This window comes from Gymnogyps californianus, unplaced genomic scaffold (genome assembly GCF_018139145.2).
Source record: "Gymnogyps californianus isolate 813 unplaced genomic scaffold, ASM1813914v2 HiC_scaffold_76, whole genome shotgun sequence".
Lineage (NCBI taxonomy): Eukaryota > Metazoa > Chordata > Aves > Accipitriformes > Cathartidae > Gymnogyps > Gymnogyps californianus.
The window spans coordinates 66206-138294 of NW_026114469.1; the positions used below are offsets into that span (position 1 = coordinate 66206).

General features: G+C 42.4%; 1 protein-coding gene and 1 long non-coding RNA gene across 4 annotated transcripts; both read left to right on the forward strand.

Annotated features, from left to right (window-relative positions):
- Positions 1–20110: 20110 nt before the first annotated feature.
- On the forward strand, positions 20111–36995 carry LOC127029112 (protein fem-1 homolog C-like). Its single transcript, XM_050914757.1, has 2 exons — positions 20111–20654; positions 35631–36995. Exons 1-2 carry the CDS (start codon positions 20111–20113, stop codon positions 36938–36940), a joined length of 1854 nt encoding a protein of 617 aa, XP_050770714.1. The 3' UTR covers positions 36941–36995.
- A 14634-nt stretch (positions 36996–51629) lies between these two features.
- On the forward strand, positions 51630–68309 carry LOC127029114 (uncharacterized). Of its 3 annotated transcripts, XR_007768130.1 has the most exons (6): positions 51630–51693; positions 55023–55143; positions 56552–56660; positions 57662–57832; positions 62128–62253; positions 66199–68309. It is a non-coding gene; the product is annotated as an uncharacterized LOC127029114 (long non-coding RNA). The 3 variants fall into 3 exon arrangements; XR_007768129.1 differs by lacking the exon at positions 57662–57832 and having other exon boundaries at positions 66161–68309; XR_007768128.1 differs by lacking the exon at positions 57662–57832.
- Positions 68310–72089: the final 3780 nt, after the last annotated feature.

Consider the following 72089-nt stretch of genomic DNA (forward strand, 5'->3'; position numbering starts at 1 on the left):
AAACAGTAAAAATCCAATTTGGTCCAGCCACAACAATTCTAGTAAGTGGAAAATTCCACATTTACAGGCATCAATCCCTCCTTTTCTTTTGAGGATTCGTAGCTAGGAAGCTATGAATCCTCCCTACAGTATCTTCTTGTTATGTCTTAAGCAAAGTATTAATGATGATCATTACACTTACATGCAAAACCACGGTAAAATGCCTGTAAAGTGGTATATATTGTATCATGCAACAGGTTACAATAATTAGTTAGTTATAGTATTGAATTGTCATGTATTACTCTCAAATTTCTTCAGACCTAGCGAAGGTATCCTTAATTATTTCATGTTTACTAAATTTATAATAGCTCATCCTTTTCAAGGGTCCGAGTGAAATATTTTCCTGTTTCCACTTGATGTCTAACCTTGTTTCTTTTCCAATCACTGTACGTCTCAGCTGAATTCCAGCAACACCAAAGAAAACATTTGAGAAATATACAAACAAATATTCCTAAGACCATCAGAGTAATCAATCCAACGAATAATTGTTTCAACCATCCTAAATTGGGAAGCCAAGAGGTTAATTTATCCCATAAATCTCGAAACCCCAAAGAAGTATCATCCAAAGATATCTCATGGAATACTGGTGTTTTCTCCCAGAGTGTATTCAAATCTGCTTCTATCTGATTATTTTTATTGATATATGCACAGCAACTGGTATTAATGATCATACATACCCCTCCTTCCTTGGCGGTCAATAGATCTAATACCATTCGATTTTGTAACATGACTTTATTAAGGGATGACACTTCTGTCTGTAAATTTTTCATAATATCTATTGTTAGATTTTCCATCCTCTCTAAAGCTGCAGAAATATTTACTATGGCCTTTTCTAGCTCACTTACTCCCAGCCACGGTAAGAACCATCTGACAAAGCTATGAAATTTTGTTCCTCTAATTACAAGTGGGTTATCTTCTCGTTTAGCCCGTTTCCATGATGTTCTCAGCATGCCTCTAGGTATTTGGGACTGGTTATATATTCGGTCCTGACTAACTAGATGACCTATGGTACACATTCCCTTCCATCCTGCAGGGAGTCGTTTTCTGCTAACACCGTTGCCACATAGCCACCAATACTCATCGGGTAGTTTGCAGGGCCCATCAGTGGCCGTGAGGTTAGCTCCATAAAATGATCTGTGGTTTACCCAGCCAGTTGATACATTCCTAAAATAATCCCAGTTCGAGGAGCTATAGGTTTCTAATTGGGTTCTATTACAAAAATCAATATATGTCACATTTATCCCTATCAAATCCCAGGTCCCTACTTCCACCGTGGTTTTATTGATTCAATAATCATTCCACCCATCCCTGCAGGTACAATTCTTGTGTGTATAGTGGGGGGGCGGCACGAACAAGTGTTGGATCTTGCCTTCCATAGGCAACTATTATTGCTAACCAGAATCTGGGTGTTATTATCGAGTATTTGTAAATACTAAATGGGCCCATGAAAAATCTGGGCATGTGGATGTTGATGGCACATATAGATGGACTCAAAGCATCCTGTGTACCTGGAGAGCCATTCAGGAACTAGTGCAGGAGTGTGCAGTCTGTAAGGCACTGAAAGCTAAAAAGATGCCTCAGCAGCCTTAAGGGCAGATTCAACGAGGCCCTGTTCCTGGTTATACCTGGCAAAGAGATGACATCGGGCCCTTAACAAAAGCACAGGGGTTACAATACATTAAAAAAAAAACCCACCACAACAAAAAACACCCACCCACTATATTGGGTTTGCGTGGCCAGGTTTTGGTAGCGGAGGGGCTACAGGGGTGGCTTCTGTGAGAAGATGCTAGAAGCTTCCCTTATGTCCGATAGAGCCAGTGCCAGCCAGCTCCAAGATGGACCCACCGCTGGCCAAGGCTGAGCCAGTCAGCGACAGTGGTAGCACCTCTGTGATAACATATTTAAGAAAGGGTAAAAAAACCCCTGCGCAATAGAAACTGCAGCTGGAGAGAGGAGTGAGAATATGTGAGAGAAACAACTCTGCAGACACCAAGGTCAGTGAAGAAGGAGGGGGAGGAGGTGCTCCAGGCGCTGGAGCAGAGATTCCCCTACAGAAGCCTGTGGTGAAGACCATGGTGAGGCAGGCTGTCCCCCTGCAGCCCATGGAGGTCCACGGTGGAGCAGATATCCACCTGCAGCCCGTGGAGGACCCCACACCGGAGCAGGTGGATGCCCGAAGGAGGCTGTGACCCCGTGGGAAGCCCGTGCTGGAGCAGGCTCCTGGCAGGACCTGTGGACCCATGTAGAGAGAGGAGCCCACACTGGAGCAGGTCTTCTGGCAGGACTTGTGACCCCATGGGGGACCCATGCTGGAGCAGTTTGTTCCTGAAGGACTGCACCCCCTGGATGGGACCCATGCTGGAGCAGTTCGTGAAGAACTGTAGCCCATGGGAAGGACTCATGTTGGAGAAGTTCGTGGAGGACTGTCTCCCGTGGGAGGGACCCCACGCTGGTGCAGGGGAAGAGAGTGAGGAGGAAGGAGCAGCAGAAACAACATGTGATGAACTGACTGCAACCCCCATTCCCCGTCCCCCTGCGCTGCTTGAGGGGAGGAGGTAGAGAAATTCAGGAGTGAAGTTGAGCCCAGGAAGAAGGGAAGGGTGGGGGGAAGGTGTTTTAAGTTTTGTTTTTTATTTCTCATTATCCTACTCTGATTTGATTGGCAATAAATTAAACTAATTTCCCCAAGTCGAGTCTGTTTTGCCCATGATGGTAATTGGTGAGTGATCTCTCCCTGTCCTTATCTTGACCCACGAGCCTTTCGTTTTATTTTCTTTCCCCTGTCCATTTGAGGAGGGTGAGTGATAAGCAGCTTTGGTGGGCACCTGGCATCCAGCCAGGGTCAACTCACCACATCCACATAATTTTATGCTGTACATAAAATTATGCCATTGTTTTATCTCACGCAGAACCTCTATGTGGAACCTCACACTACTGCTTTCACTTGGTGGATACTATGTATCAACAGACATGAAGTACTGGATGTCCCTGTCTGCCAGATGCACTGAAACACCTTCCTGTCTACTACATCACACAAGCAACTGGACTATTTGGTGAAATTTGCACCACCATTGTCTTATGGGACATGGGACGAGGGGTGGAGTCCAATGGCAGGACATCTTTGGTGGTCCTAGCCGTAATATCATTGCTGTTCTATACTTATTTTCACAACCAGTATTTGTTTTACTTGTCATTGTTCTTGTACTACTATTATTCGCAGTGACTGCTTTCTATATAAGAAACTTTCTATTAGCTGAACAGTTTACTATCATAATCTGTAATTTATAATAACTTTAAGAAAGGTAAGCTGCATGTGGATCAAGGGGTGGAATACAGTGATCCTGACCAGAAGACCATTGTACATCGAGGAGTTAGGGATTCACATAACAGTTAACCTGATGTCGTGGTTTAACCCCAGCCGGCAACTAAGCATCACGCAGCCGCTCGCTCACTCCCCCCCACCCCTGGGATGGGGGAGAGAATCAGGAAAAAAAACCTTGTGAGTTGAGATAAAGATAGTTTAATAGGACAGAAAGGAAGGAAAAATAATGATAATGATAATAATAATAATATGACAATAGTAATACTAAAAGAATTAAACTATACAAAGCAAGTGGTGCACAATGCAATTGCTCACCACTCGCCGACTGATGCCCAGTTAGTTCCCGAGCCACGATCCACCCCTCCCAGCCAACTCCCCCCAGTTTATATACTGGGCATGATGTCATATGGTATGGAATATCCCTTTGGCCAGTTTGGGTCAGCTGTCCTGGCGGTGTCCCCTCCCAACTTCTTGTGCCCCTCCAGCCTTCTTGCTGGCTGGCCATGAGAAGCTGAAAAATCCTTGACTTTTAGTATAAACACTTACTTAGCAACAACTGAAAACATCAGTGTGTTATCAGCATTATTTTCCTACTAAATCCAAAACACAGCACTATACCAGCTACTAGGAAGAAAACTAACTCTATCCTAGCCGAAACCAGGACAGTATCCACCCCTTATTCTATACCATCTACGTCATGTCCAGGTCCCACACTTCCCAATGCATTTTCAATTAATCACCACCACTTTTCCTGTCTTTTGATACATATACACACAGATATCATTCCCTTAATCTATAAGCCTTTAAAATGTCCCTTTAAAATGTCTGTTGAGTTCATTCAGTCCATGACTTTGGAATCCATCTGTCATAACAGTCTGTCTGGGCAGGAGGGATGATGCGAAGTCCGCTCAGTCGGCAGAACAGGATTGGGCTTCGGTGTGGTGTGGAAGGCGGATGACATTGGGCGCAGCAGGAGGATGGTGTGTAGTGTTGGATTGTTGCATGCTGAAGTCAGTCCTGGTTCCATCACTACTGCACTTCACTCAGTTTTGTCAAAGTTCATTCTTCATTAATTTGGGTGATTCTTATTGTAATACCATCGATACAGCATATAACAGCTATAGTAGTGATGACATACAACGGCAGGGTTATATAGCAATTAACATCATAAAATTTAATTCACGGGCTATTCTCACCTAAAATCAAATCCCCTTGAGGCACACATCGGACTTCCCCGTCCTTCCGCATCACCCACCAAGTGCACCCAGGTCCTTGAGGAAAAGCAATCCCACGAATGGGTTTGCCTTTGCCTGAGGCAGGAGTAACCCAAACTGTTTTTCCTAGCATATTTTTTATGTGCACCACAGGGACTTTATCCCCTTCTACAGTACGTAAAAGTTCTGATTGGGCAGGGCCAGCTCGATTGGCAGATCCTCTAGTGTTGACTAACCAGGTGGCCTTTGCTAGATGTGTATCCCAATGTTTGAAGGTCCCACCACCCATTGCTCTCAATGTAGTCTTTAACAACCCATTGTATCGCTCAATTTTCCCGGAGGCTGGTGCATGATAGGGGATGTGATACACCCACTCAATGCCATGCTCTTTGGCCCAGGTGTCTATGAGGTTGTTCCGGAATTGAGTCCCGTTGTCTGACTCAATTCTTTCTGGGGTGCCATGTTGCCATAAGATTTGCTTCTCAAGGCCCAGGAGAGTGTTCCGGGCGGTGGCACGGGGCACGGGATATGTTTCCAGCCATCCGGTGGTTGCTTCCACCATTGTAAGCACATGGCGCTTGCCTTGGCGGGTTTGTGGGAGTGTGATATAGTCAATCTGCCAGGCCTCCCCATATTTATATTTCAGCCATCGTCCCCCATACCAAAGAGGCTTTAACCGCTTGGCTTGCTTGACTGCAGCGCATGTTTCACATTCATGGATAACCTGTGTGATAGTGTCCATGGTCAGGTCCACCCCTCGATCACGAGCCCATCTATATGTTGCATCTCTTCCCTGATGGCCTGAGGTGTCATGGGCCCACCGAGCCAGAAATAATTCACCCTTATGTTGCCAGTCCAGATCCACCTGTGCCACTTCAATCCTAGCAGCCTTGTCTACCTGTTGATTGTTTTGATGTTCTTCAGTGGCCCGACTCTTGGGTACGTGGGCATCTACATGACGTACTTTCACAACCAGGTTCTCTAGCCGGGCAGCAATATCTTGCCACAATGGGGCAGCCCAGATGGGTTTACCTCTGAACTGCCAGTTACTCTGCTTCCATTGCTGCAACCACCCCCACAGAGCATTTGCCACCATCCATGAGTCAGTATAGAGACAGAGCACTGGCCACTTTTCTCATTCAGCAATGTCTAAAGCCAGCTGGATGGCTTTCACCTCTGCAAACTGACTCGATTCACCTTCTCCTTCTGCAGTTTCTGCAACTTGTTGTATAGAACTCCATACAGCCGCCTTCCACCTCCGATGCTTTCCTACAATGCGACAGGACGCATCAGTGAACAGTGTAGGGATGGTTCATGGACTCTGGTGCGGGTAAAACCAAAGACCACGGCTAAGCTTCTGATTGGTGCTGTCGAGCAAGACACACGTCTTCTGGCTTCGGTCTCATATCTGTGTTCCAAGTTATTTCAGTCTTCAGCTTCTTTTCTGTGCACCTGCTTTGTCACTTATTTACTCCCTTATTCTATGTCTTTCAAGGCTATGCCTAATTGTTCAAGGCCGCTCGCAACACTCCCTGCGAATCCCAGAATTCCCCCTTTTTGTTTTTCTACCCAAAATGCAGTGTTTACCATCCTCTGCAGGGCCCTTTGCAGACAGGATAGCAAACACGGAATAATGAGCAGGAGGCCACAAATAGCACATAATAAAATTAGCCCAATCTTTATCAAACCTTTAAGCCAATCATTAATTCCCCAGTTACTAAAAAGATTTTCTATCCAACCCCATCCATCATCAACTTGTAGCTTTTTAACTCCCTCTTTCAATTGTTGAATGCTACGGTGAATAGATTCCGAGTGATCGGAGAGATTCATACAACACATACCGTCAAGGTCTTCACACTCGTGCCCCTGTGCTAAAAGCAAAAAATCAATTGCTGCGCGATTTTGCAAAGTTGCATGTCTTACTGAATCAACATCTAAAAGCAAACTACTCAAGGCTTGAGAAGTAGCATTAGTCTGCTTGGCTAGCCAACATCCCAACTTATTTAGTGTGGCTAAGGCCTGCGAGGCTGCCACCCCTGGCGCAGCTATAGAAGCTATAATTATCTTTTCACTGTTCCAAGGTTCCACATCATCCCTGCACTCTGCCTTAAAGGTGTGGGTCGCTTGCTTGGAGCGCCGGTGATTAAAATTATTGATGTATTTGGTGTTAGCAAAGTGAGCCTCCCCAAACCGCAAGGCCCTCCTTTTATATGAGATGGTATTCCTCCCCATGCGCGATCGCCACAAATAAAAAAGATCCCTGAGGGAAGCGCCAGAGGCACGTTGCTAGATTTGGAAATATTCGGGCTAGTATAGTTGCACCAGGCTGTATTATTTCTATATATGGACAGAGACGAGTTGATATTTTGCGCCATCGTTCGATTGCGCCCTGAATAATTAAAATACAAACAGCTGTCCATTTTAACTGAACCCAGGAGTTCAAGTTCCTGCGGCTCCTGTGGTAATTGGGGTAAATGAGCACTCCACCCGTCCCAGTTGTCGACACAGGCGTTGAAACTGGAGCACAAATGCTGGGACTGGATAGTGTTGGGCCAGGTATCCGCCGGGACTCCGACAAGACATGTTGAAAAAGGGTTCCCTGGAGATGCAATAGACAGGCAAATAAAATCTTGTCCTGTCAGATTCGCTAACGTGACCCACACATTCGTCTTTGGTTGTGGTGGCACCCATATTGCTTGTATACACCCAATCAAACTTAAAAAGGTCGTTATCCTCTCCATTTTATATACCGGTCTGTATAACAACAAAAATAACGGATTGAATAGATCTCACGTATACTATTGATTCTCTTACAACGAATACACAATGGTGCTAAAGTATGATTCAGATAAATGTGCTGATTACCATTAAAATAAATCAAATACTTTCTACAAAAATATACAATGTACAGTAATATATCCACAGCAGCGCTTACAGACTAGACATATAGACACCTGCGGCCTAGCGAGGCCTGATACACAACTCCTTACTGTCCCAAGCAAGTCATTTCTCATCAAAACAGTTTGCGCTGTCACTCAAAATGTCTTCTGATGTCTCGGCAGGCCCTTCAGGGTCTTTTGCGGTTGTCTGTTGTTTGCCTGGCACCGGCAGCTTTGTGAGCGCTGGCCGTACACACCGAGCTGGAACCCAGCGGGGCCCGTGATCTGTCAAAACACAAGCATACCCTCTTCCCCATGTTATTAATGTAAATGGACCTTCCCATTTACCATTTAGTAGGGATTTCACCATGACAGGTACATTTTTATCTCGTAATGTTTGCTGTGATACCTCCCCTAAAGAGTGAAAATGGTAGAGCATCACTGGTGTCTCAGTATGAGGGGTAAAGGACAGATGATTCAACACATATATTGCTTTTGCTAAGCGTGTCTGTGGGGAGTCTCCAACGGTTCCCCCTTTTTGTTTTAACAACATGGTTTTGAGCACACTAACTGTGGGTACTGCTGTCGAATTGGCGTCAGTGCAGTGGCAACATATTGCTGGCAAATGGTGGGTGAATTTTTCATTCCCTGTGGCAGTACTGTCCAATGATATCTTTGCATAGGTTCCTTACAGTTCTCTGTGGGTACTGAAAAGGCAAATCTAGATGTATCTTCCGCTGCTAAGGGTATGGTAAAAAAAACCAATCCTTTAAATCGATGATAATAATATTCCAATTCGCGGGGATCATTGCGGGAGATAGCATACCCGGTTGCAGTGAACCCATGTCTTCGATTACTGCATTGATTTGTCACAGATCATGTAGCAGACGCCACTTCCCATTTTTCTTTTTAATGACAAACACTGGGGTATTCCATGGGCTAGTTGTTGGACATTCACTGCTGCCGCAAAGGCCCCAGCAAGGGCTTCAGTTTGGTGCGAGATAGAACCAACTCTATTGCAGACCTCGATCATCTGTATGATACCGGCCCCTTGTGGTAGGGTTTGTAATACTCGTTTACAGTCTACATTAGCGTTTTCAACCGCTAGCTTAAGTAATAGGGCTTCCTTTGCCTTGGCATTATCAATGTGCTTATCGAGAGCGTCTCTCAAGCGATCAATAAATTGCATGTAAGGCTCGTTCGTTTGTTGCATAATACAGGTAATTTTTTTTTTTTTTTTTTTTTACAGGTAAATGATTTTTCTGCTTTCCCTGTCTCTGGTACTTTAACCATGGCTTGATAAGCTAATCGGGCAGTCAAACGCAAAATCGCAGGGTCAAGTCGTGCCTGTAATCGCAGATCGTCTAACAGCGGCCGCCCTAGCAGCTGGGGTAAGCCTGCTCCATGTAATGGATCATTCGGCTGCTTTTCTAAATTCGCAAGTGCTTCCTGGGCACACAGATCCTGCCACCGTTGTGTAAATAACAGTTTCTGTGTAGGCGTTAAAATCATGGCGGCTAATTGGCATATATCATAAGGAGTAAGCAATTGTCCTGTAAAAACATTTTCTAACAGACTCTGAGAAAAGGGGGCAGAAAGTCCATAGCTCACAACAGTTTTTCGCAACTCCTTGATTAAGTCCCAATGGAACGGTTGCCACTCATTTGGTCCTTGATCCCGCACCAGGACAGGAAAGGACCAACTCACTGCCTCAAGGTCGCCTGTCTTAATCGCCTCCTCCCTTAGCTTTGCCCACCGATCTTTAGGATCAAAGTCCATGCTGTCCGATGTCGTTTCTTTTGTCAGGGCAGGAGGGATGGCTACAGATGCTGGTGTAAAACCGGGCAATTGTCCAGATACATCCACAAGCTTACACTGCTCACCCTCCGGAGGTACTGAGGCAGCCTGTAAATCTTGGGATTTAGGTCTGACAGTGGAAGCAGTTTTTTCTCCCCCTACGCTCGCTGTCGTTTCTTTGGGGGGGTCTGGGGAGCTATAGCACTCGCGGCAGCAGCGGCAGCTTTTTTATCTGCCTTAATCTGCCGTAAATTATCTGTCACTACACGCCAAGTGGTCATAATTTGAGCTGCCGTAAGGTCACCTCGTGAGGCTGCTTCCCAGATTAGCGTGCCGGCTTTTTCCCAATTATCTACATCAAATACTTCATGCAACTGAGTGGGAGCTCCGTGCGTTTTAAGCCACATTAACAGCATTTTCATAGTCCGTTCCTCATATTTGATTCCCTGCTTAGCTAACAATTGCAATAACAGCCACAAAATGGATGCTTCTTCTACAGACATATGTACCCCATTTTAAAAAAAAATAAAATGCTCCAGTTGCTCACCTTTATTTGGTGATTGAGACCCGGGTCGTTCAGCTCCTCCGCTGATGTATTTGTCCAACTGGAGTCCCTACCGATGTACGTTGCACGCTGTAGTTTCGTGCCCCACGTTGGGTGCCATTTGTAGGGATGGTTCACGGACTCTGGCGCGGGTAAAACCAAAGACCTTTATTGTTTACAAGTTTGTGCTTATATAGATTCATTAGCTGTCCACGCGCTCAGGCTTGTTCCATGATTAGTTAATACTTTCTGTTCACGTGCTGCGGCTAAGCTTCTGATTGGTGCTGTCGAGCAAGACACACGTCTTCTGGCTTCGGTCTCATATCTGTGTTCCAAGTTATTTCAGTCTTCAGCTTCTTTTCTGTGCACCTGCTTTATCACTTATTTACTCCCTTATTCTATGTCTCTCAAGGCTATGTCTAATTGTTCAAGGCCGCTCGCAACACTCCCTGCAAATCCCACAGAACAGGGCATATTGCCTCTCATTTTCTGACAGTTTATTATACAGTGGGGCCTATTCAGCATGCATTACCTCCTCCTCTGGCAATATTCCAACATCTTTGCCTTCTGGCCAGTCCGTGATCACCTCCAAAATTCCTGGGCGACTGGGGTTTCCTGTTCGAGTTTGTTGTGTGATCAGTTGCAACCCACTTACTTACTCCATGTGGCATCAGTTGCATGATGTGTAGAAGGGACCTTCCCTTTGAACATCCAGCCTAGCACTGGCAGTCGGGGTGATAATAGGAGCTGTGTTTCAGTACCAACCACTTCTGAAGCAGCTCGAACTCCTTCATATGCTGATGATATCTCCTTTTCAGGTGGAGTATAGCAGGCCTCAGATCCTTGATATCCCCGACTCCAAAACCCTAGAGGTCGACCTCGGGTCTCCCCTGGTGCTTTCTGCCAGAAGCTCCAGGTAGGGCCATTCTCCCCGGCTGCGGTGTAGAGCACATTTTTAACATCTGGTCCTGCCCGGACTGGCCCAAGGGCTACTGCATGAACTATCTCCCATTTAATCTGTTCAAAGGCTTGTTGTTGCTCAGGGCCCCATTTAAAATCATTCTTCTTCCGGGTCACTTGATAGAGAGGGCTTACAATCAGACTATAATTTGGAATATGCATTCTCCAAAAACCTACAACACCTAAGAAAGCTTGCGTTTCCTGTTTACTAGTTGGTGGAGACATAGCTGCTATTTTGTTGATCACATCCATTGGGATATGACGACGTCCGTCTTGCCATTTTATTCCTAAAAACTGAATCTCCTGTGCGGGTCCCTTCACCTTACTCTGTTTTATGGCAAAACCGGCCTTCAGAAGGATTTGGATTATTTTCTCCCCTTGCTCAAAAACTTCTTCTGCTGTGTTGCCCCATATGATGATGTCATCAATGTACTGCAGGTGTTCTGGAGCTCCACCTTTTTCTAGTGCATTCTGGATTAGTCCATGGCAAATGGTGGGGCTGTATTTCCACCCCTGGGGCAGTCGATTCCAGGGGTACTGGACGCCCCTCCAAGTGAAAGCAAACTGTGGCCGGCACTCTGCTGCCAAAGGGATTGAGAAAAATGCATTAGCGATATCACTTGTGGCGTACCACTTGGCTGCTTTTGACTCCAGTTCATATTGAAGTTCTAGCATGTCTGGCACAGAAGCACTCAGTGGCAGCGTGACTTCATTCAGGCCATGATAGTCTACTGTTAGTCTCCATTCTCCATTAGACTTTCACACTGGCCATATGGGGCTGTTAAAAGGTGAGCGAGTCCTGCTGATCACTCCTTGGCTCTCCAGTCGATGAATCAGCTTATGGATGGGAATCAGGGAGTCTCAGTTGGTGCGATATTGCCGCCGGTGCACCCTTGTGGTAGCGATTGGCACCTGTTGTTCTTCGACCCTCAGCAACCCCACAACAGAAGGGTCCTCAGAGAGACCGGGCAAGGTGGACAACTGTTCAATTCCCTCTGTCTCCAAGGCAGCTATACCAAAGGCCCACCAATACCCCTTTGGGTCCTTGAAATACCCTCTCCTGAGATAATCTATGCCAAGAATGCATGGGGCCTCTGGGCCAGTCACAATGGGGTGTTTTTGCCACTCATTCCCAGTTAGGCTTATTTCAGCCTCCAATACAGTTAGCTGTTGGGACCCCCCGTCACACCAGAAATACAAATGGGTTCTGCCCCTTTATAGCTTGATGGCATTAGGGTACACTGTGCACCGGTGTCCACTAGAGCCTTATACTCCTGTGGGTCTGATGTGCCAGGCCATCGGATCCACACAGTCCAGTAAACCCGGTTGTCCCTTTCCTCCACCTGGCTGGAGGCAGGGCCCCTCTAATCCTGGTCAGAGTATTTGTTACTCGCTTCTTGTAAAAATGACTTAGAGGTCCCTTCAAGAGGGTCAGAAGCCCTTCTACTCTGTCTGGGGAATCTCTGGCTGGAAACCAGAGCGGCATCTTTCCTGGAAGAATCCCCTTTTCGGGTTGTTTTTCCTTTCAATTCACGTACCCGTGCATCTAGGACCAAGGTAGGTTTTCCATCCCACTTCCTCATGTCCTCTCCGTGGTCACGCAGGTAAAACCACAGGGTACCCCATGGTGTATACCTTCTATATTCTCTCTCTTGATCAGAGGAATGCTCACTCCTAATAGCTGAGATATTGGTTTGTACAGGTGGGGAGTAGGACTTTTTGATCAGTTCGATCAGTTCTTCGGACTTTTCGGACAGTTTTTCCACAGCCGAGACACAGGCTCGTAGGGCTGAAGAGAGATTTTCTTCATATTGCCGGAGCTGGCGAGCCATTTCATCCACTGTCGGTGCCTCTTCGTCTTTCCAAGTTAGTACTGCCAATGGGTTGGCATACGATGATAGTGCGCTCCGTACAAACTTCCGCCACATGGGTCATGTGCATTGAACTTCATCTGGATCTCTGGGTAATTGTGCACCGTCCGGGTCATAATAAATCATCTCTAGCACGGCTAATTCCCTCAGGTACTGAATACCTCTTTCCATGGTAGTCCACTTGCTTGGTTGACATATAACATCTTCCTTGAAGGGATACCTTTCCTTCACACTTGACAGGAGTCGCCTCCAGAGGCTGAGGGCTTGTGTCCCTTTTCCAATCGCCTTATCAATGCCACCTTCCCTAGCAAGTGATCCCAGCTGCTTGGCTTCCTTACCCTCTAATTCCAGGCTACTAGCCCCATTGTCCCAGCATCAGAGCAGCCAGGTGATAATGTGCTCACCTGGACGAAGGCTGAAATCTTTTTGCATATCCCGTAGCTCACTCAGGGATAGAGATCGGGTGATTACCTCTGGTTCTGCCTCTTCCTCCTGTTCTCGTGATGACCCTGGTTCACCTTCATCCTTCACTAAGTGAACTGATTTTTTTGTATATTTCTTCTTCTGTATAGGGGCGACTGATACTGGCACAGGTTGGTTCTCTGGTTCAGCCGCAGCGCCTGTCGCAGGGGTCGGAGTAGCCGCAGCACCTGTCGCAGGGGTCGGAGTAGCCGCAGTGCCTGTCGCAGGGGTCGGAGTAGCCGCAGTATCTGTTGTGGGGGCTGGAGTAGCCGCCTTGCCTGTCGCTGGGGTTGCAGTAGCCGCTGCGTCTGTTGCAGGGGTTGGAGTAGCCGCAGTATCTGTCGGTCTGTTTTCCCTCCCTTCCCCCTGAGGGTGCTGCACAGTATCGAGCAGTGTTTGGTAGATACTGGCCAGGGCCCAGCACAGTGCGGTAAGTTGAGCCTCTTTGGAATCGCCACAGCATTTTCCTTTCAGATAGTCTATCACTTTATCAGGGTCCTGTAGTTGTTCAGGAGTGAAGTTCCAAACCATTGGAGGTGAGAAGTTCTCTAGATACCTGCCCATTTTCTCCCACATGCCATGCCACCCATGGCTATTAAGCCTCGGGGCAGATTTCCAAAAGGTATTCTTAAACAGTTGTTTAACCTTAAACAAGGCCTGGAACACATTCAGGAGACATAGCAATAGGAACATGCTGGTTTGAACATCCCAAGGATATTCAAAATTCTCAAGAGCTACTGTAATTTGCCTGGAGGAGAAGGGGAAGGTGAAGAAATGTGTCTCCCCCGTGGCTTGGCTCTCTGAGGAGAAAAGGTACAAGGTGTAATTATTAATAGTTTCTGATAGACGGCTCCCGAAGTACGGAGGTGACGGCAATGCTGAGTACAAATACCAGATTAGTTCCACGACCAGCAATTCTATCGTATCATAAGCCAGTGTTACAAAGTAGAACAACATGATAACTCTGGCCCAGTTCCCACGGGTGATAAACAGCACAACAAGGAGCATATACTGCAAGTAAGGTATTACATAACGCACCTTTAAGAACAAGTGCACCAACTTTGAGAGCAAATGCATCAACATTGTGACCAGCGACTATTGAACTAATATAATGTATGTTTATAACAAATTTGTTCTAACACATTCCAGTCAGATTTGTCGTTATCTCAACCTGTCGTGCCCCACGTTGGGCGCCAAAAAGGACTGTCGTGGTTTAACCCCAGCCGGCAGCCAAGCACCACGCAGCCGCTCACTCACTCCCCCCCCACCCCTGGGATGGGGGAGAGAATCAGGAAAAAAAACCTCGTGAGTTGAGATAAAGACAGTTTAATAGGACAGAAAGGAATGAAAAACAATGATAATGATAATAATAATATGACAGTAGTAATACTAAAAGAATTAAACTATACAAAGCAAGTGGTGCACAATGCAATTGCTCACCACTCGTTGACCGATGCCCAGTTAGTTCCTGAGCCACGATCCCCCTCCCAGCCAGCTCCCCCAGTTTATATACTGGGCATGATGTCATATGGTATGGAATATCCCTTTGGCCAGTTTGGGTCAGCTGTCCTGGCTGTGTCCCCTCCCAACTTCTTGTGCCCCTCCAGCCTTCTTGCTGGCTGGCCATGAGAAGCTGAAAAATCCTTGACTTAGTATAAACACTACTTAGCAACAACTAAAAACATCAGTGTGTTATCAACATTATTTTCCTACTAAATCCAAAACACAGCACTATACCAGCTACTAGGAAGAAAATTAACTCTGTCCTAGCCGAAACCAGGACAACTGTAAATATTTATACTGATTCTCGATATGCATTTGGAGTATGCCACGCTACTGGGCATTTATGGAAGCTGCATGGGTTTATAACTTCTAGTGGAAGTAAAATATCAAATGCTCCGCAAATTACTGAACTGTTAAAAGCTATAAAATTGCTAGAGAAACTTGATGCTATTCATCAGCCAGCCCATACTGGCGGAAGGACAAAAGAAGAGATAAGAAATAGTCTAACAGATATTGCCACTAAAGCTGCAGCACGACAGCCGTACGAACCACTGGGCTTACAAGCAGTCTGAAGGTCTGACCTGGTGTTGCCCACTCCTGAAAAGATATGCTTGACTGTTCCTGCTGAAGAAATTGACTCTTGGAAGAGGTATGAAGCGACCAAAGACTCCCAGGGAATATGGAGAGCAGGTATGGAAAACCTTCCTATTTTACCTAAGCAACACCTTATTCCCATAGCAAATATGCATCACTATCTAGGGCATTTTGGGACTGCTGCACTAGCCCAGACAGTGCTGAAGAATTGGTTTGTGCCAGGAATTTATGCTACAGCCAAATAAGTAACCACGTCGTGCACGCACTACCTTTAGCCTTAATGAATATTTAGATTCCAAAGACTGATACAATTCCCCGGAACTTATGTATTTGCTCATGTAAGTTTATTAGTGGGAAATTAAAATGTGACTCAGTATATTTTACAGGTTGTTATGGAAATTATGCACGCCAGCCACCATAACAGGGTTCAACTCCAGGTTTCCGCTGAATAAGATAGATTCTTCTATAAAGTTCTTTTTATTAATAGCGCTACAGCTCGAGCTGGGTGCCTCCGAAGAGGGACCCCGAACAAAGAAATCCCTGGGCAATTATACCCTTACAATTTAAGTTCCCCACCCCTCATGTGACAGTTCGGATCAATAGTAATATTAAGGTCTGGGGTCTTCCCGTTCTTCATTGGGTCCCTTCATTGTCTCTAGGCAGGACGTTTCTTTTCTTATCTCTAAGGTTGCAGCTTCTGCTGACAATTGTAGCTTCCTTATCTTCCAGCTTGAACCAGCTCTGGGGCCTTCTTTTACTTAACTAGGTAAAAGTTCAACATATCTAGGTGAAAGTTCACAGCTTGTGGCCTAAGGCTTCAGCAAATTTAGCTACTAATGCTAAGCAAGTTATGCTAAGCAAGTTCTATATAAGTAGTATACCAAATCGCACAACAAGGTTCAGAAATTATTAAAATACAATCAGGCCCAGGCACAGCTAGTACAACCAGTACCTCTAGAAGGGGCTCTGCACCCCTTCAATCTAGGAAACTACGTTTGGGTAAAAGTACACAAAAGAAAGGATAACTTATCTCCTTGGTGGCAGAGACCATTTTTGGTATTGCTAACCTTTCTCAGCAGTAAAGGTGGAAGAAAAATCGACTTGGATCCATCACTCCCACCTGAAAGCTGCAACCAGTCTAGAATTGGAACCAGAAAACCCTCCTGCCACCAAGAGAACATCTACCACTGCAGAGACAAAATTACCCATGGCTGGGAATTTACACAGAGCTAGTGGATTGGCTGTGGACTTGCTAACCTTGCTTAAAATTTGACAAGAAAGTGGAAAGTAATTTGATACTTATGAATTGCACATGGAGTGAACTATATCCTTACTTAAAATTAGAGTGTAATCAAGAGATAATTGTCTTTGTTACAATATGCTGTTTGCTTTTTTCTTACTAATAATAGTTTAAAAAACCCTTACATGAAACCTATTATAATGAGACATCACACTGTAGATTTGTTCTGGGATGGAGTTTATCGGGCTCTACAAACTTCGAAACAATGTGTATATTCACAGATAGATTAACTTGGTATTCTGTAGGAAGCCATAATCAAACTAAAGATAATTGTAAAATTTTGGTTTCCACTATGGGCCTATGAGATCCTGATTGCTCTGGATCCGAGCCTTACTGGTTTACCTAAACAACCAGATCTGGCACATGCTAACCCTTTTGCATGAAATAGTTTACATGATTAAGATTTATTTGATGATTATACTACCCTATTTACACAACTACCAGGGCAATATCGGATATGTGGAGAAAGGGCATTTAAGTATTTACCCTCAACCTGGGATGAGAAGTGTATTCTAGGTGCATTAATAAAACTGCAGATAATATTGTAGCCCTACAGAAAAAATCAAATTATTATCAGAAATGGTAATACAGAATCAATTAACCTTAGACTACCTATTAGCAGCACAGGATGGGATATGTGCATTATTGAATAATAGCTGCTGGTTTTATGTAAATCAAGACAAGAAAATTTATACTAATATAAACAAGATAAAACTCATTTAAAAGTCTTACATGAAGTAAGACAGGAATCTCCCCTAAATCTATTCGGGTGGTTAACCTCTTGGCTCCCAGACTTAAGTATAGGACTGTGAACTAAAAGGATTTTGGCTGTTGTATTTGGTATCTTATTTTGCTTTGTAATTATATATGTGTATTTGCAGTGTTGTATTACCTTATGCACTTGACTTACTACTAAAATAATAGATAATATAATGTGACCCTGATTGTCAAAAGAAAAGGAGGGACTGTTATGAAAATTCCCTTCCCTAACTATTCTATCAACCAGTCTTTATAGTATGAAAGTGTATTAACTTTGTTAATATATATATATTGGTTCGCATTATACACTGTAATGTAATGAGGTAGTGGAATTTTACTGGAGACTTTGGTATTGTTCATGCTTAAGTAAAACAAACTAAAGGACAGCCTGGCCCTGGAAATAAGGACTTTGCTTCTTGGAAGCTTAGAGCTGTCCATGAAGGATAAAGGATACCCCTGGACAACCAAGATAACGCCAGCATCCTAGCCCCTCTAACACATCTTTGAAACCCTCCCAGTGTCGTCTGGCATCATAGCTAAGTAACTATAGCAAGACTGACTCCAGGGACATCTGGATCAATAGACAAGCAGCAAGAATGCTGCAAAAATATAGTTGCTTTGCAAAATTTTACTGTGATTAGTAATGGGTAGTGTGTTAGTGATTAGTCAAATCGTGTTGTACCTGAATGTTTGAAGGGTATAAGAACCCTGTGTAAAACCACATTTGGGGTGCCCCAATTTGGCTGGAACATCTCATGTGCATGAATAAATATTTACCCTTGTAATTCTATACTTTGCATCCTGGCCTCTCTCCTCAGTCAGCACCGGCCAGTTGCGAATTTTCATGACAAGGGCATTGGGGCTCCCATCCCTTCCCACAGGCACAGCAAGGCACTGGAGCCCCCACACCAGCCCCTTACCCTGGCCTACATCACGGGTGGGCAGGGAAGGTCTGCCTACGAGCTGCAGGCCTTCATGGCCACCTCCCCCACTAAATGAAGGAGCATCTAATTACCCCCTTCAATTCAGCAGTAAACCGATCTATTTCTGAGGAGGAAACACCCACTTTTCTTTCTCCGGACTAGGCAGTTTTTGCATCCCTCTGCAAGGGATGGGTTTATTGCCCAGAGCTGCTGAGCAGATCCACACGTGGCCAGCCATGAGGGTTTTCCTCCTGCAGCCCTGCGGGGTTTTGCTGCTCTCCATGGAAGCGCCCCTCCCCCAGTACCGTGCGCCCCCGCTGTCCCCTCACACCTGCGACATCCCTCCCCGCCGGTGCACGCTCCGCTGTAGCGCTGCTCCGCCCTTTGTTTTATTCTAGAGAAAGGAAAATAAGGCACGGGCTGGGGAAAAGGAAACCCCCTACCTGGTCCCCACACACCACAGCTAACCAAAACCTACCTCCTCCCCGCTGCGTTCTGCCAGCCCACCCGCGCTATAGCGGAGGGCGGTACGGGGGGGGGCTCGCCCGCTCCCCTAGCGGACAGCTACCGCATCGCCACCGCCCGCCAGCACCGCCCCGCTCTCAGCGTAGCTTGAGCGGCGGCGTAGTCCCACCTCCCGCCCTGCTCCGAGTGGCTGGCGGCGCTCAGGCGTGTTTCTCATTGGGCCTGGCGGCGGCCGGAATATGCTTGGTAGGTTCCGCTGTGCCTGGGTGCAGGGCTGGTGGTGGAGGCTAGTCGTTGTGGGGACTCGTCTGTCATGGAGGAGCTGGACGGAGTGCGTGAGGCGGCGGGCGCTTCCTTGTGAGGGCGGCTTCGGCGGGAGAGCGCCGGTGGCGTCCTGGGAAGGTAGCTCGCACCCTTGGGTCCTTCCTCACCGATATGTTCTCTGTGGGTGGTGGCGGCGGCAGTGGTGGTGCTGCTGCTGCCGCCGCCGCCTCTCCGGCTCCGGGCAGGCGGTGGAGGCCGCCCTGTCGCAGCGGTCGTGTGGGGAGCGGCTCTGAGGGAGCTAGGAAGGGGTTTTTGGGGACCCTGGGGTGGTATGGGGGGGTTGCCCAGAGGTGGAGGGCGGGCTTGGGGGGCGGGTGGTTGTTGGACTAGGGATGGAAAACAGGGGGGCGATCTGAAGGGAGACATCGGGGGTAATCCTGGGGGGGTAGGTGGCTTTGGGGTGGGAGGCAAATATAGTGTGGCCTTGAAGGAGGAGATTTGTAGGTCGGAGGGGCCTTTGGGCAGGCTGAGGGTGGTTGTGGTGCAAGGGCAAGTTCAGGGTTTCGGCAGTGTCTGATACTAAATCAAACGACTGTGGCAAGGACGTGTTTTGTCTTTTCGGTCAGGCTCTGAATTTGCTCCTTTGCCAGTAGGCTGGAGGTAGCACGGGGGCGCGTGTGTCTGTGAGCATGGGGCTCCGCAGAGGACCTGAGGGGATGGGGGGGCTAATGGTTCTTTGCTTAGGCTGTGCTTAAAAGCAGAAGTTGATACAAGTGTATGGTTTGTTATGTTGTGAGGGGAAAGTGTTTTCCTGCAAATGATATGGATAGCGCACTGCTAGGATCCGACTTCCTGCTCAACATCTTTCCTTAAGGGGCACTGTGCAGTCCAGGGAAGTCCCATGGAAGGCAGCTGGATGTTGGTGCACCACAACCAGTGGTTTGTTTGAGTATAGCTGTAGAAAAATGTAACTTTATATACTTATTTGAGAAGTAGAAGGTAAAAACATTCAGAATTCTTTTCTTTTGCAGAGTTATCAAGTGAAGCCTGTGCTTTGTCAGGACCTCGTTCAGAGTCTCCATGTTGTCCTATCTGCCTGATCTGAGAAAAAGTTGAGGATGCTCTGTTTGGGCTGTGTGTTTCTAATAAGCTTTTGTTTGTGACTCTGAAAAAAGGCAGGTGTGTATCCTTCAAGAAATAGAGGTACAGACTAAATGGATCTAAAGACAGCAGTGTTCAATGCAGCTCGTGATGGCAAGCTGCGGCTCCTTTCTAAGTTACTGGCAAGCAAAACCAGAGAAGAGGTGGCCTTACTAATGTCAGAAAAAACCAATGGTGCCACACCACTTTTGATGGCAGCCCGTTATGGGCATGTTGACATGGTGGAATACTTGTTGGACTATTGCTCTGCTTCTATAGAAATTGGTGGTTCGGTTAATTTTGATGGTGAGACCATTGAGGGAGCTCCGCCATTATGGGCAGCATCAGCTGCTGGCCACTTGAAGGTGGTTCAGTGTCTGTTAGGTCATGGTGCATCTGTCAACAACACAACTCTAACAAATTCAACTCCACTTAGAGCTGCCTGTTTTGATGGTCACCTGGAAATAGTAAAATATCTTGTGGAGCACAAAGCAGACTTGGAAGTATCAAACCGTCATGGGCATACATGCTTGATGATCTCATGTTACAAAGGCCACAAAGAAATTGCTCAGTATTTACTTGAAAAAGGGGCTGATGTTAACAGAAAAAGTGTTAAAGGTAAGTTCATCGTTTCATTTTTCCTTGTAGTAAATAGGGGTGAAGTTACTTGTGTTCTTTAGGAGACTGACATCCAAAAATATTCCTCTAGTCTCATAATGTGAATGTTTTTTCCAGTAAGAGATGAAGTGTATTTAGCTATGTTTTTACAAGTTTTTTCAGCATACTCATTTAATACTGGCTATAAAATGTAAATCTAAATTGATGCATTTTAATCTAAAGACTTTGCATTTATGCATGTGCAAAAAGCTAATTGACTTTTGCTGAGAACTCCTATTTGTAGCAGGTTTGTGTAGTAATAAATATATGAGCATATATTGTGTAAAATTTAGGATGTTTTTCATACTGTTTCTTAACAAACCAAATATGCTGTACGTAAAATTTGCCTGTGCCACTAAGACTAGAATAGGGAAAGATGCATAAAGGAGAAGAATTCTTTTCTACATTGGAAATGAATAATCACTTTGTTCTTTACTCCTCCTCTCCCTCAAATTCTTGAATCCTTTTGGACCTTTTTTCAATGTTAGTAAACAAAAATGTGTTTTAGAATTAAGGAAATGAAGCTTCATGTGACTGTGATCACAACAGAAAGCCTTCCAGTGGTGCACAGATCATGAAGAACATCTGTTTGCCTCTGTTTACAATTATCCTGACACATTGTTCAAAGTGAAGACTTATGTCCTTTTTGCTGTGATCATATTTATGTGGACCTCTTATTCTAATTGCTGGCTTTTGTTACATCTCAAACTTGTATGTGAATATGATATTGGCCTAAAAAGCATATTGATTATTGCAGGTTATGGTTAACTTTTTAGCTCATTGAGCCAGGATTGTGTCTCCTCAGCAGCTTATTTTTTAATAATGTTTATTAATAAATAAATTTGCTAACAAATCTTTCTGTAGCATAATACTTCAGTTGCCCTTTTCTGGCTAATTAAAATTTTAACAGTATAATATACTTCAAGTATATTTTGACAGAAAAACCTGTAGTGCCTAGCTTACTGCACAATATTGTTAAATGCCAAATATGAGAGTAATCTCTTTGAAAAAACTGTTCAGTTAAATATGCCTCTCTTTCTGCAAGTCATGGAGTTATGTGGGTTTAATATAAAGAAAGCTAAACTAAAAATTTGTCGTAGAGGTGGGCAGAGCAAAATAAATCTTTCTTTGTAAGGATTTAAGGTTGCCTATGAATCATGGACTTGTGATAGGATAAAAATGTCATGTTTCTAGACTGGGTTCTTGGAATAACAAGCTAAATATAAAATATACATTATTTTTAGTTTAAAACTCGTCCCTTTATGGTAGGTATGAACAGAGCAGAGCTGCTAAATATCTGATGTAACAGGAAAAAATCTATGGATCTCTTATTCCTCAGTTTTGTGTCAGTGGAGTAGGCTTTAATTTACTCATCCTTATTATTCACTTTAGTGCATTAATTTTATTTTTATTTATTGTTTAAATGACTGAACGGCAGCTGTGCACTCCTGAGGATTTTCTCACTGCTCTCAGGTTTTTTTATTATCTTAATTCCTTCCTCTCTCTGCTTCCTTCAGTTTGTGTGACTTACAACTTAGGCACATGAGCAAAACTTCCTAAGGTATTAACTGATCCTTATTTTTTAATAATAAAAAAAATGTTGGATTGGATATGTTTTAGCTCATAAAAATTCATTTTATCTTTTGGACTACAGTGTGTACAAATGCATGTGTGTACATATATCTATTGGTCAAGTATGGACTGCCTTTTTGTGTTTGGAAACAAATGCTCCCCTCCGACATGGCATGAGCATACCTTTTTGGCATCATGAAGCAGTCTGGTCTCTGAAGTTATTAAATAAGCAGTGACAAGCTAAAGGAAGAGAGAAAGAAAGTGCTATAAACCCTGAAAGTCAGCTGTGGAAAGGCAGAAGAACTGAGCAAAACTGGTAGCTTAAATATTACAACAGTATGGGTGTTGCAGTGGCTGAGGCTCAACAACTAACCTTCTGAACTTTGTTTTGCAAGAATGCTCACTAGCTATTAATTTCAAAATTAATGTTTCCAATAGGATTCATTCTACATTGTCATATTCCACCTCAAAGTCTCTGTCTATTGCTTTCAGTTTCTGCTCCTCCCTGTTGTCTAACAACTCTTGACAGAGAGTAGGGGTGCTTGTGGTAGGGAGATGAAGAGAACTTAGAGTGCTCTGCTCGAGTAGTTAAAGTTGTTGCTATCCTTGTATCTAAACTAGACCCCTTTCTGGGCCATTCATGGAGAAGCCTACTGCTCTGTGAAAGATGCAAAAGCTTTAGCTACTGTCAATTTTGCTGCATTTTAAAATATAAAGCTTCTTAGAAGAACAAAACTAATGTAACTTTACTATGTTTAGAAAAATGCTGTTATGGGAGATTACTAGAGGTTCTCTTCCAGGTATTCTTGAAACCAGGGAAAGAGTGAGAGGGTAAAATTACTCGACCTCTCAGGCTTTTCCAGTAGATTTTCTTATTGTAAGATAGGACTTTATTCACATTTAAAAAATGGGGAGAATTCTAGAGCTGGGAAAAATGTGAAAATATGTTTTCAAGTGTTGACAGTTCCAGGGAAAAAATCCAAATACTTGGAGATGACAAAATAGGTAAGTTCAGAGATCTAAAAGCCGGGATGACAATTGAGGCAGGGGTATAAAAGAGTAGTTTAAAAACATGCAATTAAGTCCTGCTTCTAAAATACAGACATAATCCAGCAACTGTGTTTTGGACTACTAAAATTCAGAATGCAGTTGTTTTGGAAGGAGAGTTGTGGAAGTGCAAAAGTACAGCTAGGATATGATTTCTGAGTGATTCAGGTAGGATACTACACTGAGGTAAAGTATAGGTCTAGCACCATCTAACAGGAGATGATGGTGAAGGAGGAGGTAACAAGATGTTTGGGGTTAGACAAGTGCTATACTGCAAAAGATGGTCAATAGTTTTGAATTCGAAATATGAGCGTTTAGTTGTCTCTGTTCTTGCCACTGTTTTACAGATCTGACTTGTACAGTTTCCCCAAACTTTTATGAAGAACATATAAGCCACAGAAATGGAAACAAAGGATTTTCTTAATACTTTGTCACATGAACAGTGCAAGTGAGGAAAAAAAAGTGATAAACAGGATAAGAAAATTCTTCTTTTTTTCTTTTAGAATTGTGGAAAATATCAGATACCTGTAGAATTAAAGACTTTTTTTAGAAAAGCAGAAAGTAGTTAAAGCAGTGCTTCCAATGTGAGTTACTTTGGCATTGTCTTCCTAATTCAGAGGCTTTTCCAGTACATTACTCCTGGTTTGAGAAGCTGCAGGTTAAAACTAACAGGGCTTGATATATTTCACTGGTATGAAACAGAGGTCTCAAACAGCAAATTAGTGGTGTGTTTTTGTTGTTAAAAATATTTTTTTTTTATGTTGCTCTTAAAATAAGGAATAGTATGGATAATACTGTAGTAGCGGAAACCTGAGGGTTTTTTTATGAGGAGGAAGAACAACCCTAGAACTAAACTCTGAGGTATAGACCACCTACCCATGTGCTTGGATCAGGAGGAACATTCTGCATTTTGGCTGCATGCAGTTTTCTATTCTGCTGCATTGTGAAGCCTGCCAACGATCTGTAGTTAAAGGATAGTGCTCCCTTACAGCGTTAATAGACTTCTGGAGTCCTGATCAGTGTTTTGCTGATGTGTTTCTGTGCAGTCTTCTTTTGGCTAGTCAGTGTTTGTGTGGTGTGTGGGGGCGGGGGAGATGCTTGCTCTTGTAATTGAAGTGATAGTGTTGGAGATATGAGAGAAACAAAAACAAAGGATGCTACTTAGTTAACGAGGTGCGACCTTGAGAAGAGAAACAAGATGACACCATAAGTCAGCTGGGTAAAGAAATACTAAGATAAGCACAAGGGCAACCAAAGAGCTACTTGAACTGTGAGTGAACTATCCTAATTAGCATACTAGAAACCCGCCCTCGGGTAGGGAGAGCCCCCTACCAACAGAAACCCTTTCCTCACAGAACATGCGCAGTAAAAAAAGAGGACGCTGCGACTTTAAGTGGAGATGAGGCTAGCGAGAACCAATAGGAAGGAGGGTAACTCAGCGAAACTGTAAAAGTACTGATAACTGTTGCTCGAAAGGTATAAAATGCTTTACCGTGTGTTAACCAGGTGTGCTAGCTTTGTGGAGTTACCACCTAGCACCCATCTCTGTGCAGACATGAAATAAACAAATATCTTGACTCTGTGTTAATTGGCTTTTTTGCACACCAGGTGAAAGAATCCTGATTTTTGGGACAACATTTTGGCACCCCAGATGGGATGGCCATAAGGCCTTGCCCGGATTGTCTTGTCGTCCCCAACAGCGGACCAGACCGGACATAGCTCCAGCGCACACCGACCTATTGATCGGGGACTCCTCCGGATTCTCTCCGAAGTTGGGGCGACAAGCGACTCAAAGGTGCAACGCCGACCAGAGATATTTGTATCAGGGTGAAAGGGGAATGAATCCTTGGATTGGTGAGTATAAAATTTAATTACAAATTCAACGACTCCCACGGAAGGTTAAGGGTAAAGTCGCATGTAGACGCTTGGCAAAGGTTGCCTTAATTGACCAGGGGCATCAGAGCCGAGTGCGCATAATGACCAAGGGGGTCAGAGTGGAAATTACTGACCAAGGGAGTCAAAGCTGGCAAATAGGTAATTCGGTTAAAATGGGATCAAGCCAATCCACGATTCCTCCCTGTAGCCCTTTGGGGTGTATTTTGAAAAATTGGAATAAGTTTGGGGGAGATCCGATGACTAAAGATAAAATGAAAAGATACTGTAATCAATGGTGGCCGAATTATAAAATTGGGTGATGATGAGGTCTGGCCAGAAAATGGATTGGTAAACTATAATGCTATATTACAATTGATGTTGTTTTGCCGTTGGATGGGGAAATGGGACGAAGTACCTTATGTTGATGTCTTTATGACTTTGTATAGAAAATCTGATATGTGGGGAAAATGTAAGCTAAAGACTGACCTAGTGATGTATACAGCTTCTGAGAAAAAGGAGAGCAGTTGTTGCATAGGCTGTGATGATAGAAAGATTGCAGGGGCAGAAGAGCAGGAGGATGTGCAACTGTTAGTCCCGACAGCCCCACCACTATACAAAAGCAGTGCTGGACAATTGCCAATCGATCCTAATTTACAATCGGGCAATGATAACTTTAGCCCCATTTCCAGCCGGACTAGAGGGCACACTCAACCAGTTGTACAGGCTCCCCTGAGACAAGCAGTGGGACCGGAAGGACTGCTGGTTTTTGTACATGTTCCATTCACTACCTCTGACCTGTTAAATTGGAAACAATCTGTTGGATCCTATAGGGGAAACCCTGAGGGAGTACATCAACTATTAGAAGCTATAATGTTAACCCATAATCCCAACTGGGGAGATATACAGGCTCTGCTAAATACATTCTTTGCGGCAGAGGAAAAGAGAATGGTGATTGAAAGGGCCAGGGAAGAAGGGGGAAGGAGAAACAGGCAAGAAGATTTTGAGGAGTTCCTACCTACTAAAAGGGACCCAGAATGGGATCCTAATGGGGGGGGAAACAAGGGCTCAACTGAAGCAGTATCAGCAGCTGATACTATATGGGGTTCAGCATGGAGTGCCTAGACCGAAGAATGTGTCTAAGCTTTATGAGGTAAGGCAGGGTCCGGAGGAAAATCCATCAGCCTTTTACGAAAGGCTATGTGAGGTAGCTAGAAAATGGACGGACTTGAATCCGGATGATGAGGCAAATCAGAGGATGTCCAATATATGTTGTTTATTGGGTAGTCGACTCAGGATATAAGGAGAAAGTTGCAGAAAGTTGATGGAGCTGGGGGAATGTCGATCTCACAATTGATAGAGATAGTGTATAAAGTTTATAACAATCGAGATGAGAGAGAAAGAAAAGAAAAACAGAACAAAATAAAGTTGCAAGCATCTTTGCTGGCAGTGGCAATAAATGGAAATGATGTCGAAGGGAAGGGTAGAGGAAGAGGTAAAGGAAGAGGAGGATGCTGTGGAATAATGCAGGGAAGAGGTCCGCAAAACTGAACCCCTTTGGGGCTAAATCAGTGTGCGGTCTGTAAACAGGAGGGACATTGGAAGAATGAATGCCTGAAACGAAAGGGGCCAAAGGAACGGGATCATGCAGAAAATGCTAATCATCTTATGTTAGAAGATTCAGACAATGAACGAAGGGGACCAGGGGAGAACATTAAAGTCTCCCTAGCTGATCCCCTGGTTCCAGTTAAGCTGGGGAACGAGACCATAGATTTTTTTTTTTTAACTGACAGTGGGGCTACTCATTCAGTAGTCACCAGTTGTAAAGGACCTCTAAATAAAGTAACTATACCTATTGTTGGGGCAAAGGGAAAAAGAACATTAAGGCCATTTTTACAACCAATGGAATGCACAATTGGGGGAGCTAAATTAATTCATGAGTTTCTATACATGCCAGAATGCCCCCTACCTTTATTGGAACGAGATTTACTATGCAAACTAAATGCACAAGTAACCTTTTCTGAGAATGCTGTACAGCTCCATATCCCGCCTGGAGAGCTCAGATCTGCTTGCTGACAGATGAAACATTGGAAGAATCCGAAGATAATATTCCGGATGCTGTATTAAATGTGGTAATTCCCCTGGTATGGGCTTCTAAAAACCCAGGTAAAGCAAAAAACGTGAGTCCGATTAAAGTAGAACTAAAAGAGGCAACAGGCATTCTTAATCTCATGCTACTGTCGCAGAAACACTAGACGGAATGCAATGTATTTTGAAAGTCAGTTTTCTTTATTGCTATCAATGTGTAACGGTCAAATTCAACAGGAATGTTATGTTGTATTGAGGTATAATGGCTGGATGAAACAGGAATATTAGGTCATAACACTGCGACGAACACAACTTGTTACAGGTTCAGGATGTCAGTTGGGAACTAGTACTACACTAACTGTAACCAAATCTAAGCTTAGAATGATGACTCAAAATGCGCAGTCACTGACCGATAAGGTGAGGCTCTCAACCTGCAGGAGTTTCCGTGGGCGGCGTCCCAACCCACGGGGAGAGTCCCCGACTGCAGACCTGCTGCTCCGAGGAGGACTGGCTCAATGTGCCCTCTGGCGGGGCTCCATTTATACCCTAGGTCGGATCGGGGCTCATGGTCATATATGGTCAGTGGTCTAGAAACTTCTCTCAACCGAGGGGTTTCACTGGTTGAGGTGTTTTTGGCGGGCTCGGGTAGCTGGGGCGCTGGCTTGGGATACTGTGTGTACGTGGCCGGCTGGCTGGCTTGACCCCAAACCGCGGCTTCTAGTTTAACTCTTTCCTTCCCACGGTTGAGAAATTTCAGCCTTTATCGGGGCAGGTGCACCTGCCACAGCTACACCCTGTTGTGATCTTGTTATCACTAACGTGTTTGTGTTTACTGCTTATAATCATATTGTATTTTAAGGTTTGACTCATGATGAAGCAAATTGCTCTAATGCAGTCACCCAGGGTATGCACGCTCATGACAGAGGGAGATAAATTCCTCAAACTTCCTTATAAAGGACAGGAAAAAATTCCGACAAGACACATGTCAATGGGAAGGAACCTATGAGCAGTTTTGGAAAATTCTGAAGCCTCCCAGAGATGGAAATCTTAGAATGAAAAGATCTAAGTGAGACTTATTTTAAATACGATCTATTTATCTAAGTCTCAAAGGGGGGAATTGTTGGAGATATGCAAGAAACAAAAACAAAGGATGCTACTTAGTTAACGAGGTGCAACCTTGAGAAGAGAAACAAGGTGACACCATAAGTCAGCTGAGTAAAGAAATACCAAGATAAGCACAGGGGCAACCAAAGAGCTACTTGAACTGTGAGTGAAATATCCTGATTAGCATACTAGAAAACCCGCCCTCAGGTAGGGAGAGCCCCCTACCAACAGAAGCCCCTTCCTCACAGAACATGCGCAGTAAACAAGGAGGATGCTGCGACTTTAAGTGGAGATGAGGCTTGCGAGAACCAATAGGAAGGAGGGTAACTCAGCGAAACTGTAAAAGTACTGATAACTGTTGCTCGACATGTATAAAATGCTTTACCGTGTGTTAACCAGGTGTGCTAGCTTTGTGGAGTTACCACCTAGCACCCATCTCTGTGCAGACATGAAATAAACAAATATCTTGACTCTGTGTGTTAATCGGCTTTTTTGCACACCGGGTGAAAGAATCCTGATTTTTGGGACAACAATAGCAGTCTTTGCTGGGCCTCAAAATTATGGATTTGGGCTTTGTTGGTGATCTACCTGGGGCTGTGTTTGTTGGAATTGGATTTTCTATTTAAAATTAATTTAATTTCTGCAACAGAGATATTTTGCATGCAAACCATTTTAAAGGGATGTTATACCTCTAGTCTAACTCCAGACAGAATACTTGGATCTTGCACTTTGAGAAATTGCAATGCATGTTTTGATACTTTGCATTATGCTTTATCCCTTCTCCATCAGACCTGCTCTAATAATGGAGCTTCATTCCTTTCCTTTCTGCAATTAAGAAGTTAAACTATAGATAAAGTACACAAGCCCTGATAGCCAGGATGGTGTGTACATAATGGCGCAGGGAATAAGGACTCTTTTTCCAAAAATAATTACTTGAAAGGCAGATTTTTTTCTGAATGTGGCTTGTAACTCTTTCCATTGCGGAGTTGCTTGGAATGTGGTCTCTTTCTCATCAAGATGATATTCCTGGGTTTCACTGATGGTCTTTACTACCTCTGTCTCCCTTCAGTTATTAACAGACACATCTGCTAGCCAAAAGACTAATTTTTCCCCCTTCTAAGTATTAGAAAATTTAAGAACTGCTGGATTAGGCAGCATTCATTTAGGTATCTCTTGAGATCTGCACAGGAACGTTTGGTTGGAAACCCTATTTTTTGTTGTCTATTGTACTCCATACTACCATAAAAGTTAGAGAGAATCATGTATTTTGAAAATGCAAAATAATGCTATGATTTGAAGTCTTGTTGTTCTTAAATACCATTAGCTATGGTGCAGTATTTGATTATAATGGCTTTGTAAAATAATGTGGAGGATGAGGCTTGTTCAGTTTACTTGCTCATTTTGGAAAGTTTAGAAGTATACAGACCTCAGTCTCTATGAGTACTTTATCAAGGTTATACATATAGTAAGTAGTACTATATCAAGGACTAGCACTATTTCAGTGTTATCATTTATGTGGGAGACTGAAAAGCATAATACTCAAACCGGGGGGGGGGATTTCTTTACAGACTTGGCAGACCCAGAAGTAGGGGGATTATATGGATGCACATTCTTTGCTATATGACCAGTGTGGTTTAGTATACATGAAAAATAATTAATCTTCCCTTGCAGTAAACATCAAGGAATCTGACAGATTTGTTCTCTTCTGAGTTTTTTGTCTTGTCTGCTTGCCAAGATTCATTTTGGAAAAAACGAGAAAAAAAATTAAAAAAATTCCAAACACACTTTTTTCCCTTGTGAATAAAGGCCTTGTTCCAAAAGTGTTCTGTGTCTGGTTTGTTTTGTTTTGTTTTTTTCTTTTTTTGGATGATATTACATAATGCTCTGCACTGCAATTTGTAGATATTTTGTGTGTGATGCTATGTGAAACTGAACTTCAGTACCTTCTCTAGCAGAGAAGTGCTATGACTAGCATAATATTTCCAGTCCAATTTTGTTCTTGTGCAAGAATGAGAAGTTTTTCATGTTGTAATATTAGCTAGCTACTACATGTGATCAAATTCCAGCAGATCACTTAAGAATTAGAAATGAATTAAGAAAATTTAATGAAGTCTGCTTTGAAATAATCATCCTTAACTTAAAGAATGCTTAAAAAATTTGACCAACATCTCTGTATGTGTTTCTCTTAGCTGCTTATCAAAGAGAATGACTTTCAAAGGGCGTTTGCTTCTTTTCAGCCTATTTCCTCTTTAATACAGCAGTAGATATAATGTTGACTTTAATTTCTTACTAAAGAAATAATTTGTTATGAAAATTGGATTGACTTAACTGCAGAATTGCATAGATAGTGTTCAGGCACTGTTTATTCCTGTCACTATAGACAATATAGTATTTTTGAAGTGGATAATAGTTGATTTGCCATCCTTATATTTGAACAGTTGAATTTATGGGTAATGTGGAACATAGACCTTGAGTTAGATATCAAGGCTAACTGCCATGTGCTCTTAAATTCTTCCTCAAATTTAACACTTGATAATTGCTAGGTAGATGGCTGAAATTCTTGTTATTTCTTAAGGTTGGGTTTTATGTGTGTGTCTTGTTTGGGTGGTGGGGTTTTTTTTGTTTAAGTTGCCAGCTCTATATCCATCTATCTGCCCATGTCCACTTTTAGTTTATGGAAGCTTGTATTCTTATAATATTTCCTTCCTGCTGCTGTTCCATCCAGTCAAACTGAAGTGAGGTGCAGCCACTAAAAATTAGTGGTGATCGCTTTCCTTTATTAGTTTGTGCATTGCTTGAAATAATTGTGGTCTCCAAGGCCTACTACAATATAAGTAGCTAAAAAATTACCCTACTTCTGATATGCTGTTAGTAACCACTGTTTGAGTAAATAATTATAATACTAATAAAAACCCCAAATCTTTTAATGAAGGAGATCCAGGTAGAGAGAGTACTGAAAATCCTTGGTGGTTTAGGAATATTTCCACGTGTTCTGCATAGCTGCATTGTAAATTAATGACATATGAACTGTTGGTTTGTACCTGAATTTATGCAGACAATGGCTAAGCTTAATTTGTGTGAATTTTTGCACTATCAATGTGTCATAGCATACATGTCTGGCAACTGATAAGAGAGTGTAAAAGGCAACATTATGTGCTGATGGATCTACAGTGTGTAATATGAATAGCTGCCATTGATCCTATTGTCAAAGCTAGCAAGATGTATATCTATAGTTGTGAAGCAATTGTAAGAACTTTGGTGTTACTTGTGCATTTTGATTTGTTTGTCTTTATTATGCTTTTATGTTATGACTCTTCTAATATCTTAAAAATATTGACTTTAAGGTAGAAAATAAAGGATTGTGAATGATAACATGTAAAGATGAAATAGTTGTGACCTAAGGATGACTCTAGTATTTTAAAAAGTACAGTATGGTCTGTAATAAAACATTTTTGAGAGGGTTTTTTATTTTTTTTAAGTCAACTAACACCTCAAATATAACTTAAACTATGTACACTAATATTTTGAAATTTAAATGTTAAGTTTGCCCAGCTAACACAAGATTCTGACATACATTGGTGCAAACACTTGTAGTTCTGAACCTTTTTCATTCCAGGCCATGTCTAGATTGGCATTGGAATTGGCACTCTCCAAAAGATCTTTCTAGTGTTTTGGAGCTTTGCTGTGAGTGAGGTAGTATGGACTTGAATACACCCTAAACTGGCTACATTAACTGGTGGCTCAGCCTACACCCAGATGGATCTGGTTTTGGCTTCATCACTGAGTGTTCCAGAAGTACAGATGGCCTGAGGAGCCAGTCAGTATTTACTTCTGGTTTGACAGCTATAGTTAAGTTTTAACTAGACTTTCTCCAGCACAGCAAGATGACTTTTATAATGTGTCTGTGTATTGGCAAGCTGGTTTTATATATTTGTCTGCTTTTGATCTCTTTCCATTTTAGGAATTTAAAGGTGCTTGTTTTGAGACTTGGTTTGTCTTGAATAACTACTGTTCCTCCTTACTACTGTCTTTCTGGTTACTGGAATTGAGAGCGATAAGCAAGTCTTGAAATGTGCTGTCAATTCTTCTTCTGATGGTCCACAAGCAAGTTTGAGAAAGAAGCAGCAGATTAATTTACATGTAAAGTTTCAGGAAGTGAAAGATTAGAAGAGAAAGTGAGGAGGGGATGGTTGGAATACTAGCAGGGGAACAGAGGTAAAATGTTCTGTGCACATTAGAACACTTTCATCTAAATAGACCTTGAGTTTCTACATCCTTCTGTATACTAAAACTCGCAAAACTCTTGGATACGCTTGTTCTCATCCTAGTGGTTTATCTACAGAAGATAAAAGCAAGCTACTACTTGATAATCTAACTCAAAAGATAGGATAGAGGTTTGCATTGTGGATCTAAAGCATCTGGTTCTGCTGGTGACAAGTAGGTATTGAATTTAGAGGACAGTCATCATGGTTTCACCAGATATTTCTGAATTTTGCTTTTTTTTTCTTCAAACTTTGACTTCATATCCCCTTACCAAGCTTCTCATTAAAAAGGAAATAAGAATGCTGTGAAGTCAAAAGCTAGAAGATACCAAGATTATTTACATAAACTTAATTCAGATTCTTATAATTGGAATGAAAACGAGGAACAAAATTTCTATTTCTGAAATGTATTTAACAGCTAAGAGTCTTTTCTTTTTTCTTGTAGATAGATATATACATGTACCAACTTCAAATATTTTTGCATTTGAATTTAACCTATTTAAGACAGCATGAACAATACATTCTGGGCAGAAAGAATTTGTTAATGGAAAGCCTTTACCTCCATCTTATTTTCAGTTTATTTCAATGCAGCGTTGTCATGGTTTAACCCCAGTCAGCAGCCAAGCACCACACAGATGCTCCCTCACTCCCCATTCCCCCCCCCCCCCCCCCCGCCCCGTGGGGTGGGGAGGAGAATCGGGAAAGAAGGTAAAACTCGTGGGTTGAGATAAGAACAGTTTAATACCTAAAGTAAAATATAATACTAACAATAGTAATAATGAAATATAATAATAGTAATGAAAAGGAATATAACAAAAAAAAAAGGGGGGGGGGAGGAAAAAAAAAAACCCAGTGATGCACAATGCAATTGCTCACCGCCCACTGACCAATGACCGAGCAGCAATCCGCCCCTCCCGGCCAGCTCCCCCCTGTTTATATACTGGGCATGATGTTCCATGGTATGGAATATCCCTTTGGCTAGTTTGGGTCAGCTGTCCTGGCTATGCCCCCTCCCAGCTTCTTGCACACCTGCTTGCTGGCAGAGCATGGGAAACTGAAAAGTCCTTGGCTTAAGATAAGCACTACTTAGCAACAACTAAACCATCAGAGTGTTATCAACATCATTCTCACACTAAATCCAAAACCCAGCACTGTACCAGCTACTAGGAAGAGAGTTAACTCTATCCCAGGTGAAACCAGGACAAGTGTTCAGCTTTTAAGACAAATCTCAGGCATGCTTTAGGGACTGATTTGAGTTTTACTGGCTAAACACTCTTTATATTAGAGTGAACTGCACGTTCTAGAGATCAGAGCCTGGGGGAGGGGGGGAGTACATTAAGAAAATGTATGAAGGTAAATCTAAGCTGTTGAGATCAGGAGGTTATATACCTACAAAAATGCACTTTTCCCAAACATCAGCTGAAGATTTCAAGACTACTGCTTTGTTTCCTTACCTACTTCAGTTCTGTTATAGATCTAGAAATACAACAGCAAAGCCCACTGCAAATCAGTGTCATCTTGGCATAGAAAAAAGCCTGCCAAAAATGCAAATGAGGAAGTTTTAGGAAACTTTTTCTCTGAACTTTTTAAAAGCCAAATCAGATGACTATGAATGTACAGAATCCTTGGAAAAGGAGGTCTCACTTGAGAATGTGGAAACTTGCTGATGGTGTAACAGATACTGATGAACTGATGGCCAGTAAACCAGAATTTGCAAGGCTAGTGGTATAAGACATTTTAATTGGGGGGTGGGATTACTACATGGGTGTGCTGTTAATTATTTTCATGTTAATGTAGTGGGAGGCTGAAAAGTTGGTATGCCTGAATCTATAGTATATATGAAAAAGAAGCTAGGTTTAAATTGTGTAGTTTTAAAAGCAATCAACCACACAAGAGGCTTTATTATGTTGGGGGGGAGGGGGGGAGTTATTGGTCATCCATCTTCCTGTCTACCCCAGTGAAATACTCATATATGATCTTAAGCAAAACTTTCTTCTACTTGAAGCATAGTAGTTAAATATTTAACTGTGGTGTCCAATGTTTTCTTTTTAATTTGCTGCAAATATGTTTTTCAGTCAGGTGGCACTAGTGCTTGCTGGAAATTTCACCACAGTGTGAGTGCCACCTGAATGCCTTTAGCATGACATTGCACGTTCTCTTAATGAGAAATAATCTTAATGTAAATGATAAGACTTATAAGACAAACGGTTGCATGTTGTGTGTTGAAGGCATTGTTTGGTTTCTTTTGTTGTTTTTTTTTTTTGCTTTTGGGAATCCTGAGCAGAGGAGTTAATGTGGGACTTCAGGATAAAGACCTAATAAAGTACTAAGAATAGTTTGTGTGTATACATAGGCTTGACAAAATAAGCAGGTCCTTCGGAATATTCTGGCAGTCTCTGAGGCCCCAGCTGAGATGAAGGGCCTGTTGTGATGAGTTGTATTTGCCTTTGTGTACAATTATTACCTTGGAACACTTTAATCAAAGGCTTTGGATGAAAGAGAGAGGAAGAAGTACAGTGTAGAGGTGAGCAAGGCCAATGTTGAGTTAGCACAGCTTTAATTTTTATACAGTTTTTTTTTTTTTTTATCGTGGATGGAGATAGGGAGGAAGGAAGGAAATTTGACAAGGGAAGAAGGGAAAATATAACCACTTCAGATGGCAAGCTTAGGTTTCTGTTTTATACTTGAAAGCAGATACAAAATTGCTCATGTAGTAGAGAATTCTGGTTTAAGTTTTGAATAATGAGACATAAATGTCCTTAAAATCTGTTTAATTCTTTTGGGTAATAATGTCAAGCATTTTGATTTGTATAACTGCCTGGTAGCCTTGATGTTTTAATCAGGTCTTGAATGTTTTAACTTGTCATTTAAGCCTTTCATAGTCTGTAGATGTCAAAACAGATTTTATTTTTATTTTTTTAACTATTAGTGTGGTGATATTTGGACTATAATTTGATTATGATTTATGTAACTGTTTTTCTTCTTTTGCTAGGAAACACTGCATTACATGACTGTGCAGAATCTGGAAGTTTAGAGATCATGAAGATGCTTCTCAAGTATTGTGCTAAGATGGAAAAGGATGGCTATGGAATGACTCCCCTTCTGTCAGCCAGTGTGACAGGCCACACAAATATTGTGGACTTTCTGACCCAACATGAACAGACTAGTAAGATAGAATGTATAAATGCTCTGGAACTTCTAGGAGCAACATTCGTGGACAAAAAGAGAGATCTGCTTGGTGCTTTGAAATACTGGAAGCGAGCTATGGAAATGAGATACAGTGATAGGACTAGTATCCTGAACAAACCTGTGCCACAAACACTAATTATGGCCTATGATTATGCTAAAGAGGTAAACAGCTCGGAAGAGCTAGAAAACCTTATTGCAGACCCTGATGAGATGAGAATGCAAGCACTATTAATTAGAGAACGTATTCTTGGTCCTTCTCACCCAGATACATCCTACTATATTAGATATAGAGGTGCTGTCTATGCAGACTCTGGAAACTTTAAGCGATGCATCAACTTATGGAAATATGCTTTGGACATGCAGCAGAGCAATCTAGATCCACTGAGCCCTATGACAGCCAGCAGTTTACTATCATTTGCTGAACTCTTCTCCTTCATGCTGCAGGACAGGGCAAAAGGCCTGCTAGGCACTACTGTTACATTTGATGATCTCATGGGTATACTGTGCAAAAGTGTTCTCGAAATAGAGCGGGCCATGAAACAAATCCAGTGCCCTCCTGATCCAATACAGCTGAACAAAGCCCTTTCTATCATTTTGCATTTAATTTGCTTGTTGGAAAAAGTACCTTGCAGCTCAGAACAGGAACATTTTAAGAAACAGACTATTTACAAGTTTCTTAAGCTTCAGCCTAGAGGGAAGAATAACTTCAGTCCTCTTCACCTTGCTGTTGACAAGAATACTACATGTGTGGGTCGCTACCCAGTTTGTAAATTCCCCTCTCTACAAGTTACTGCTATCCTGGTGGAATGTGGTGCTAATATAAATGTCAGAGACTCTGATAACAACAGTCCTTTACATATTGCTGCACTGAACAACCATCCAGGCATCATGAATTTTCTTATCAAGTCAGGTTCACACTTTGATGCCACAAACTCACATAAACAAACTGCTAGTGATTTGCTGGATGAGAAGAAAATAGCAAAAAACTTAATCCAGCCTATAAATCATACTACGTTGCAGTGTCTTGCTGCTCGTGTTATAGTGAATCATAACATATGTTATGCAGGGCACATCCCTGAAAAACTAGAGAAATTTGTTTTGCTCCATAGATAATAGTGTGCAGTCCCAGAGTGCTGTTGTTGAAGCATGACTTGGTGACAATGTTTTTCTTGAGCACTGTTGTGATATATCAGTATTCCCTTAGTTTGCTCCATCTTGCTCTCATTGGCTAAAGCGTTGTTAGCATCGCATCTGCAGAGTTGGTTAACCGATATTTGAATATGCCATATATTTTGTGGATTATTTAGAAATGTAGTGCCATATTTAGACTCTTAAAATTGTTTGCCAAAGGCTTGTCTATTCTGGTCTTATTTGCCTGTTGGGTGTTTAGGACTGAGTTGAATATTTTCCACTGATGTCTTTTTACTACAACTGTTGTGTGGATTTTATACAGTTGGAGGGTTATCTTTTTTGGTTTTGCTTGAGCATTTCTACTCTTACTCTATTCTTTTTCTATGGACTTGTTAAACTGTGCAAGTTGTATAGACTTGTTAACATTTGCAACTACCATAAGTGCTTTTTATCTTCTCTATGCACTGACTTAAATGTGACTGTTGTGTGTGAACATATTTCTATGCAGCAGTTGGCCAATTTCAACTTAAATGCCCATTTTGATTTGCAGTTTTGTTTGGAGCTCTTTTTGAGAATGCTGCTTTCATAGCATGACAAATTTTGGAGCTACATATCACCTTTCTGAACTGGGGTTAAACTTTTTTATTCTAGCTGTAACTGAGGTTGCTTTCCTCTTGATCCTCTGGAAATCTGTGCTAAATTTGGAAGAAAATCTTTCTTGTTCTCATGGTAATCCACTTGAATGTTTAATCTGATAATCGTTCTCTCACATCATGCAGTTAGGGGAAGAGTCCTCATCATGTACAACTGACAGCTTCCCTTTTGCACTAATGTCTTGCTTGTGTTGGTTATGTGACTAGATGTAAAGTTTGTTCAAAGTTGAACCTCAAACTTAATGATACGCTCTAATGAGTAATAGATGAAATGTATGCCATAGTTTAATTTTACAAATCAACTTCTTTAGCTACAAAAGAAACTAAAGCACGTTGGTGGTGTGATGCTTATCAGTCCAGAAATATAGGCATCATCAGTATCATTATAACATAGTAAATGGCTGTATGCCAGAGTAATAGAAATTCTATAGCAGTCTCCTCTTCTTCATTTTAAATATCTTTATAAATGCATGTTTTTTCCATCTCTATTATCTGTCAGCTGTACTTAAAGAAAAAGCAGAAGTTCTGTTGTGTATATATAGCTCCTAATTAAACTTACCTATTTTTATAATATTTGCATAATAGCTTAACTTTTACAACAGAAAGGGCTCTTTTGACTTGATAAGAAATCTATAAAAGAATTTCATAAAGGAGAGTGAGATTCAGGTATTTAATATAATTCAGCACTTTACTATTGATTAATAGTAGAATTTATTATGGCACATTAGCCCTGCAAATGTCTAAGTGAAATTAATTTGTGTTGAGTAGAATACAGTTTACCTGCAAATTTAGTATTCTAGCATATTGGATATTGTTGACCTGATGTTTCATTTCAGTGATGGGCAGTAAATGGGTTTCTTGCTCCAGAAACTCAACAAGTTGATTTAGGCTTTTGTTGGTGATAGAGATATTTAAAAGCCAAATTAAGTAGATAAAGGAAAAAAATTATTTAGGAGAGTTTTTTTTAAATTTGATGTTGGAGTAGTTTTCTTTTGTGAATTAAGTTGATGAAGAATGTCTTAAGAGTATATATATAAAAAAAGTTCATCCTTGCTTCTCAGCTGTTTCAGGTTTTCTCTTAGTGTACAGTGTGGAGCCAACAAGCTTAGCCATTCTTGGGGAAAATATTGGGATACTTTTAAACAAAGATATGTTGAAAGTAGTGCTGTTTGTATATTGCCACTTTCAAACTCTTATTTTGAAACAACTTTCACCTGTTTTTCCCATTGTTGTCCCAAAAATCAGGATTCTTTCACCCGGTGTGCAAAAAAGCCGATTAACACACAGAGCTGAGATATTTGTTTATTTCATGTCTGCGCAGAGATGGGTGCTAGGTGGTAACTCCACAAAGCTAGCACACCTGGTTAACACACGGTAAAGCATTTTATACCTTTCGAGCAACAGTTATCAGTATTTTTACAGTTTTGCTTAGTTACTCTCATTCCTATTGGTTCTCGCAAGTCTCATCTCCACTTAAAGTCGCAGTGTCCTCCTTTTTTACTGCGCATGTTCTGTGAGGAAGGGGCTTCTGTTGGTAGGGGGCTCTCCCTACTCAAGGGTGGGTTTTCTAGTATGTTAATTAGGATAGTTCACTCACAGTTCAAGTAGCTCTTTGATTGCCCCTGTGCTTATCTTGGTATGTCTTTACCCACTGACTTATGGTGTCATCTTGTTTCTCTTCTCAAGGTCACGCCTCGTTAACTAAATAGCATCCTTTGTTTTTGTTTCTCGCATATCTCCAACAATTCCCCCCTTTGAGACTTAGATAAATAGTTCTTATTTAAAATAAGTCTCACTTAGATATTTTCATTCTAAAACTTCAGTCTCTGGGAGATTTCAAAATTTTCCAAAACTGCTCATAGGTTCCTTCCCATTGACATAGGTCTCGCTGGAATTTTTCCCTGTCCTTTATAGGGAAGTTTTCAAGTTTGAGGGATTTATCTCCCTCTGTCATGAGCGTGCATACCCTGGGTGATTGCATTAGAGCAATTTGCTTCATCATGTGCCAAACCTTAAAATACAGTATGATTATAAGCAGTAAACATAAACATGTTAGCAATAACAAGATCACAACAGGGTGTAGCATGAGATTAAGAATGCCTGTTGTCTTGGGTGACCATCCAAGGAGGGCTTCCCACCACCTATGTTCTCCATCTTTCTTCACCCGGTCCAAAACACGATGTATCTCTTCTGTGTCATGGTGAATGGTGATTAAAGTCCTTTGTCCCTCTTCTCGGGCACGTTCCAGCAACTGGCGTAGATCATTATGTTGTAAAAATTTTTTCACCAGTGTGAGATCCATCCCAATGGGAGTAAGCAATAGATCCTTAACTAAAGTATAATTGGATTGTATTAGCTGATAAGTCGTAACCGGAGCTGAATAGTTGAAATCACATCCTATAATGTTAGTAAAGTTACAAATGCAAGTATTTGAGTGATTATTTATCCCAACAGTAATATTATCTATGACTATAAAATTACATAGAGTTCTTATACACACACATCCTTTCCCAATGTATATGAGTACAGTTCCAGGGATTTCTTTTGGATGTATCTCGAAGTGACAAACATTTTGCTCAGTGTCAAGACAAATGTCTTGAGCTTTGATGGTATTACTTTCGCAAATAAATCCCTGTTGTTCCCGTACCATACATGCATCAACTTCAACAGTCTGCCATTTGTAAACAGTTCCAAATCTGCATTTTTTAGTGGCTCATCTCTCAGATCGGGCCTGCTGGCATAGACCTGTTCAATAGTTGCCAGACAATCATGTTGTAAAGGTTCTTGTTCTGCTATTGGCAACAAGGTGGCAGGGTTTAAAGTTGATACTACGCTTAGAGTAACATCTTCATGATCAATTAGCATAGCTTGGTATTTGGCCAGTCTGTTTGGAGAAATCCAATGGTGTCCTTTTTGGTTTAAAATAGCCATCACTGCATGTGGGACTAATACTGTTATTGGTTGTCCCAAAGTGAGCTTCCGGGCTTCCTGGATTAGCAGAGCAGTGGCGGCTACAGCTCGAAGGCAAGCCGGCCATCCTTTACTCACTTCATCTAATTGTTTCGAAAAATAGGCTACTGGCCTTTTCCAACTTCCAAGCATCTGAGTCATTACCCCAGAGGCCACTTGCTGTCTCTCATGCACATATAACTGAAAAGGTTTTGTCAGATCAGGGAGGCCCAAGGCTGGGGCTTCCATCAATTTTCTTTTAATTTCATCAAAACTACTCCGACACTCTGGAGTCCATTCTAACAACTCCCCCGGGCCCTTTGTGGCTGCATATAAGGGTTTGGCTATGAGTCCAAAATTGGGGATCCACATCCGGCAGAATCCGGCCATTCCCAGAAACCCCCTTAGCTGCTTTTTTGTTTTTGGTACTGCTATTCGGCATATAGCCTCCTTCCTTTCTTCCCCTAGTGCTCGTTGTCCTTTTGATATATTAAAACCAAGATACCGGACTTGCTCCTTAGCAATTTGGGCCTTCTTCTTCGAGACCCTGTATCCAGCCAGTCCCAGAAAGTTTAGTAGGCTTACTGTAGCTTCAGTACAAGTCTGTTCAGTATCTGCTCCAATTAAGATATCATCCACATACTGTAAGAGAGTAACGTTATCATTATTAGTTCGCCATTGTTCTAATTCTTTAGCCAGTACCTCACCAAACAAAGTGGGACTATTTTTAAATCCTTGGGGAAGAACAGTCCAACACAGTTGTCCTTTCCTTCCAGTAGTCGGATTCTCCCATTCAAAAAGCGAAGAGTGTTTGACTCTGTTCATCCACTGGGTTTTTTTTTTTTTTTTGAAGCCCATACCAGGGGAATTACTGCATTTAATACAGCATCTGGAATATTCTCTTCAATTTCTTCCAATGTTTCATCTGTCAGCAAGCAGATCTGAGCTCTCCAGGCGGTTTCAGGTGGGATATGGAGCTGTACAGCATTCTTAGAAAAGGTTACTTGTGCATTTAGTTTGCATAATAAATCTCACCCCAATAAAGGTAGGGGGCATTCTGGCATGTATAGAAACTCATGAATTAATTTAGCTCCCCCAGTTGTGCATTCCATTGGTTGTAAAAATGGCCTTACTGTTCTTTTTCCCTTTGCCCCAACAATAGGTATAGTTACTTTACTTAGAAGTCCTTTACAAGTGGTGACTACTGAATGAGTAGCCCCACTGTCAGTTAAAAAAAAAAAAATCTATGGTCTCGTTCCCCAGCTTAACTGGAACCAGGGGATCAGCTGGGGAGATTTTAATGTTCTCCCCTGGTCCCCTTCATTCATTGTCTGAATCTTATAACAAGATTAGCATTTTCTGCATGATCCCGTTCCTTTGGCCCCTCTCGTTTCAGGCATTCATTCTTCCGGTGTCCCTCCTGTTTACAGACCACACACTGATTTAGCCCTAAAGGGGTTCAGTTTTGCGGACCTCTTCCCTGCATTATTCCACCGCATCCTCCTCTTCCTTTACTTTTTCCTCTACCCTTCCCTTCAACATCATTTCCATTTATTGCCACTGCCAGCAAAGATGCTTGCAACTTTATTTTGTTCTGTTTTTCTTTTCTTTCCCTCTCATCTCGATTGTCATAAACCTTATACTCTATCAATTGTGAGATCGACATTCCCCCAGCTCCATCAACTTTCTGCAACTTTCTCCTTATATCCTGAGTCGACTACCCAATAAACAACATATATTGGACATCCTCTGATTTGCCTCATCATCCGGATTCAAGTCCGTCCATTTTCTAGCTACCTCACATAGCCTTTCGTAAAAGGCTGATGGATTTTCCTCCGGACCCTGCCTTACCTCATAAAGCTTAGACACATTCTTCGATTTAGGCACTCCATGCTGAACCCCATATAGTATCAGCTGCTGATACTGCTTCAGTTGAGCCCTCGTTCCCCCCCCTGTTAGGATCCCATTCTGGGTCCCTTTTAGTAGGCAGAAACTCCTCAGAATCTTCTTGCCTGTTTCTCCTTCCCCCTTCTTCCCTGGCCCTTTCAATCACCATTCTCTTTTCCTCTGCCGCAAAGAACGTATTTAGCAGAGCCTGTATATCTCCCCAGTTGGGATTATGGGTTAACATTATAGTTTCTATTAGTTGATGTACTCCCTCAGGGTTTCCCTTATAGGATCCAACAGATTGTTTCCAATTTAACAGCTCAGAGGTAGTGAACGGAACATGTACAAAAACCAGCAGTCTTTCCGGTCCCACTGCTTGTCTCAGGGGAGCCTGTACAACTGGTTCAGCGTGCCCTCTAGTCCGGCTGGAAATGGGGCTAAAGTTATCATTGCCCGATTGTAAATTAGGATCGATTGGCAATTGTCCAGCACTGCTTTTGTATAGTGGTGGGGCTGTCGGGACTAACAGTTGCACATCTTTCTGCTCTTCTCCCCCTGCAGTCTTTCTATCATCACAGCCTATGCAACAACTGCTCTCCTTTTTCTCAGAAGCTGTATACATCACTAGGTCAGTCTTTAGCTTACATTTTTCCCGCATATCAGATTTTCTATACAAAGTCATAAAGACATCAACATAAGGCACTTCATCCCATTTCCCCATCCAACGGCAAAACGACATCAATTGTCATATAGTATTATAGTTTACCGATCCATTTTCTGGCCAGACTTCATCATAACCCAATTTATAATTTGGCCACCATTGATTACAATATCTTTTCATTTTATCTTTAGTCATTAGATTTCCCCCAAACTTATTCCAATTTTTCAAAATACACCCCAAAGGGCTACAGGGAGGAATCACGGATTGGCTTGCTCCCATTTTAACCGAATTTACCTATTTGCCGGCTTTGACTCCCTTGGTCGGTAATTACCCTTCTGACCCCTTTGGTCAGTAATTACCACTCTGACCGCTTTGGTCAGTAATTTCCTCTCTGACCCCCCTTGGTCAGTACCGCTCTGACCCCCCTTGGTCACTATGCGCACTCAGTTCTGACCCCCCTGGTCAATTAAGGCAACCCTTGCCGAACGTCTACGTGCGACTTTATGCGCCCCCCTGGCGACTTGATGCGCACTCGGCTCTGACCCCCCTGGTCAATTACGGCACCCTTTGCCAAGCGTCTACGTGCGACTTTATGCGCCCCACCGGCGACTTGATGCGCACTCGGCTCTGACCCCCCTGGTCAATTACGGCACCCGTTGCCAAGCGTCTACGTGCGACTTTATCCTTTAACCTTCCATGGGAGTCATTGAATTTGTAATTAAATTTTATACTCACCAATCCAAGGATTCATTCCCCTTTCACCCTGATACAAATATCTCTGGTTGGCGTTGCACCTTTGAGTCGCTTGTCGCCCCGGCTTCGGAGGGAATCTGGAGGAGTCCCCGATCAATAGGTCGGTGCGCGCTGGAGCTCAGTCCGGTCCGGTCCGCTGTCGGGGACGACAAGACGATCCGGGCAAGGCCTTATGGCCGTCCCATCTGGGTCGCCAAAATGTTGTCCCAAAAATCAGGATTCTTTCACCTGGTGTGCAAAAAAGCCGATTAACACACAGAGCCGAGATATTTGTTTATTTCATGTCTGCGCAGAGATGGGTGCTAGGTGGTAACTCCACAAAGCTAGCACACCTGGTTAACACACGGTAAAGCATTTTATACCTTTCAAGCAACAGTTATCAGTATTTTTACAGTTTTTCTTAGTTACTCTCATTCCTATCTGTTCTCGCAAGTCTCATCTCCACTTAAAGTCGCAGTGTCCTCCTTTTTTACTGCGCATGTTCTGTGAGGAAGGGGCTTCTGTTGGTAGGGGGCTCTCCCTACTCAAGGGTGGGTTTTCTAGTATGTTAATTAGGATAGTTCACTCCAGTTCAAGTAGCTCTTTGATTGCCCCTGTGCTTATCTTGGTATTTCTTTACCCACTGACTTATGGTGTCATCTTGTTTCTCTTCTCAAGGTCACGCCTCGTTAACTAAATAGCATCCTTTGTTTTTGTTTCTCGCATATCTCCAACACCATGGCATACCTATATTGTATGAAATTCTGAGTATAAGGAAATCCTATTTGTTTCTCTTGCAAATGTGCAGCAGTAAACTTCTATTAAATTGGCTGATTTTTTTTCTGATTTGTAATGATTAAACTACATGCCACCCAAGTTGTCAGTTGTGAGAACAAGTAGTTTGATTTTGTATTTCTTATTTTTGATATGCTTCTCTACTACTCTGTAAATTGGTGTAATCAACAAATCATACCATGCTAGAAACGATCCACATTATACTTCAAGCCATAAAAAGCATTATACTTCAAGTAATAAAAAATAGTCTCCTTTCTATAGGTCACAGAGAAAGGGATTTTTAGATCACTGTTTTATACTCTGGAATCTGTACTGCTCTTTAGTGTTTGCGATTTGAATTTGTCTTTATAACTGTATAATATCCTGTTTAAAATTAGTTACTTAGAGATTATTAGTCCAGAAATAGCAGCACATACTGCTATAATTTAATTCTGTTGTTAGCAAAGTTTTGAATGGAAAACACCCCAGAAGAGAAAGCATATCACTATCTAATATGTGTAAATCTAGTGAAAATTGCCAGGCCTTACAGGACTTAGTGTTAGCTACTTGGGTTTTGGGGTTTTCTGTTTTTAACTTATGAATTATTGACTTACTGTATGTAATTCTGTCTAAATATCTACCAATACACATCAATCCTAAAGATTATCACCTATATTCAGAATTTAATTTTGCAAGGTCATGAGGCTATCTGCTGAATTCTTAACTGTGATGATGTCAGATATTCAAGCTTAGGTGACCAGATGGATAAGTTAATGCATTTAATTCCACTTTCTATTTAACCCTGTATGTGTACGTTACCCCCATTTAATTTTTGCTTTGTTTTATAAGAAATCGGTACAGAGCCTATGTTGGGTAATGTGTTAGGGATTAGTTAAGGATTTACTGATTGGGAAGGAGGGTAAGGACAGTAGGCCCTGTCTGAGATGTCTGTGCCACTATGGCCAGTGCTAATGGGTAGTAGCAGTTTTGCCCACTCAGCCCCTAATTCAAACCAGGAATGTCTCCACTTAAGTATAGATACCAACTTTCTGGACTAGGGGTTTTTTTGTTGGTTTTGTTTGGGTTTTGGTTTGTTGGTGGTTTTTTGTTTTGGTTTGTTTTTTTTAATTCTTAGTCTTATTACCCATTCAGAGATGGGAAGAAGATTATTTTAGTGAAACATGTTGATGCTAAATGCAATAGTGTTGCTAGCTGAACACAAACTATAGTAAGGACAAGGAACTAAAGAGCATTCAGAACACACAGAACTGTTATCCTTTTTTGTCATATTATTAACTCTTTTTTTTTTCTGTTCTTATCTTCCCATTTGTTTTTTTTCTCATTAAAAGTACTTTTTCAGAGTTGCCAACCCATAAAGATATTGAGAACATTGAGGAAAAAATTGTATGCCCTGTGGGGGTGAAATAGATTTAAAAATTGATTAAATAATTTGCAGGTATGTATTCTTAAAGACAAGGATACTGATACCCCCTTGCTTGTTGAGACCTCTGAAGTTGGATTTATTTTTTTTAATAAATACTCAAAGCACTCTTCCTTCTAATCTTCTTGGGTTTCCACTGAAATACTTCAGCCAGGAAGATGAAAAGTATTGTGGTTTAAAAACAACAACAACAACAACAAAAAGCTGTTCTTGCCAAATTCTAAAATTAGATTCCTATTTTTATATTGCTTATGTCAGTAACAAGATTCCAGCTGTCTGTGGTGTCTCTGAGGTTCTGATTGTTAAGCACACAGTATAAAGGCACTTTTTAAAATGAAAGGCAACAGTGTGGTTATTTTTTCCATGTATACTCTGCAACAGTCCTTGGATAGGAGGTATTTTTATATATTACCTAAATACCAAAAGTTCTCTTTTAACAACTGTTTTGAAACTGGTTGAAATTAAACTCTTTCCACTTTTATAAAACACTATCTTATAGAAGGAATGGAATGCTATAGCAAAATTCTTACTAAAGGATTAAAAAAGGATAAAAACCTTAATAGGAAAGACATGTGCCTCTTCTCAGTTTTACATCAACTGCAAGTTAATAGTGGCAGGATATGACTACTCTGGAAATAGCTTTCTTGTGCTTTGAATTATAGAGTGGAATGCCTGCTATACTCTAAAATATTGACAAATGCAAGTACAAAGACTTAACACTAATTTCTGTGTTCTGTGACTACAATGAAGTGGTATTTAATGCTTCAAAGTAACTTTGAGAAATATGATGGAGACATACTAGACTTAAATATAGTTTGTTTTACAAAGCAAATCTCTTTGCTTTGGGTGTGAAAGTAACTGTTGAACCCTCAGTGAGGGGAATGAAAAGTTATTGTTCATTTGGTTTTAACTAACTCTGTATTTGTGTTCCATTCTATCACAAAGACTTCCTGTGCAGGGAAATTCCATGTAACTGAAATATTTCAATTATAAATTCAAATATATTAATTCCATGTATTGAAATACTACATTTTCTTTTTTAATTTAGCTTCAATGATAATGTAAAAAAAGGAATAAAATATATTTCTCTGCGCTTACTCTCTTTAGGCTCCAAATGCAGATGACATTAAAAATATGTTTTGGATAACACCTGTCTGAGTCTATATATTTGTTTTCTTTAGGGTTCATAGAATCATAGAATGACTGGGTTGGAAGGGACCTTAAAGATCATCTAGTTCCAACCCTCCTGCCATGGGCAGGGACACCTTCCGCTAGACCAGGTTGCTCAAAGCCCCATCCAACCTGGCCTTGAACACTTCCAGGGAGGGGGCATCCACAGCCTCTCTGGGCAACCTCTTCCAGTGCCTCACTACCCTCACAGTGAAGAACTTCTTCCTTACATCTAATCTAAATCTATCGTCTTTCAGTTTAAAGCCATTACCCCTTGTCCTATCACTACATGCCCTTGTAAAAAGTCCCTCTTCGGCTTTCTTGTAGGCCCCCTTTAGGTACTGGAAGGCTGCTATAAGGTCTCCCCAGAGCCTTCTCTTCTCCAGGCTGGAACAACCCCAACTCACTCAGCCTGTCCTCATAGGGGAGGTGCTCCAGCCCTCTGATCATCTTTGTGGCCTCCTCTGGACCCACTCCAACAGGTCCATGTCTTTCCTGTGCTGAGGGCTCCAGAGCTGGATGCAATACTCCAGGTGGGGTCTCACGAGAGTGGAGTAGAGGGGCAGAATCACCTCCCTCAACCTGCTGGCCACCCTTCTTTTGATGCAGCCCAGGATACGGTTGGCTTTCTGGGCTGCAAGCACACATTGCTGGGTCATGTTGAGCTTCTTGTCAACCAACACCCCCAAGTCCTTCTCCACAGGGCTGCTCTCAATCCACTCATCGCCCAGCCTGTATTTGTGCTTGGGATTGCCCCGACCCATGTGCAGGACCTTGCACTTGGCCTTGTTGAACTTCATGAGGTTCGCACAGGCCCACCTCTCAAGCCTGTCAAGGTCCCTCTGGATGGCATCCCTTCCCTCCAGCGTGTCGACCGCACCACACAGCTTGGTGTCCCCAGCAAACTCGCTGAGGGTGCACTCAATCCCACTGTCCATGTTGCCGACAAAGATGTTAAACAGCACCGGTCCCAATACTGACCCCTGAGGAATGCCACTCATCACCGGTCTCCACTCAGACATTGAGCCGTTGACCGCAACTCTTTGAGTGCGACCATCCAGCCAATTCCTTATCCACCGAGTGGTCCATCTGTCAAATCCATGTCTCTCCAATTTAGAGACAAGGATGTCATGCAGGACAGTGTCAAATGCTTTGCACAAGTCCAGGTAGATGACATCCGTTGCTCTTCCCATATCCACCAATGCTGTAACCCCATTGTAGAAGACCACCAAATTTGTCAGGCACGATTTGACCTTAGTGAAGCCATGTTGGCTGTCACCAATCACCTCCTTGTTTTTCATGTGCCTTAGCATAGTTTCCAGGAGGATCTGCTCCATGATCTTGCCGGGCACAGAGGCGGGACCGACTGGCCTGTAGTTCCCCGGGTCTTCCTTTTTTCCCTTTTTAAACATGGGGGTTATGTTTCCCCTTTTCCAGTCAGTGGGAACTTCACCAGTCTGCCACGACTTCTCAAATATGATGGATAGTGGCTTAGCCACTTCATCCGCCAGTTCCTTCAGGACCCTCAGATGCGTCTCATCGGGTCCCGTGGATTTGTGCACCTTCAGGTTCCTTAGATGGTCTCAAACCTGATCTTCTCCTACCGTGGGCGGTTCTTCATTCTCCCAGTCCCTGCCTTTGCCTTCTGTGACTTGGGCGGTGTGGCTGGAGCACTTGCCGGTGAAGACTGAGGCAAAAAAGTCGTTGAGTACCTCAGCCTTCTCCATGTCCCAGGTAACCAGGTCTCTCGTTTCCTTCTGGAGAGGGCCCACATTTTCCCTAGTCTTCCTTTCATCACTGATGTGCCTATAGAAGCTTTTCTTGTTGCCCTTGACATCCCTGGCCAGATTTAATTCTATCAGGGCTTTAGCTTTCCTAACCTGATCCCTGGCTGCTCGGACAATTTCTCTGTATTCTTCCCAGGCTACCTGTCCTTGCTTCCACCCTCTGTAGGCTTCCTTTTTGTGTTTGAGTTTGTCCAGGAGCTCCTTGTTCATCCATGCAGGCCTCCTGGCGTTTTTGCCTGACTTCCTCTTTGTCGGGATGCATCGCTCCTGAGCTTGGAGGAGGTGATCCTTGAATATTAACCAGCTTTCTTGGGCCCCTCTTCCCTCCAGGGCTGTATCCCATGGTACGCTACCAAGCAGATCCCTGAAGAGGCCAAAGTCTGCTCTCCTGAAGTCCAGGGTAGCGAGCTTGCTGTGCGCCCTCCTCGCTGCCCTAAGGATCTTGAACTCCACCATTTCATGGTCACTGCAGCCGAGGCTGCCCTTGAGCTTCACATTCCCCGCCAACCTCTCCTTGTTGGTGAGAACAAGGTCCAGCATAGCACCTCTCCTCGTTGGCTCCTCTATCACTTGGAGAAGGAAGTTGTCATCAATGCATTCCAGGAACCTCCTGGATTGCTTATGCCCTGCTGTGCTGTCCCTCCAACAGATATCAGGGTGGTTGAAGTCCCCCATGAGGACCAGGGCTTGTGAACGTGAGGCTGCTCCTATCTGTCTATAGAGGGCCCCATCCGCTCGGTCTTCCTGGTCGGGTGGCCTGTAGCAGACCCCCACTATAATGTCACCTGTCCCTGCCCTCCCTTTAATCCTGACCCATAAGCTCTCAGTCGGCTCCTCATCCATCCCCAGGCGGAGCTCCATGCACTCCAGCTGGTCATTGACATATAGAGGGCGACACTGCCTCCTCCTCTCCCCTGCCTGTCCTTCCTAAAGAGCCTGTATCCTTCCATTCCAACACTCCAGTCATAGGAGCCATCCCACCACGTCTCCGTGATGCCAATAAGATCATAGCCCTGCAGGCGTGTGCACATCTCTAACTCTTCTTGTTTATTCCCCATGCTACGTGCATTTGCATAGAGGCATTTAAGTTGGGCCCCTGATGAAGCTGACTTACTGGCTGGAGTGGCTGGACTTCCTTTGTGCTGCTCTTCAGATGCTCTCCTGCTGACCTGTGATCCCTCTCCAGGCTCTGGGCATCTATTGCTGGCACTGGCATCAAAGTGGTAGGAGTGGGATGGATTGAGGGTTACTGTAATACTGGTTGCTAAACCTCTTTTTCAGTTGAGTATGAATAGTTAAATGTAAATGCTGCAGCTTTAGACTTTGATCTTCTTGTTGTTAATTATTATACCTTAAACAGACTATCATGTTTCATTCTCTTACTATGAAATGATGGTCCAGCCAAACCATTGAATTCTGGTGATGGGCAGTAGTAAGGAAAAGGCTTAAACTAGAAGATACAGGAGACACTTTCACAGTTTTTCTAGAAAATGCAGTTGGTCATGCTATTAACTCCGTTAAAACATAGTAGTGTTTGTTTATAGCATAAATGAAAGTAACTAGCGAGATCTTGTAATAAATAAGCAACAGACACTTTTCCAAGAAAGTTGCACAAATTAATTTTTTTTTATAGCTTTTGAAGTCTCTTCCCTATTGCTTCCATAATTTAAAAAGAGAAAAAAAAATACTCCAAGGATGAGAGAATTATGGCAAGATCCTTATTAAAGAGGTCTTCAAAAGTCTTCTGTTCTGTAGAACATTACCATCAGAATTTTGAGATCTTTATAGTTATGCACAGTAGTCATAATATACTTAAAAGGCAGTGTACACTTCATTTCAGAGTTTATTTAGATTTATTCTTAATTGGTAACAAACAGCATCAAGAAGATGAGGCACTGGATGAGGAAAATTGGTCCAGAGCTTTCACGGTAAGATAATTGTTACATAGATGACTTACTGAATCAAGTATAGATTCTCTTAATTAGGAAACAAAGAACTGGAAAGAATCACATCATTATTCATCTCTCTGCAGTTGCAGATGATGATAGATGTTTAGTCCAGAAGTGTCTGCTGGCTATCTAAACTATGCCTATGCAAAATCTGTCATCTCTGTCTATGCCTGGGATTAATTTTCCAACTCTTTCTGATTCTCTTTGTGCAGAAGTGTTTCTCCAGCTGTGATGACTTGCCTTCACCCCCACTGAACTCAGCTGTCCATTCTGCCTCTCCCATCTGCCCTTGTGTTGCACTGCTAGTTAGAATCAGCTGCCAAACAAGTCAGCCCCTTTCTGCCAGTGATGTGTAGTTCTTTGTGAAAGTCTGGTGCAGAGGATGAGGAATGGTGGCTATTCAAACATAAAAACCTATGAGTTCAAATTTCCCTCCACCTCTGATGACCCTTTTCTAGCCATTCCATTGTTGTTTCATATTGTGTTCTCTGTCTCTTTACTGTTCCCAATTGCTCCCAGGTGTTTCCTGTTTCCCAATCTTCCTCTGCCACAGCTGTGGCTGACTCCAAGCCCATGTTGAAATGGGAAGCACTTAGGAAGATTTGGCCCTTGCCATGCCTTAAGCAGTTTGTGCTATTTCTAAATGGTATTAGTTGGGATGTGAGAGGACTGGAAGAAATGCAGGGTTCAGCTTGCTTGTCTATTATTCATCTGCCTGGTTCTTCAAACAAGGTAAGGATGCTTATGTTGTTGCTTAGCCTCCTCATTAATGTGAAATTTAGGCTTTCCTATTTACTCTGTGCAATGTATTTTGTCTTAGGTGAGGTTGTGGATGAGTACTATGCAGTTGGTGGTGGTGTAAGCTGTTGTAAGTCTAAGCAAATCTTGTCATAGAATCAGTAACACTAGATTTCCTTCCATGCAGAAGGTACTTAAAAGCTTTGCACTCGTTTAAGTGCCTTTTCATATGCTTTGATTCTTTCAAACATGCTGATTTTGCAGTTTGTGGCTTCTGAAAAATCTGCCTTTAATGTGTCACTTCCCCAGTGTCTTCCCAAGTTCCGCTAGTTTATCCACCAGGTTGCTGTTTCATGCTGCTGCTAGAAGGCCCCTTCCTTCTCCTGTAAGCAGCAGCCATCACTCTCCTGCACACCTTGATCTTTCCATCAGCAGTATCAATAAGGGCAGGGGGCAGTGAATGTGGTGAGCAAGCTATATAGAATGCAATAGGTGTTCCTGTTCTCCAGAAGCGAGAAGCAGTGTATTGATCTAGATACCTGCCTACTTTGAGTTGGGCTATGATCAGGAGCTAGGATGAGCACCAGTCTAGGTACCTGAATGTATTGTTCTAATTGTACTGGGTTTGCATGGCAAGGTTTTGGTAGCGGGGGGGGCGGGCTACAGGGGTGGCTTTTGTGAGAAGCTGCTAGAAGCTTCCCCTATGTCTGATAAAGTTAATGCCAGCGGGTTCCAAGATGGACCCGCCACTGGCCAAGGCCGAGCCAATCAGCAACAGTGGTAGTGCCTCTGTGATAACATATTTAAGAAAGGGAAAAGAAGTTACAGGGGAGTGGCAGTTGCAGCTAGAGAGAGGAGTGAGAGGAACAACTCTGCAGACAGCAAGGTCAGTGAAGAAGGAGGGGGAGGAGGTGCTCCAGGCACCAGAGCAGAGATTCCCCTACAGCCCCTGGTGAGGCAGGCTGTCCCCCTGCAGCCCATGGAGGTCCATGGTGGAGCAGATATCCACCTGCAGCCCCTGGAGGACCCCATGCTGGAGCAGGTGGATGCCCGAAGGAGGCTGTGGCCCCATGGGAAGCCCGTGCTGGAGCAGGCTCCTGGCAGGACCTGCGGACCCGTGGCCCTGTGGAGAGAAGAGCCCACGCTGAAGCAGGTTTGCTGGCAGGGCTTGTGACCCTGCGGGGGACCCATGCTGGAGCAGTCTGTTCCTGAAGGACTGCACCCTGTGGATGGGACCCATGCTGGAGCAGTTCATGAAGAACTGCAGCCCGTGGGAAGGACTCACATTGGAGAAGTTTGTGGAGGACTGTCTCCCGTGGGAGGGACCCCATGCTGGAGCAGGGGAAGAGTGTGAGGAGTCCTCCCCCTGAGGAGGAAGGAGCAGCAGAAACAACATGTGATGAACTGACCGCAACCCCCCTTCCCCATTCCCCTGCGCCGCTCAGGGGGAGGAGGTAGAGAAATTCAGGAGTAAAGTTAAGCCCCGGAAGAAGGGAGGGGTGGGGGGAAGGTGTTTTAAGATTTGGTTTTATTTCTCATTATCCTGCTCTGATTTGACTAGTAATAAATTAAACTAATTTTTCCCCAAGTCGAGTCTGTTTTGCCCGAGAAGGTAATTGGTGAGTGATCTCTCCCTGTCCTTATCTTGACCCACGAGCCTTTCGTTTTATTTTCTCCCCCTGTCCAGTTGAGGAGGGGGAGTGATAGAGCGGTTTTGGTGGGCACCTGCCATCCAGCCAGGGTCAACCCACCACACTAATCATAAATGGTACAGAGACAAGCTCATGGGGTGCCACTCTTTCTTAATAATTCCTTGAACCCGACTCCATTTAGTCTTCAACAGTGTGATGTTTTCTATGCTGGCAGAAAATAGCTAGGAAGAAAAGTTCTCAGTGATAAAAGAAGGGCATGCTGCTACTGCAAAACCAGGCAATGGTAAATTTTATTTGGGGGGTGATGGTGGTGGTGAGAAGATGTTAGAAGAATACTCGGTGGGAAAATGAAGTATCCTTACTATATTGGTGGCAAAAAGCAGTGCAAAGCAACTACTATAGATAAAGCATCAGTGTCTGTACTCATGTATCATAAACTCCCAGGTTGGAAAAGAAATCTGAAATAACACTTCAGTAATGCTAACAAACTTCAACCCCAGGAAAAGAAAAGTAGAGATGGTAGCTTTGTGTCTTCCTAGTAGTTAAGAAGTATTCATTGAAGTATTCTCTGTCACGGTGCTAAAAATTTCTATGATCTCCTTCTGTGCTTGATGTGAAGTCACTGAAGTGTCTTCTATAAAAGGCCTCTTGGTACAAACTTTGTATTTTCTAGGCAGAGTTAATCTGCACTGTCCACTCTTCAGCAATCTACTTGGATAAAAGAGAACTCTTGAAGTGAGGAAATACTCCAGCAGGGACAGAAACAAACAAACAAAAAATGTTCTAGGCGTTGTGCAACAATATCAGAAAACTAAAGAGCAACTTGATGCTGAATAAATTCTTGTTCAAGAAAGTAACTTCAGAAACTGGGAAGGAATGCACATCCTTTTCTGAACTCAGGAATTCTGTCTTGACAACTGAAACAACCCATTTCCTTTATCTGTAAAAAATTGAATAAAGACCTCAAAAAGAAAAGGTTAAGTGACTTTGTCCAGATCTTTTATTATTATATGTTCTTTAGAAGATGGCTGATAATACTTCTTCCAATAAAGGATTTCTTAGCTCACAGTGAGAGGCAATTCAATAATTGTTTAGATGGTTGAGTTCTGGGAATGTTGCTGTTACTATTTAAACTGAGGAAGTTAGCTGCTTTTGGATGGAGGTGGGTATCTTATTAATCAAGGATATTTAAAAAAAAAAAAAAAACAAAAACCTTCCTAGAATTTGTAGTCTCTGTCTCCTGCCCAAGCACTTAAACAGTGCAGACTACTGAAAGGGTATCCTCTTGGACTTAGCAGCTGAAGTTGAACGCATGTTGGGTACCAAACAACAACTTAAGAAGCTTAAGATATTCCATTGCAGTTAAGGCAGGGCCCAGCAAGCGTGCCTGTATTAAATCAAAATATGTGTGTATATAGTTCATTGCATAAGTATATATGTGTATATGCATATACACATACTTACAGGGAAATAACACTGTTTGCTGCAAGAGCTGTGAACCATCCTTAGTAATTAACTGTGCTCTCAAAGTCTGTTCTTTTTTCATTTGCCTCAAGTAGCAGAGGCAAAGCAGTGACTGAAAGTCACAAAGAAGCAACTTCAGAGATATCAAGGCACTAAGAGAAGCAGAAGTATTAAACATAATTGTTTTATTATTTGTCTGGCTATTAGATACTGGCTGCAGGGGAAAAAAATCTGTGCACTTGGACAGAGATATTCACTAAGCAGAAAACTTCATAAAGATTATTGGATTTTGTATATTCAATGGCATATGGTGCAACTGCATATCTGGGTAAGTAGACGCTATTTTTTTGGTCTGGCACAATTACATAAATGTGTGACAACCTAATATAGCAGGGAAAAGAAATCTAAACCTACCTTTGTTTCCTTTCCTGCTGTGAGTGTTTTACAATCTGATTGCAAGTCACCTCATGTACTTTGGCCCTGCAGTTATCTCTTGGATGAAATCTGATAGGTATGTACAGAACACTGCCATTGAGGCTGCTCATTAAGCAGAAAGAGAAAGACGAGTGTGTTCCAATATTGATAAAAATGTGACCTTTTGAAGAGGAACACCTAGAGACTTAAGTTCTGTAGACTGTGGGTTTTTTAATTATTTTAATTTTTTTTAATAAACTAATTTGGTTTTGGAATAATGTCGTGGTTTAACTCCAGCCAGCAGCTAAGCACCACACAGCTGCTCCCTCACTCCCCGCCCCCCCCCCAGTGGGATGGGGAGGAGAATTGGGAAAGAAGGTAGAACTCATGGGTGGAGATAAGAACAGTTTAATAACTAAAGTAAAATATAATACTAACAATAATAATAATGAAATAATAATAGCAATGAAAAGGAATATAACAAAAAAAGGAGGGGGGGGGGGAAAAACCCCCAAACAAACCAGTGATGCACAATGCAATTGCTCACCACCTGCTGACTGATGCCCAAGCAGCGATCTGCCCCTCCCGGCCAACTCCCCCCTGTTTAGATACTGGGCATGACATTCCATGGTATGGAATATCCCTTTGGCTAGTTCAGGTCAGCTGTCCTGGCTATGCCCCCTCCCAGCTTCTTGCACACCTGCTTGCTGGCAGAGCATGGGAAACTGAAAAGTCCTTGGCTTAAGATAAGAGCTACTTAGCAACAACTAAAACATCAGCGTGTTATCAACATTATTCTCACACTAAATCCAAAACCCAGCACTGTACCAGCTACTAGGAAGAGAGTTAACTCTGTCCCAGCTGAAACCAGGATAAATAACTGCATGTAAAAGAGAACTGCAACAAAATTACTTTATCTTTTATCTGAAAATGATCATACTACCTGCAAAGTAGGAGTGTGGTTTAATTAAATAGCTCACTGGCAAAACAACTTAACTGAGAACTTTGCCAATCTTCATTTCTGTGAAAAATAGGAATCTCTTTGGTTTATCTCCAGTGTCTGGGAAAGTTTATAGTAATTCTCCATCATGCCCAGTGAAAAGTGTAGTTTATTTAGTGGACACCTCAGTATGTGATTACTATTACTAAAATATGTCATTAGGTATGGTTTATGCTGGAGAACATGTACTGGTAAGAGACACCTCTGAAGTAGGGGAAAATACAGATGTGAATATTAACAATAGGAAGGACCAGAGACAGCAGCTTGCAGAAAATCTTTCCTTTTGACTGTTCCCTAATTTTAGGCTTCTGTTTTATAAAAGGAAATGAAGACTCTAATGTTTATGGCTGTAATGTTAACATTCAGAAGTGAACCAGTGGTAAACTAGAGATCTCATGTTTGCTGACAGCCTGAAGCTTTGGCATTCACAAGTGAGTTGTTTTCCAGTCATCCATTCATTAAGGATAATGATGGTGAAAGTTCACAATGATATGACAACATTATTAACTATTTAAATGCCACCTAAAGCTTCTAGGAAGGGCAAAGAAATGTCAGGATTACTAATATTGTTATATTGGCTTCCAGGATTGAGTGAAATTTAGGAGAGTGCAACTGCATGCGTTTGTTTTTCCTGATTCCCAGCCATGGTTAATCCAGAATGTTGTCTCCTGCTTATGCTGTGCACTTATCCAAATGCAGTTCCACTAAGAATCTATGTTTGGCTCATGTACTCCCTCTACAGCACTCCTGTGGGCTTCTTTTAGCTCATACCACTAAAGATGAACTGTGTGCAGAAATCCTCCTTTGGCAAAGTACCTGTGCTGCTTTCTTCTTCCCTTTTACAGAAATCACTGATTCACTGGTGGCAATGTGCTCTGCCAGCTAAAATAGTGATTTAACTGTCCTCTGAGGTCATGACTTTTCTCTGGAAGGAAGTCTGTGTTATGTAAGGACTTGCCAACATAGGAAAGTTCAGTGGCAGGCTACTTGGGATTTCCCCTGTCCTCCAGGAATTCAAGATATTTCTTAATGTTTCAGAGTACTCTGGAGTCAAATTCACTAGATTTTTTTTCCAACTACAGTACGGATAACATACAAAACTGTAAGAACATATTCAAATTGGTGAAGGACACAGGGAGGAAAGAGATGCAGTGGCTCAGCTGTAGGTTATGCTTCTGTCTTCCATCAGTGGAATTAAGGCTTCATAAAATGGGGAGGGAACATTACACTAGCAGTTTGGTGGAGCTCCCATAGAAAGATGAAAAATATCTGAAGTTAAGAGAGCTGGAAGCAGGTGAATTACTACTTTTTTTTTTTAATCTTGGTGGTACATGTTTCTTACAGAATTGTCTAAACTCTTTGTTGAATAATTGGAAAGAAAGATTTCTCATTTCTGCTCTTCAAGTGTAGAATTGTTTGTGTGTTTTAACAGAGTCAGACACTGGTTATGTGACACTTGCTTTTTGTTTTGGCTTGCTCAATGCATCAACTGTTAGAGGAAAATATATCATGCTGGATCCAACAGCCTGAGAGAGGTGAGGCTACTGCTGCTCCATGTCCCCAGATCCACACAGTAGTGAGACTGAAGGTGTATTCCTGGCAGGTATGCATACACATATACACTGTATATGTACGTGGCTGGCCATACAGATCACAGAATGGTTGAGGTTGGAAGGGACCTCTGGAGGTCATCTTGTCCAGCTCTCCTGCTCAAGCAGGGCCACCTAGAGCTGGTTGCCCAGGACCATGTCCAGATGGCTTTTGAATATCTCCAAGGAGGGAGACTCCACAACCCTTCTGGGCAACCCCTTCCAGTGCTCAGTCACCCTCACAGTAAAAAAGTGTTTCCTGATGTTCAGACGGAACCTCCTGTGTTTCCGTTTGTGCCCATTGCCTCTTGTCCTATCACTGGGCACCACTGAAGAAAGCCTGGCTCCATCTTCTTTACAGCCTCCCTTCAGGTATTTATATACATTAAGATGCCTCCTGAGCCTTCTCTAGGCTAAACAGTCCAAGCTCTCTCAGCCTTTCCTTATAGGAGAGATGCTCCAGTCCCTTAATCATCTTGGTGGCCCTTCATTGGACTCTCTCCAGTATGTCCATGTCCCTCTTTGTACTGAGGAGCCTGTAACTAGACACAGGACTCCAGGTGTGGCCTCACCTGTGCTGAGTACAGGGGAAGGCTCACATCCCCTGTGATCTGTCTGATCACAGACACTCGGAGCACTTGCACAAACACAGACAGCACTCTGACTGAGCAGGATGGAAGTCTGCAAGTGAGAATATACACATACACACACACTCATATGTTCAAGGTAGATCCTTCCAGCAGCTAGGCTCAGGCACTCAGTCTGCCCAGTAGCTGGCCCTGGATCTCTGTCTCCCCTGTTGCTGGCACCTGGCTGTACAAGCCCCCGAGGCCCCAGCCTTGTTCCACACACAGCTGGCCAGGACTTCTCTGGTCCCATAGCTGACCCTGTGCCTGACCCCCATGCTCTCGCCCTTAGAAGATACATAGGTGCTCTCACACCCAGAGCTGGTCCTTAGAGACTCACTTACCCCCTTGCTCCCAGGCTGTTTCGCTTATTCATTGGCTAGTCTGGCTTGATCTTTATTAATGATCATACTTGCTCGCACACCAGCGCTTGCTCCAGTTGCCAGCACCAGGGACATGTGGGCCCTCTGACCTGTGGTCTGACTCCAGTTGGTGGCACTCGGACCTCCATATGCACACAGAATAGGGCGCCCCTCACCCAGGAAAGGGTTAGAAAGGAATTTAATAAGAAGATAGGACAGACTGCTGATCAGGTGCAGGGTGTAGCCAGACAAGCATACTGACCAGCCAACTATTTACACTCAACTGGCCCTTTTTATCCCCTTATCCCTCTATTTTCCCACTCTTGTTCCTCCCCAAATCACCTAAACCCCTCCCTTTTCCCACCTTTGGTTCTTCCCCTAAATGTCCCGTAAGTCCTGTGCAATCCCAAACTGCTTTTCCCCTGCATCCCATAGTGTGTCCCGCACCCCTAGGCAGTGACCCCCTTAGTTGGAAAGGTGATCCAGAGAGCTGCTCCTGATGACTCATGGTGATGGGTTTCACGCCTGGACTGTGGGGCTGATGGCTCTGCTGGGCCAGCCCTGGGAGGGGCCTGGGCAAGGTGTTTGTTCCTTGGGAGTCCTTGATTTGGGTTCCTGCTGGCTGTTGTGCCCCTGTGCTCCTCTGGGCTTCTGGAGATGGGACTGTGATGGGCTGATGGCCACCTGGGAGGAGCCTGGGAGTGTGTTATTTGGGCTCCCCCTCCTGCCATTGTCTCTCTGAGCTCCTTTGTGGGTGTGCAGATGAGCTTTAATCACAAAACCTAATAGTGGTATAATTACTAGTTATGCTGGGTTTTTTTGCACATGTGAATTGGTTGCCTGTTGCACACAGAGCAGGAAATTAAATCAATTAATTTGTCAAATTTGTCTAGCACTGAGAGTGCCTGCAAAAATCTGAATGTATAATGTTGTTGTTCTGCACAGAAAGAGCAAATATGTTTCAAGTACAAATCTGTGGGCTGAAGATTTGGCTGGGAAATCAAAATCTATGTTAGACAATTACACTGACAGCTGAGTGGTAAAAGTATTACAGGGCTAGAGCAGATCCGCTGTCCTTTCTGTGCTCTGCCATGGACTTGGGATAGATGCATCATCTTTTAGTGCCTCATTTTCCTATCTGTAAAATGAGGATCATCTTTCACTTGCTGTTTATTTAGATTTTTAAGGCCTTTGTGATAGTGTCTGTAGCTTGCTATGAGGTCTGTACAGAGCCCCAGTATAAGGGCTGTGATCTCAAGTTTAGATCCTACTCTGGTCCTCCCTTGGTGAGTGCAGCTCAGCATAGCTACAGACATATAAAGAGGTTGGGTTTATACAAAAGGAGGGCAGTAACTAAATTCAGGATGACCTACTTAGACCAAGCATACTGGGTTACTAGATACTAATGAAATTCAATGTAAGGAGCTATGAAGCAGTAAGGAAAGGAAATTACAGCAACCTGAGGAGGGGTCACCTTCAGTTATATATTATAGAGCAAGCATGTTAATAGAGAATGATTTGGAAGTTAAAGTAATTGAAATAGTAAATAAGCATTCCGCATGATATTTCAAATCAGCACATCAGAAGATTATGCCTGCCTTTAAAAATCTCTCAGTAAAAGTGCTGAATAAAAGGCAGGGGAAAATCATCCTCGCCTAGTTCAATAGAAAGCTCTTCCCCCTGCTCCCCGTTTCAAGGTGTCTATCTGCAGAATTGAAGTACCACTCAGAATTGTGAAGGAGTCCACGACAAAATGGAGGGGACATTTAATGTGTTCCCCATTAATAATGTGTATGTAGCTCTGCAGGGGATTTTACTGAGTATCGTTTAGCTTTATCGAAGGGGCATGTGTTTCACTTTGATGTGATGACAGCCACACTGGGACAGAAACAGGTCTTCCTTGGAAGAAAATCCAAAGTTTGGATTCTGTTCCTGGGAGAACTTCTTGTTCAGCCCTTTGAAAGCTTAAATTTGGGTGTTTGTAGGTGTGTAGTCCCTGGCAAGAGCTGCTATAAAGAGATGAGTTTGACCTCAAGTAAGTGATATCTTAAGGCACTGAGAGCTTTGCAGATAAGGACCTTGATTCATTTTATGAAGTGGATAGGTGATGGGAGCCTACAGTGCAGAAGTGATTTATAGTGATAGGAGGGTCTGCTAGCGTGGAACCTGGAATATGCAGAGTCCTGAAGCTACTAGGTTGGTTGCTATAAAAATGTTCTTGCTACAAAATGGAAGTGTAGAAACTGGGCAGTAACAGGGTGACATGGATTATCATGAAGGGTTTTTAAGTAGCAGATCTGATCAACTCACTTCCTCTCCAAGTTAATTTAAAGGGGGGGGCAGAGGGAGAAGAAATTGCTATTAATATCTTTGTTGCAAATTAATCTGATAAAATAATGATAAAACAATCAAAATTTGATTCTACATACATAGAAGAGTTATGAAGCATGGGTTTGTTAAGATTGAAACAATTAACCATAGAAACTTCACTAGAAATTAATGGCTTTTGTTTTGTTTTGAGAAACTAAGGAGATTTGTCATGGAGACTAGCTATGCTGCTTGGAAATCCCCTTACCCTTCCCATCTTGATTTAAAAATCAAGGATTCCAATCAGTAGAATTAAATGAAATTGACCAATGATTGTTTTAGGGTAAGAATATTGATAAGATATATATATATATATATAAAAAAACCTAATAAAATAATCATAGTAAAAGTAAAATTTAATAGTGAGCATACTATGTATCAGAGAAGGGTTGTGAAGTGCCTAAAACAATTAATTACTAGAAATAATGGGGCTATTAAGGTAGGAACCATGCGAGACTTGAAGCATCAGTGACCCTACCAACATATGGCATTGTGAAGCTGTCTCAGAGTAGAAACCAAAGTGAATGATAGTCTGCTTTGTTAACGGTCCATGAAGGACCGCTTAGTGTTGCCAAGTTTAAGTGAACTTAAGGGAAAGGTAATTCCGGCAGGGGGAGATCACGACCACCGACTCATAGACCACTGACTCAAGAAACCCACCGACCCAAAAGGTTAAGGAAGTAAAGGTCTCAAAAAATCGTAGTGGGCATGCGTAGTAATTTGCATGGTAGGCGAGGGAATTTTAACCAATCATTTAATAGACTAACAATGAATATGTATTGAATGATTAAATATGTTAACATCTCGTGTATAAAAGGTGATGGATTTTGATGTGAAGGTGAACACAGTTTGGCGGGGCTATCCCCCGTGTTCCCAGCGCTGAATAAAGGAGTGCCTGCTTATCTGCATCTCATTGGTGTTGATAAGTTCTTTTCGTCTCGTTTGGTGACCCAGATGGGACCTCGCTGAGAGACCAAGGGAGTCAGGGACCTGATCGGTTCCAGCCGGCACCGAGGAATTCTCGGGGATACCCATCGATCCCCGATCCATAAGGCTCTTTGTGACGTCCCCTGGAGAGTGGTAAGGCACTTCTTTAAATCTGGAAAGGGGTTAGAGTCCCTTGGTAAATAGGGGTTAGAGTCCCCCGGTCTGCCTGTCAGACATGGCGAAAGCTGCGCAGGGTTGGACTGAATAGGGTATTCATCAGGAAAAGCCTAGGCGTCTGCCCGTAAGACATAAGCGAAAGCTATTGCAGGGTTGGACATACGGAATTGGGAATAAGTAAAACCTATATGCTATAGGATTTTACTGTTTGTATGTAAGTATTTGTGCACGGAATTGGCAATAAGTGAAACCCGTATGGAATTGGGAATAAGTGAAACCTATATGCTATAGGATTTTACTGTTTGTATGTAAGTATTTGTGTATATTTGTGTTGTATAGAATTATTTGTGTATATTTATTTGTGCTGTATATAATTATTTGTGTATATTTGGTAGTATTATGGCTAAGAAACTCGGAACAGGAGTTAAGAATATGTTTAAGAGTAAGAATACTGGTAACTTGGTTGATAATGATCAGATTCCTAAAACTTTACCCCTGGGATGCCTTTTAAAACATTGGGCAGAAGCAGGGGGAGATTTGTTAAAGCATAAAATGGTTGAATATTGTAATCATTGGTGGCCACTGTATACGTTGGATGATCAGGAAAAAAATGGCCAGAAAATGGAACTCTAAATTATAATACGATATTGCAGTTAATGTTGTTTTGTAAAAGACAAGGAAAATGGGATGAAGTTCCATATGTAGATTTATTCTTTTATTTGAGGAATCAAACAGATTGGCAGAATGATTGCCATTTAATAAATAGAGATGTTTTGGCTATGAGTTTGATTGCAGAACAAGGGAAAAGAAAAGTGAAGAAGTGTTGTTCTGCTTGTGATATAGGGAAAAGATGTATAAAAGCCAAAGCAATTCAGGAAGAAAAAAATTGAATCAGAGGTTTCTCTGAATTTGGATCAAGGAAATCAAGGACGACAAAAAAGCGAGAGTTCTAGTTCAGAGGTGGTTTTGGAGATCTTGGCAATTCCAGACCTCCTCTTTGAATAAATCAATGTGCCTATTGTAAAGAGGAAGGGCACTGGCGGAGAGAATGCCCTAAAATAAGACAAGCTGCTGAAAGAATGATGACTCTTGAGGAATGAAGGAAACTGGAGGCTAAAACCCCAGCAGAGCCTCTGGTTATAATAAAGCTGGGGACAGAAAAAGTGGAATTTTTAGTAGATACCGGGGCTACATATTTGGTTTTAAATACTTGTAAAGGAAAAATCAGTGATAAAATAGCAAATGTTGTAGGTGCCACAGGAAAAGCTGAAAGCAGGCCATTTTTGGAGCCACTTAATTTGAAATTTCAAATAAAAATTTAACACACGATTTTTTGTATATGCCAGAATGTCTGGTATCTTTAATAGGGAGAGATTTGTTGAGTAAGTTAAAAGTACAAATTAGTTTTGAAAATAGGTTAGTGCAAGATCTTGGAGCAATAAACTTAATCGTCAAAGATATGCATCCTGTTGTAGCAAATCCCTATACTTTATTAACTACTTTGAATGAAAAACATGAGTGGTTTACAGTGCTTGATTTAAAGGATGCTTTCTTTTGTATACCTCTTGAAGAAGGGAGCAAGAAACTCTTTGCCTTTGAGTGGGAGAACCCATATACAGGACGAAAGACTCAACTAACATGGACTAGACTTCCACAAGTATTCAAGAACAGTCCGACTATATTTGGAAATCAATTAGCGAAGGAATTGGAAGGATGGAAGACGGACTCAAATTTAGATAAAGAACATTTGTTTTGCAGTATGTGGATGACATCTTAGTGGCTACTCAGACAAAGGACACCTGTTTGCAGGTAACTATAAATCTTTTGAACTTTTTGGGACAAAGTGGATATAAGGTGTCTAAGAACAAGGCACAAATTGCTCAAACGACTGTTACATATTTGGGCTTTGAAGTCTCGAAAGGACAGACACAGCTGGGGATGAGTCGGAAAGAGGCTATATGTAAAATATCTGAACCCAAAGATATACGGGAGTTGCGTGCCTTTCTGGGAATGACCGGCTGGTGCCAGTTATGGATAATGAATTATGGACTGATGGCTAAGCCCTTGTATGAAGCCTTAAAGGGACCACCTTTTGTGTGGGGACCAGAACAAAGAAAAGCGTATCAAGATTTAAAAAGGGCTTTAATGATGGCTCCAGCCCTGGGATTACTGGATTTAAACAAAGACTTTCAGCTCTTTGTACATGAGAGACAACGTATAGCCCTCGGAGTACTTACACAGTATCTTGGAAGCTGGAAGAGGCCGGTGGGGTATTTTTCCAAACAACTTGACACAGTAAGTAAAGGATGGCCTAGTTGCCTATGAGCAGTGGCAGCTACGGTTATGTTAATCCAAGAAGCTTGAAAATTGACCTTGGGGCATAAAATGACTGTATATGTACCCCACATGGTTTCTCAAGTTTTGGAACAAAAAGGAGGGCACTGGTTATCCCCGAGTAGAATGATGAAGTATCAGGTTGTGTTGCTAGAACAAGATGATGTTACTTTGAAGACTACTAATATTGTTAATCCTGCTGTCTTTTTGAATGTTCAACAAGCAGAAGGACCGATTGAGCATGACTGTCTGACTGCTATTGAGTATGTCTATTCCAGCAGGTCAGATTTAAAAGATATTCCACTAACAGAACCAGATTGGGAACTGTTTTACAGACGGCAACAGCTTTGTGGAAAGTGGAACTCGATATGCGGGATATGCAATTACTACGGAAACACAGGTTATAGAGGCTGAAGCTCTGCCCAGTAATACATCAGCCCAGAAGGCAGAAATCATAGCCCTAACAAGAGCTCTGGTAATAAGTCAAGGGAAACGAGTAAATATATGGAGAGACTCTAAATATGCTTTTGGAGTGGTACATGCCCGTGGAATCTTGTGGAAAGAAAGAGGACTCTTGTCAGCACAAGGATCGCCTATTAAGCATAAAGAAGAAATAGTAGCTCTATTGAAAGCTGTCCAGCAGCCAAAGGCTGTAGCAATCATGCACTGTAAAGCACATCAAACAGGAACTACTAAGGAAATGGTAGGAAATAGACTAGCAGATAGAACAGCAAAGGCCTAAATATTCACCAGAAGATGAGAAATTGGGTCAATTATCAAAAGCAAGAAAGAATTTGGTGGGGTGGCTAGTAAATGAACAAGGTCAGGTAGTAGTACCTCCAGTAGTAATGAGGGAAATGGCTCAAATTAAGCATAGAGAATGTCATTGGGGAGCTGAAGCGTTAATGGCCCTTTTGAAGAAAAGCATGGTTTCTGTAAAAATGATGGGAATAATCAAAGCAATAACAATGAAGTGTGAGATTTATTTAAAATATAACCCAATAAATAGAAAGAGACCCCTCTTAGGACATCTAAGATTAGGAACAGAGCCAGGACATTACTGGCAAATAGATTTTTCGGAATTACCAAAATCAGGAGGATACCGGCATTTACTGGTGTTAGTGGATACCTTTTCTGGGTGGCCTGAAGCATTTCCTTGTCGCACCAACCAAGCCTGAGAAGTAGTAAAGCGACTGTTGCGAGAAATAATACCAAGATTTGGGGTTCCCCTGGGAATGTCATCAGATAGGGGACCACACTTCATAGCCGAAATAGTACAGGAAACGAGTAAAGCATTAGGAATCCAATGGGATTTACATACACCATGGAGACCACAATTTAGTGGAAAAATAGAAAGAATGAATCGGAGTATAAAAAGACAAATTGGTAAGAAAAGTCAGGAGTCAAATTTAAAATGGCCTCAGGCTTTACCCTTGGCCCTTTTAAGAATACAGGTATAGCCGAGGACAGGCATGGGGGTAAGCCCATATGAAATTCTATATGGAAAACCGTATGAATCTCCAAATTCTGTTGTTTCCCTTTTATACAGATTCCCACATGATTTGTATCAGTATTTGATTTCTCTAGGATGCACCTTGACAGCCCTAAGGAGTTTTCTGGTGTGGAACTGACCTTTGACTTTGGAGAATCCAGTACATGATTTCCAACCAGGAGATTACGTCTATGTGAAGACCTGGACTTCAGAACCCCTTCAGGAATGTTGGAAGGGACCCTTTCAAGTACTGTTGACTACCTTCACTGCCATCAAGATAGCTGAATCGGAAGCGTGGATACATTATACCAGGGTGAAGAAAGCCCCAACATCATGGAAAGTTGTTAATAGGGATCCTAAGACTTCAAAGTTAACTCTGAAATATGTCTAATCTTGTATATCATTATGAAGTCTGGGGAGAATGAATATTGATTTGGAGATTAATGTTGGTGGGAGCCTGGTTTGCAGGGGAAAACAAACAAATAAACAAACGAACAAAACCCCACCAAACTGAACAAGAAGTGCCAGTGAGATGTGGAAATTCATTAGGATTGGGATGTGATTTTGCTGATTTTGCTCAAATTCCAGACTTTGACAGGATGGAATTTGAGTTAATGGGTAAAATCATTCATTAGCACTACATTAGTCTTGCTGATAATCTTTTCAACAATCGTTTTGATTTACTATTGTCTAAGAAAACAAATAAACAGCAAGACTGCGTTTAATCGGATGATTATCCAAGCAGTAGCTAGACAACAGGATGAGAGAGAATCAACCCCGAGGCTCCCACCAGCATACAGTGAATAGGTTGTATATCAATGTATTATAAAATAATCAAACCCTAGAAATTAGGATGAAAGTATTGAAATGATTTTCAAAACTTTCAAAGGGGGGAAATGTTGCAAATTAATCTGATAAAATAATGATAAAACAATCAAAATTTGATTCTACATACATAGAAGAGTTATGAAGCATGGGTTTGTTAAGATTGAAACAATTAACCATAGAAACTTCACTAGAAATTAATGGCTTTTGTTTTGTTTTGAGAAACTAAGGAGATTTGTCATGGAGACCAGCTATGCTGCTTGGAAATCCCCTTACCCTTCCCATCTTGATTTAAAAATCAAGGATTCCAATCAGTAGAATTAAATGAAATTGACCAATGATTGTTTTAGGGTAAGAATATTGATAAGATATATATATATATACCTAATAAAATAATCATAGTAAAAGTAAAATTTAATAGTGAGCATACTATGTATCAGAGAAGGGTTGTGAAGTGCCTAAAACAATTAATTACTAGAAATAATGGGGCTATTAAGGTAGGAACCATGCGAGACTTGAAGCATCAGTGACCCTACCAACATATGGCATTGTGAAGCTGCCTCAGAGTAGAAACCAAAGTGAATGATAGTCTGCTTTGTTAACGGTCCATGAAGGACCGCTTAGTGTTGCCAAGTTTAAGTGAACTTAAGGGAAAGGTAATTCCGGCAGGGGGAGATCACGACCACCGACTCATAGACCACTGACTCAAGAAACCCACCGACCCAAAAGGTTAAGGAAGTAAAGGTCTCAAAAAATCGTAGTGGGCATGCGTAGTAATTTGCATGGTAGGCGAGGGAATTTTAACCAATCATTTAATAGACTAACAATGAATATGTATTGAATGATTAAATATGTTAACATCTCGTGTATAAAAGGTGATGGATTTTGATGTGAAGGTGAACACAGTTTGGCGGGGCTATCCCCCGTGTTCCCAGCGCTGAATAAAGGAGTGCCTGCTTATCTGCATCTCATTGGTGTTGATAAGTTCTTTTTGTCACGTTTGGTGACACCTTCATTTCCAGATTTGAGATCAACAGCTCCTGGGGTGGATAGAGCCTACATCTCAGAGGAGGCTCTTGGCCTTGAACAGGTTCTTGCATCCTAGGAGTAGTAGTACATAGCAGTGCCCTGTGAGGTAAGTCTTTGGCCTGCTGTAAATATATAGGATTTACAAAACAAAAAAAAACCAAACCCCAAACTAAAGAGCCTCATCAAAATAAATGAATCATTAATAGACAGGGAGTGACATATACTAAAAGCTTTGTGTGTGCCCTAGCAGTCTATTTCTAGTCTCTTGGTTGCCATCTATAAAATTTAGGTTAACTAGAAAGAACTCAAAATGAAACGTGGCTGTCTCCTGGCTATGTGCCTTTGCTTCTCTTCAAAGACATTTTTTGCTGAGAAAATAAACAACTGTTCTTTTTATGTAAGCCAGTACTTGGTAGGACTGTCTTTGGTAGTCAATATAAGGAATTTTGGTCATTCCTTCCTAATCTCAAACATCATCAACTTTAAATGGAAGACACATCAAGAACAGCATTCAGTATGCACATGACAATTATTCATAGCAATGCAAGTTGTGTAACCTGTTTGGTGTTAGGGGCACAACTTTTGATCTCAACTTTTTGTTTATTTTTCAGCTACAGATCTACACATGCAATGGTGAACCTGATAAATGTCAGATGAGTCATTGTACCCATGTATTTACTGTGGGCCAAAAGCAGCTTTGGGCCTCCTTACCCCCACATTAGTACCAGCCAGTGTGGCATGTATATTCTATGTCACTGCATGTAGGGGCACTGCTTTGCTCTGCGCTAAGACCAGAGCTGTGCTACCAAGGTTTATCAAGTTACAATTCTATAGTAACTCATACAAAACAGCACATTGAGAAGAATACATATGACACTGGGTACAGAGTTATTCATGATGTTTATTTAAATGCTTCCAACTTAGATGCAATAAATTCTCCCTCCTGTCCCTGTGACACATACTTCTCTCCATGACTGGATTGCATTTTAAGGGAGAGGGTGTAAATACTTCCTTCCATGTGATTTGTGCTGAATAACATGCTAATGGTGAAGTTTATCCCAGAGTAAACATTAGTGGATATTTTCTTTCTGTCAATGTCTATATTTGTGCTGGTTTAGGCTGGGATAGAGTTAATTTTCTTCATAGTAGCTAGTATGGGACTATGTTTTGGATTTGTGCTGAAAACAGTGTTGATAATACAGGGATGTTTTAGTTATTTCTGAGCAGTGCTTACACAGAGTCAAGGCCTTTTCTGCTTCTCACACCACCCCACCCGTGAGGAGGCTGGGGGTGCACAAGAAGCTGGGAGGGGACACAGCCGGGACAGCTGACCCCAACTGACCAAAGGGATATTCCAGACCATATGATGTCATGCTCAGCATATAAAGCTGGGGGAAGAAGAAGAAGGAAGGGGGGGACGTTCGGAGTGATGGCGTTGGTCTTCCCAAGTAACCGTTATGCGTGATGGAGCCCTGCTTTCCTGGAGATGGCTGAACACCTGCCTGCCGATGGGAAGTAGTGAATGAATTCCTTGTTTTGCTTTGCTTGCACATGCAGCTTTTGCTTTCCCTATTAAACTGTCTTTATCTCAACCCACGAGTTTTCTCACTTTTGCCCTTCCGATTCTCTCCCCCATCCCACTGGGTGGGGGGAGTGAGGGAGCGGCTGTGTGGTGCTTAGTTGCCAGCTGGGGTTAAACCACGACAATATTGTATAAGGCTACGTGTCTTAAGAAAATGATTCACGCAGCTCGTAAGATAAATACTGCTGGTCTGGTTTTCTTTCCAACAGGGGATGCATGAAGAGAAAAACTTCCCAGCAGCACAAAATCATGCTAAGTTATGGATGGGGAAATTTCAAAAGGAGTGCAAAGAACATCTGGCAAGGTCACTGCACAGTTCCTTCTGCTCTGTTTAATGGTATCTCGCAGTTATAACTGATGTCAACATATTGCCAACTCCAGCTTCTGCTGTGCACAACTTGCCATCTGTGGTGGGTTGACCCTGGCTGGATGCCAGGTGCCCACCAAAGCCGCTCTATCACTCCCCCCTCCTCAACTGGACAGGGGAGACAAAATATAATGAAAGGCTCGTGGGTCGAGATAAGGACAGTTTAATAAAGCAAAGGTGGCACGCGAAAGCAAAGGAAAACAAAAGATTTTATTCTCTACTTCCCATCAGCAGGCCATGTCTGGCTACTTCCTGGGAAGCAGGGCTTCAGTATGCATAGCGGTTGCTCTGGAAGACAAACATAAATAACAAATGCCCCCCTTCCTCCTCCTTCTCCTGGCTTTTATTTCTGAGCACGACTTCATATGGTATGGAATATCCCTTTGGTCAGTTTGGGTCAGCTGTCCTGGCTATGTCCCCTCCCAAGATCTTGCCCACCCCCAGCCTACTGGTGGGGGGGGCAATGTTGGAGAGACAGCCTTGATGCTGTGTGAGCACTGCTCAGCAGTAGCCAAAACACTGGTGTGTTATCAACACCGTTCTAGCTACCAAGACAGAGCACAGCACTATGAGGGCTGCTATGGGGAAAATTAACTCCATCTCAGCCAGACCCAATACACCATCCCAAATAAAGTTACCCATAAATAAATAAAGGCATGTTGACCCTTCTGAATACTAAAATTTTGCATTTTCTGTGTCCCTTTTATGGAAATTACAAAAAAAAAAGTTTCAGTAATTTTCAGAGAGCTGTGGTCTGTACAAGACCTTCTCTAACATGGCCTTCAATGAAGCTACCTCAATGAGAGACTCTAAAAATCATTCTATCCTTGTGCTGAGCCTCCCTGCAACGTTGTCTGTACTGCGATTCTCAGCTCCACTGAACTATCTAATTGCTTCCATTTATAAGAAGCAGTCTGCTGCATCTTGACTTAGAGTTATTTCATGTAGATAGATACACTGCTGCACTTCAAACAATATGACTGCACTATTACTTTGCAAACAGCACATCCATGTTTGTTTAACAGTTTGGGGTGGAATTTAATGGAGTGGATCTTAAAGCAGGCTAATTTTTACCCAAAGTTAGACTTTCTCAAAATGCAAGGTCTCACTTGTTGGTCAGATCCATCTCCAAAATGCTTCTTCTAATGGAAGGGACAAATGTATGCCCCTCCTATCTAGAATTTGATTATACATTAGCTTAAATTTTTTTTTCCCTCATCTTCATGCACAATGAAGCATGTTAAAACTACTCATCCATATAGAATGCAAAATATTCTTGGATTTGATTTGCATCTGTTGTTGAAGCTAATGTATCATTTAACAACTAGCATGAGTATACTTGCACATAGGTGGTCATGTATAGTTAATACACCAATATAGAAGGGCTATTCCAGCAGGTACTGCAAGGACTTGTTATATGCTTTTGACCAACTTAGCTCTCCTCTGTCCACTGGTCCCTCTCTAAGGAGCCTATAGAAATTCATAAAATATCGTCTTTAAACCCTAACAAACCAGAGATTAATAAAACAACCAAAACCAGCTGGAGAAATGTCATTCATTTCTCCTTCAAACTGTCATACTTCTGTGTATTTGCTGTGATACCCAGAATCCTTGGCAATAGGCAAGACCCCTCCTGTGGGATATTATCCCTGGGCTACTTATGGTTGAGGAGGTTGTGTGGTTGAAGTAACAGGGAGCACCGACTCACCTCTATGTGACAGTGCTGTTGACCCTGAGATCACTGGTGCCTGGGGCACCAACAGTGGCAGTTTTACCCCTCTGGTAGAGGAGGGGGCCCAGGCCCTCTGTAAGAGTCAAAACTTTCTTCAGCCACAGCAGGTGATGTTGCCATGGCATCCTGTGTCCAGGAAAGCCTTTTAAAAGTCCTCTTGCCCCTCTTAAACTCCAGCTTTAAAATCAAAGTCTCAAAGTATGTCTTCATTTCTCCCCCTCCTCCCCAAGAACTTGGGTGTGTTTCTCTAGCTGTTGTTATTTTATGGTTGACTTTTTGCTCTGGTTTCTTATCATCTGAAGCTAAGATAGAATTTTATGTCTTTCAGTAGTTTTCCTGGGAGAGGGATTAATGGTTAGAAGACAGCTGATGTGATCAACAAGTAAAAAGTCTTTTGTGTAGGTGACTAACAGGATACACAGTGGTGGGTGTGTGCAATTTTTTTTTCTAT

Bases quoted from the DNA above. Each gene is read 5' to 3' on its own strand.
- LOC127029112 (XM_050914757.1), top strand. From the start codon at position 20,111: ATGGATCTAAAGACAGCAGTGTTCAATGCAGCTCGTGATGGCAAGCTG. The intron at 20,655-35,630 runs GTAAGTTCATCG...TTCTTTTGCTAG, and splicing joins TAACAGAAAAAGTGTTAAAG to GAAACACTGCATTACATGAC.